General features: G+C 36.8%; 4 protein-coding genes across 5 annotated transcripts; 3 read left to right on the forward strand and 1 right to left on the reverse strand.

The window, feature by feature from the left end:
- Positions 1 to 406: 406 nt before the first annotated feature.
- Positions 407 to 26,505, reverse strand: LOC135696440 (DNA replication complex GINS protein SLD5). Its single transcript, XM_065215829.2, has 9 exons — positions 26,150 to 26,505; positions 18,866 to 19,020; positions 10,561 to 10,647; positions 10,309 to 10,368; positions 9,126 to 9,179; positions 8,423 to 8,520; positions 6,247 to 6,332; positions 2,807 to 2,882; positions 407 to 629 (listed from the first exon to the last, which is right to left on the reverse strand). The coding sequence occupies exons 2-9, from the start codon at positions 18,932 to 18,934 to the stop codon at positions 533 to 535; spliced, it is 627 nt and encodes a 208-aa protein (XP_065071901.1). The 5' UTR covers positions 18,935 to 19,020; positions 26,150 to 26,505; the 3' UTR covers positions 407 to 532.
- On the forward strand, positions 19,026 to 20,174 carry LOC135696439 (replication termination factor 2). The gene has a single exon (XM_065215828.2). The coding sequence runs from the start codon at positions 19,123 to 19,125 to the stop codon at positions 20,023 to 20,025; it is 903 nt and encodes a 300-aa protein (XP_065071900.2). The 5' UTR covers positions 19,026 to 19,122; the 3' UTR covers positions 20,026 to 20,174.
- On the forward strand, positions 25,541 to 33,041 carry LOC135696438 (zinc transporter ZIP13). The gene is made up of 11 exons (XM_065215827.2): positions 25,541 to 25,927; positions 27,200 to 27,304; positions 27,763 to 27,917; positions 28,205 to 28,343; positions 28,739 to 28,797; positions 29,734 to 29,823; positions 30,257 to 30,307; positions 31,006 to 31,068; positions 31,664 to 31,724; positions 32,369 to 32,468; positions 32,904 to 33,041. Exons 1-11 carry the CDS (start codon positions 25,678 to 25,680, stop codon positions 32,977 to 32,979), a joined length of 1,149 nt encoding a protein of 382 aa, XP_065071899.2. The 5' UTR covers positions 25,541 to 25,677; the 3' UTR covers positions 32,980 to 33,041.
- A 9,890-nt stretch (positions 33,042 to 42,931) lies between these two features.
- LOC135696435 (uncharacterized) lies at positions 42,932 to 54,763 on the forward strand. 2 transcript variants are annotated; one of them, XM_065215823.2, is made up of 12 exons: positions 42,932 to 43,091; positions 44,197 to 44,356; positions 45,432 to 45,643; positions 46,447 to 46,623; positions 47,552 to 47,722; positions 47,893 to 48,063; positions 48,271 to 48,360; positions 48,950 to 49,137; positions 49,854 to 50,115; positions 50,768 to 51,055; positions 53,052 to 53,549; positions 53,995 to 54,763. In XM_065215823.2, exons 1-12 carry the CDS (start codon positions 42,980 to 42,982, stop codon positions 54,573 to 54,575), a joined length of 2,910 nt encoding a protein of 969 aa, XP_065071895.2. In that variant the 5' UTR covers positions 42,932 to 42,979; the 3' UTR covers positions 54,576 to 54,763. The 2 variants fall into 2 exon arrangements, with proteins under 2 accessions (XP_065071895.2, XP_088968519.1); XM_089112393.1 differs by lacking the exon at positions 47,552 to 47,722.
- Positions 54,764 to 58,631: the final 3,868 nt, after the last annotated feature.

A 58,631-nucleotide genomic window follows, 5' to 3' on the forward strand; every position in this document is an offset into this window, starting at 1 on the left:
TAAATTGCAACAAATTTCTGTCGCCTTCGTAACAAAATTAACACTGCTTTTTTTTACTACAAAACCCGTCAACCACTCTATTTGCTATTGAAGGAATCGAGTCAGTTGTCGTTCTAAATTCACTGGTTTCAAAATCCTGATCAATTACTTTAATTGTTTAATGCTTTGTTAGTTTTGTTTATATTTGTTCATAAAAATAGGCAGCGCCTCGCCTGGCCAAAATCTATCTACAAATCGCCGAGCTTGGTCTTTCGATCAATTCAAGTTATTGGCTCCAATCTGCTATGATGCAACTGGTCACGTGAAGCGTATATTTGTTTTGGAAACAAACGCAAGCAAGTGATCACATGAAAAGCACATGCAAATTCGGTAGTCCAAGCGATGTTGCTCCTCTTATATTAACCAATTGCCTTCAAAGATATCGTCATTCGCTCTACGAATAAATACAGTTCTTCTTTTGATTATCAAGCTGTTATTTACAAACAGGTTCAATAAATGTATGCTAGTCAGGTGTTGATGCAGTCCCTCTACATCAAATGAGTTTTACAGCACTTGAGTTGACTAGCGGTGCCACTGGGCCATATCGCATTATATGCTGGGTTCCCTCTTCAAGATCAAATGGCTCCTCCCTGAAAGATTAACGAATACCTTTAAAATAATGTCAATAAGACTACTTGCTGCCATTTGATACACTGATTGAGTACACGCCTATATCTCCGAGTCAGTACTGAGTAGGATAAAGAGAAACGTTCATAAATCTTTAAACACAGGGAGATAGAAATGGAAAATGATCAAACAAGCGTTCAATTGGACACAAAGTAGCTAAAAATTATATTTGAAGCTTGACAGAAATAAGATACCCTAATGACAATGGTATTTAATTCCAGAAAATGATGTACGATTAAATGATGTAGGAGGTGACCGCCGCCTCCCAGATCGTACCTCTGTATTTTTGCAAAACGCGACTCATTAACGCCAGGCAATGTCAGCAATCATCAAGAGTATTCCCCCCTATTCCCAGTATTCCCCCCTAAAACAACAAAAAAATGAGAGCTTCCCATATGACTCTATTAAGCACAACATTCAGGATACTAAAAACGCAAATAGTGTCAGTTTTTGTATGGAAAATGAATACAGTTTCAGTATTCTGGCTTCAACCTTGCTGGGAAACTATGTGAACAATCAAAATTTATCAACGCAGCTCAAATATAGAGGTCAATTAAAGTCACGTTTTCATAGATCATTAGCATAGCTGTATTGCTTCTGTTTTATTTAACTACACCAAAAGCAGCATTGATCAGGATGATGCCTCTCATTATTACATGTGCGAGCAATTAAATATCCTGTGCGGCATGACATGAATATTACTAACGAGGCCTTAATATATCCAGATAGCATTTTGAATTTCAGGAAAGGTAAAAATCTAAACAATAATGTGGAAAATTAAAGGAAATGGCACATAAATTTTTGTTCTTTATATGTTATGTAAAGAGAAAGGTTTGCCTATTAATATATCAGAAGAGAGCCCTGCACAACTTCTAGCAGAATAATGATGCAGAATATAGTTACGACACTGATAACAAACAGATTCAAATGGAAAAGAAGGGCACCGTACCCCCTCTTCTCCAAATCAGTGTTGACTGTAAAATCAACTACCAGAACAATATGACCGCAATGAATTAGAAAATACCAAAGCCCTTGATGTACTACAAAACAATTTGAGACAAATTTTGTGTCGACTACCAAGACAGTTTGCAGGGATTATAGCTAAAGATAAAACCTGCAAAATACTAGAGAAGAGAAATCTTTCAAAGGTTTACATTTCTCTCTTAATATGTCCTTTATGAATAAAAGTATCACAGCATCAACTAGCTCCAAAACGACCACTACGCGGGCACCCCGCCCCCTCTGTAAATAACATGATTAGCTTCGGAAAAGCATGTTTTATCAGTCTCGATCTCAAAAAAATGCGCGGATGCACCCCCACTGAAGCTATGTAATTGCATAGAGATATGTTATTGACAACACAACCCCAACTCCAAAATCGCGGTATCCTAGCCTCGCATTTGATTTTGGTATTTCTATATTGCCTCGCCTCTGTACTGAGGCTATACCAATGGGCTATACTCCCTGTTCTAGAAGTTCCTAATCTTATTCCTTTATAACTTGTTCGAACAATTTTTCGAATAATTAAAGACCTTCTCAAGAGAAACAATGAGCGGTGAAATACACAGAATATATTTGTATGAGGGTTATTTAAGAAGGATTCCAATCCAAAGTGGTGTTATATCTAAATTTTATATTTTAAGGGCTACATTGAATTAGTTGCGTTTTCAATTCCATATCAAAATAGAGTCATGAAAATTCTTGGATAAGATCTACAACAGTAAGACTGTTCATTAACATTTGAACTGTGCAAAAACAACTGAATAATTTAGTGTTTTTGGTTTCTGAAGCTGATATGAGCTTTAAAACAAGATTAAGTCTTTAAAAATATGAGATTAACTTCCTAATGTCAAGTCCAGACTGAATGCCCAGTGACGGAGATGTGAAGCGATTCTGATAAGACTGGTCAGAACGAATCTAAGCCAAACATTACTTCTTGTAGCACAGCAAAACATTATAAGGTCACTTTACTTTGTTGTAAAGTTCTCGAAGTCGACATCCCCTGGTATACACTCGAAGCATGTCACGGCAAAACCAGCAAAGGTTGCTTTAACAGTTGTCAATTTACGCAGATGAAGAAACATAACACTTTTGAAAACAAAAGGTTTTTATTAGTAGTAAATCTAGAAGTTTTACGTACTCTGGATCGACGAGCACTTGATCTTGGTTTTCCGTTACTGTCAGGAAAACATGGCTGTTGAGGTTCGGCCGTGCAACTGAAACAAAATATGACATTGCAAGCATACAAAATTTCAAAGTTTTAATCAATATAATAATTTAATAATATGAACAATTTTTTGCGGTACAGAATTTGAAAATGGCTTTGAAAAAAGCAAACATTTTACGACATACTAAAAGCGTTTTCGCCTGACACTCCTCAGAGCATAAAACGTCAGAATAAGGTTCCGAAAGAACACGATGGAAAATATATACCCAGTTGTGGATCGAAATAGGCCAATCAGAAAAACGCAAACACAAGACCGGTTTGATGGTCGCGTTAGGCCTGAAATTCGGGGTTGCGACTTAGAAAATTCCTGTTCTATACACAAAAGTGTGATACCTTGAATAAAAAATCTTAGCTTTCTATAGAAATTCATCACGAAAAAGCATTTCCATTCTTTATTATCGGTGCAAAGGTTATCAATATTATTTGCAGAAAAAAGTTGAAGATAAAAAGGAGCAAAATAAGTCAAAAAATCTAACAAAACACATTAGAATGTGCTTGCCTGTCTCTGTTCACTTACAGAAGAAATTTCTAATTTTGGACTTACGACAGACAACTGAAAGGATTTTTGAAGATTTTAGGGTATCAGCTTGTGATTGCTTGAAACAAGTTTAACAGATCGCTGTAAGAACATCCAAGCCTGGATAAGAGATGTCAAAGCCGAAATCACTGTCTGCGCAAATTAGAAAGACTTCTTGTTCTGATTAGTTCTTTTCAACAGCAGATATGATTGGTTCAAATCATAGACTGATTTGATTGGCTGGTAGTTACTGAGATGATCATATCGATCTGTCCGATATGATGCTATATTCAAAGTGAAGACTTGGTGGTATACAAAGTCATACAAGTGCCTCAGACATTTGTTTTCTACTCTCGTTGAATGCAACACCTAAGTACCAAGTACAATTGGCTAAGGCAGACATAAATGTCATTTGACATTAAAATGGACGTTGATACTTCTACCTTTGAAGAGAATTAACAGAGGAACAATAATTCCTTTTGCTAAAATACTGAAACCAAAGCCGCTGCATGGAGGCTCAACTAGAGCAATATCGGACAAACTTTGAACCTCTTAGTAGAGATAACACTAAAGAAAAATCCCTTTTACATCTGGTAAGCAGGACAAAGAAACACAGGATTTTAGTCTTAAAAAAGGAATGTTTGATCCTTTCATCTCTATATCTCAGTTATTATGATAACAGTTTCCAGGTAAAAGAAAATTTTTGCTTCAGCCTGAGGATTTAAAAGCTAGCAGTCTTCTTAAACTACACTGCAAAACGAAGATATTATAATACTCTAATGGAACAGTTTTCAGCGTTGTTGAGAGAACCTATATCTTGTTATACTCATTCAAAAACTTTTTCATACAGCAACAAATTTTTACATACTGGTCAGATCTATTGAATAGCTTATAAGTTATTAATGCTTTCGTAAGATTGTTATGACAGAATTTATTGATTATTCATGATCGTATTACTATTTATGACGTCTGGTTTAAAAGGCCATGAATATGGAAATGGATTTAGGCCAGTTTCGAACATTCTTAAAAGATATTTCGAATAGTAAGCTCATAGGGTTTACATTTAGCTGAGAAAAAGCTTCACCGTAATTGATCGAAATAGGGCTGAAAATGACAGGCTTTTAAGCTTATATAAGACTTTCGGCGTCTAGGGATATACTTGACAAACACAAAGTACAGAATGGAATGACGCGTTAACGTAAAGGCGGTTCAGGCCATATTAACAACAGCTTCAACTTGAGCGCTGCAATTGTTGGAGAGACGAGCGAGCGAAAATCTGCAAATGAGTGAAGCAACCCTCTGTCCTGGAGTCAGAGAGAGCATGCGTAATAATGACGTCATTCCATGCGCATGCTCTTTGCCTACAGGGCGGGGGTTATCCCACTCATCAACATACTTCCTCTTGTTCCCCACCCCAACTAGCAACCAGTAGAACAAATGCAGTCTCCCCCTGGTGAGTCAAGGGGAAAATTGCTAGAATGCAGGGGCGTAGCGTGCGGGGGGGGGGGGGGGTGGGATGTACACCTCCCAACTTTCAGAGAACTCGCCGGCAGAATTAAATTTATAACAAAATATTAATGAGCATAGAATTTCTGTCGGTAAAATATGGTTTTGCATCTCTTACAGCCCTGTGTGTGTAATTATTCTATCAAAGTCTTCAATGGAAATGTATTGAATGGAAAAAAAAGTTTGGAAGTAGAATTATCCTGGAAGTGCTGTCAAAATCTTTTGTAGACTTCGATCGGATCATATCAACAACTGTACACAAAACCAAAAACATACATCAGCTGTTATCAAAGAGAAAAACAAAAAGTTTTTGCCAAATAAAAACGAACAAATGGTACAAGGTACAAGGGACCGAGGAAGACTGAAACGTTGCCGGATAGATGACGTCAAGAATTGGGTTCTGTTACCCTTAGGACTCAATGAATAATGGACAGGGAACGATGATAAAAATTGTGTTATAATGGATTGTATTCTTATCAAAATAAGAATTAAAGAAGTAGAAGAAATAGAAAAATACAACATTTTGGATGCTTAGCAAAATCTCATAGTAAAAGAAGCCAGTTTTAGCAAACAAACCAAGAAAACCAGACATAGTTCTCTTTCAGAAAAACCTTATTGCAAAAACAAATCTTTGGAGTAGAGGGTGATAACAAGAAAATGGAAACATGATACATAACACTAAGACATTTTCCCCTGCAACGACTCAGACTATGGAACGTTCATGACCAACACGAGAACCAAAATCTACAATATCTGCTTTGTACAAATCGCAAGTTTTCTATGTTGAGTTCCCATGATTGGTTCCTTTTTGACAGATTGAAAATCAAGATTATAAAAAACTTCGCATTAAGACGTATCATAAATTGTTAGGAAAAACTTATATGAAGAAGACCATATCAGTGGCGTAGTTAAAGGGCGGTCAGAGAGGGGGTCAGAGAGAGGGGTCAGAGAGGGGGTGAAAGAGGGGCGAAAGACCCACCTGTAAAGCTAAATTGATATTTTGTCGTAAAACGTCTGATCTTATCGGAAATATGACTATCTTCTATCTAAGTGAGTGTTACATTTTGAGAGTAGAGACTTTAAATCTGAATATAGCGATTTCTTCAGTTGTTCTGAATCAGGTTGGCTATCCCTTACAATAAGGAATGGTACTTAAAATGCCTTTTTTAGTAGTAAGACTTCTGACACTTGATTTTGAATAAATGATAAAATATTATCTTTTGTTGGGCTCTGTTCTAATGTAGTTATGTTTTGTCCAAATTTGTGTAAAAAAATCTACGTTTCTCGCCCCTCCTATGAATTTTTCTATCTACGCCACTGCTATTGCTACCTTTTTTGCGGTCAATGCTTTGCATGTTGGCAGGCATATGTCGCAAGGCCAGTGAACTGAACAACGATTCCATATTGTCTGCAAATCTATGATAAAGGTTAATGAAAAAGTTAATGTTCGTATATCATTGACACAAAGAGAAAAAAAATAATCCAAAAGATCAATTTAAAACGTAGTAAGTAGAATAAGATCTGCATTAACAAGGAACAGATAGCTAAAAGGATAAAAAAGTTAGTCGGATTTATTCACTACCAAGCAAATTATAGTTACCACTAATTCCAGCAGGACAAAAGAACACAAAATGTCACCGCCTTTGTTATATCTGTTGAGGTTCTTGCTTTTAAGGAATGCAAGCAAACGTCTTTATAAGCAAATCTTAACCACATGTCTAATCTGTTCGGTAGTGGTAAACTATGCCCAACTTTAACATAATCCAACTCTGCCCACTTTCGACATTGACCATAAAGTGTACCCAGTCTGGAAATTGACCGACCATTTTGATTTTTCTCATAGTTTTTACACAAAAGAGCACCTTTTAACCAAACTTCCAAGGATTTGGTAGTGGCTGAAGTATGGAACTTAAGAAAATCTATGATTTGTGTAAATTGACAATTTATGATCAATCTTTGTTTATCTGTAAGCTGTTCCAATCAACCCTTACTCCTGTGTATAGAACAAGTGAAATGAATAAAGGTATGTGTTGAAACTCGGCAATGGTGTTCGTACCATGGATGGCTGCAAGGAAGGTCACTCTGTTACCACATGCAGACCATACCCTGATGTCACTGTTTTTAACATGTTTTTCAAAGTATTGGCACAGTGGCCAGAGAATTAAAAAAAATTTGACTCTGAAATAGTCACTCTTCGGGGAACTTCCACATGGACTATTACAAAAATGGATGTGATTTACCTTAAACCATCTCGATTTAACATTGGTGATTTACGATATTAAAATGACATTGTCAAAAGGACTGCCAGCTAATGCTAAAAAGCTCTAGGTGTTGAAAAATCTCTGAAAAAAATGTCTTTGATGGACGGAAACAACCATGAAAACCTCCTGAGCAGGTAAATCCAACCCGCTTTGCCTTTGAATATTTTATCGAAATATTAGAAAAATAGGTACAGAAAATAGTTTTAATTTAGCTTCAAATTTGGATCTAACTGCAAGATAATTTTTTTTGTGACCATGAGCCTTCTATGTAAGACAGCTTTACATTTTCAATTATTGACTAGAGATATTGCATTGGATTATTAGAAAAGAATATTTATGGGTAGGCAAAATGAACAGGATTTTGGGCGACCATTAGGCAAAGCTTTGATTCATGATTGTTCTTAATTGCTAAAACTTCGTGTCATCCTAGGACAAGTAGATCTCTTTACGCACGGAAGGTTAATTTTCATAAGCATTTTGCAACCAAAAAAATCATATTCGTGAAACAAATGAACCAAAAACCATCACAGGTATGAGTTATGAAAAATTCTCTTAAATTGTAATATCAGAGAAAAGTCATAATGTTTCTGACTATGATTCAAATGAAAAAATGTATCATAGTTTTTTATGTTCAATAATATCAGGATTTTTCATGACCCAGTCCACAAAATTATCCAATGTACTTCTTCGAGTGAGAGGTCCCTGAGCATTCGCGATTGAGATCTTCCTATCTGATTACATTAAACGATTTGACGTTCCTGAAGTTATTTCTTACCATTTCTCATCTCAAGTTTTGAAGACACAAAGATTTTAATTTCGTCGTGAACCAGAAGAAAACTTTTCAATTTCTGTTTATTTAGACTAAAATTCTGGACAAAAGTGGGTGAGACTTTCAAGAAAAGCTTATGATAACTCTTTCCTTTGAAAAAAAAAATTTCCCCTTCCTTCAGTGCAATGTTGAATGTATGTTTTTAAAAATGATAGAACAACAAGTCCAAAATTGATTCCTGGGGAAGGTGGGATTCGCATTGACAGGGGCAACGTAGAAAATCGCAAGAATTGTATTTGTCTCAGCAATGTTATCCGAGATCATCTACAGTCGATCCTCCTCTCTCTTCGTACAGACATGCTGTATGACAAAGGGCTTTATATGGAATCACATATAACAACTGGACATGATACATTTCTGCGAAAGAAGATGTTAGGAATTTCATTATATTAGAAATATTTCATAAGAACACAAACTCTTTTGCATATCTGAGTTCTTCAGGTGACAGCTTGCTTGGCTGACCCTCGCTTCTTCCAGCTTCTTCTTCTAGGATATGTACAGTGAATTCTTCTATCTAAGAATAAAAGGACGATAATTACATTCCGGTTTAATATCAGTAGCGTACACAAATACTTGGGGGGAGCAAGCCTATTGTTTTAAAAAGAAGACGTCATATTACCCCCATTGCTTCAGAACAAAAGACCATTGTCTTCCAAAATTTTGGGGGGCGGCTATTCCATCCCCCTCTCTCGCCCCTTGCCACCCAGGTGTCCGCCACTGTTTAATATAAAAAAATATAAATCCTTGCTTTCTAAAAAAGGAATTTTCGTTCTATAATGAAATGTACAATAAATGTTCTAGAGATGTTTGACCTAAACGGATAAGGAGATGCAACTGCTAATTTGGATTATCATACTCCAGAGGTGCAGGGTACACTTACATGCACCTCTATTACCAAAGCACAGTAAAGAAATGCTGGAAAAATTTGCAAAATGTCTAATCGAAAACCTTGCAACTTTCTTGCGTTTGACCGATAAAACACACAAAAATTAGAAACAATAACGTTTCAACATGTTTTTTAAAATCACAATAAAAAGCTCTTGACATAAAAAACTTAAGAAAGCTGAGTAAAAGTATAAAATTTCAAAGATTCTGATACCATTGATAAAGAAAGCGAACCTTTTCGATCCTTCTCCTCATGTAACTACTCATAATAAATTTCACACGTTCAAGCTGCAAATGAATTATAAAAAATACATTAATACCTTGTATAATACGTGAAAAACGTTCTGAGCTGACTCAGTTCAGAAGAAAATACTGTGAACACTGGTAAGAAGGAGCCTGCCTTTCTTTCTCCTGCGTGCTCATTGAGCTTCTATGACGTCACTAACGAAGACACACGATAACACTTTTCATCTATTGATGTTTTAACGATGAATATGTGTATTGATGTTGAACAGCATGACGGGAGAGGAAAAATCAGCTAGGTATTTCTTGCTTTTTAATATTTCAAGTCTCAAAAAATTTAACAAAGACTGGGCCCATTCCACCTAAACTTCGTGGGATGACATCTGATGGCAGCCAACTATTGAAATACAATAAAGATTTTGATGTCAGGAAACGAAAAGAGTGGGTTTAACTTCTGTTTCATCTAAATGAAACAAAATAGCTCTTGGTAAGATAAATACATATTTCTTGCGAAGTAGAGTCGTAAATAAGCTGTAATGAGACTTTATAGAGTAGATAGTTACTTTGCTTAGATAGAGTTTATAGTTGTCTATGAGGCTAGGTGAAAGTGCTAAGTGATACAGAATTGAAAGAGCATGCGCTATGAGGAAAATGAGCGAGACAGAACAGTGTTCATCCTTCTTCAAACCAAACTTTAACGACCTTTCATAACAACAAAGAGACCAGAGCGTTGCCTGGGTGTTTCAACTGAAATTCTTTTATTTTCGAAGATTTTCCTCGGTGCTGTCCAGTGTGTCCACTAGTGTGGCCACCAGTTTGTGATTTGATGACGTAATATATATGTAATTGCTTAAGGAATCTAATGTAAGTGCACAGATGTGCCATTTCCAAAGACTCTTTAAAGCAAAGAGAGATAAAAATATGTTCATCTCCTCTGCATGAAGGCTCGTTACGTAGAGCACAGCTTAGTGTGTTCTGATTAGAGATGAACTCCTGTTGGTTTGCCTAGTCTCCGCAATTGGGATCGATATTCCTATTTTGTTTTCATATCCTTGAGATTCACTACCCTCAAACAACTTTCCTTGCTGATTTGCCATGTCCCATATGCACTAAGACACCAGTACATGTTAAGTTTAAAGGAACTCAAGGATACAATAAAAACTTAAATATTTACCTCCATGATTTGTAATGATGCTGCAATGTCACCTTTGGGTGCTGCTTTTAGTTTTTCATCCTTGTCAAAATAAAGAAATATAAAATTAACCGCAATTGTCTCAAATGCAGTGAGGTATTTCATGAGAAAAATTTCACAAATTCGAGTTGAATTCGAGTAAAAAACAAATCTAACAAGTAATTCCGCTACATGATAAATGTTTCAAAGAAGAAATAATAAAAATATTTTCAAAAATTCATATGGGCAAAATACCATCTCCTGGATCTGTTCCAAAAGACACTCCACTAGCTCCACTTTGGAATGAAGAAGTTCTGGTGCAAATTTTTCGTTCAACCATGCCTGCAAACGTAGAAACACAGCAATATAATTATTGACAACTTGACTTCAGTTTAGCAAAAAGAAATGCGCCAGAAACAAATGAAAGAAAGAAACCAACTTTACGGGCTGAATCTCATCAGGCTTAATGCTAATAATGGTAATGCCAAGAGGGGATATAAGGTGTCATTACCCTTGTTTTGCCGAATATATAATCGAGGTACGCTGCACAAAAAATAGGTGTGGAAATCTGTTTGGCTACCTGATGAAAGTTTTTAGAAGTTTATTATCTTTACTGCCAATGAGAAAGACACCAGAGATATTTAGGCTTGTATTGGGACTGACTTTTATCTCACAGCTGTTGCCGATCTAGAGTGCATTTCATGTCAACTGTACGCCGAAGGTCCACCGGAGTTTTTGTGTAGGTGCACCGAAGTTTTGAGAAGTTAGTAAAACTGTAAATATTGTACGCCAGATAAAGAAGATTGATAAATTGAGAAAACTGTGGTGTATGTGTGTCTTTATTTTATTCTTTTTCATGTCAACTGTGTACCACGACTTCTTGTTTTATATCAAGTTTTCTAATTCAAAATAGATAAAGATTTTACAGATTTTTGTTCAATAATGGAATGGAAATATTTCAATGCAGCAAAATATTTTGCTAAAAGTTTTTCCCTTGATTTATTTTTTTCCTAGTGCTTTTTCAGTTTAATTTGCAAATAATTTTCTAGCAAAGAGAAATGTTCAAAAAAGAAGTTTATCTTCATTTTTAGAAAAAAATTAGTCTTGTTTTAAAAAAAAATTAGCTAACCAATTCAATCATCGACTAGTCAACAGCAAATTTCAATTTCCGCAGATCCAAAACAGCTATTGTTTTGCTTTTTAAACTTAATTCATTTATTGGTATTAAATTTTACCGAACACAACAAATTATGAATAATCAAAATTTTAAAAAGTTTTTATAGCATTTCTCTGTCGCTTTGATGAAATAATATTTTATATAGGTAATATCAAATATAAGAAAACAAGATACATTTTTAACAAAACAAAACAGTCAAAGAAAAAAAATGCCCAAAATGGACAACATCCAAGCTCTGAAACAACTCTGTCGATAATTTTTGAAACATCACAATTTTCTGCTCGACTGGAGTAAATAGCACTCCTCTTGTGAAATGGCATGTTACTGTCGCCCGTCATATACAATTGAACACTTTCTTTTATAATGTTCTCACAGTTTTTCAGAGAAGGAAAGCACCAGTTTAATTCATTGCGTCTTGTCAGTGTTTCATTCTTTTGACCCCTAGATTGTTGCTGATTTCGCATAAAATTATAGAAACTCTCTGCAATGGCTTCTGGACTTCCTTCCGCTAGTGCAATATCAAGAAGTGACCATGCCAAACCAAGACGTGACCATACCAAGACGGAGGTTTGACCATGCCAAAATGCCAAAAATCCTTCTGCTATTAGAACGACTGGTAAATGCTTTGCTAATCTAATCACGCTTTCTTTCTTCTGCATTTAGCAAATACCATTTAGCATTCAACCATGTTAGCTTCCTGATCACATTTTTCTGACTTCTTTTTGCTATCTTCAACAAACCACTCTGGGCACACACCGCTCCATACAGCTTTCATTCTTGATTTCTTGATTCCTGACATGTTTTCATATGCCATTCGTGCATCAAAATTAATTCCCGATGATATGATATAGGGCATTTTTTAAACAACTTTCAACATTTTATTACATTTATTGATACCACATTCCTATATCTCCTCGTCATCCATAACAAAATCTAGCGTGCCATCATCATTCATTGTTCCACAACTCAACTTAACAAGATTGGCAGCATCGAAATTTTGAAGAACGGCAATAGCATTTTCATTTACAAAAGAGTCAATCCACTTTTGCAATGCTTCACAAAGTCTCTTTGCAAACTCTTCTCTATCCACTTTGATGTCAGAACTTTCCCGCATTTTCCAGGCATATCTATCTGCACTGGCATCCTTTCATCTTTCATCACCAGCCAACTCTGAAGTAATGTTACATGTTTGAATTTCCCTCCTTGCTTTAAATTATGTCTCACCTTCTCTAACTTTGGAAACGCTTCAGGATCATCTCTAGCAGCTTTCTCAAGCTTTCCTTAATTTTTTGGCCACCATAATTTTAATTTCCATATGGGAACATCAATTGATTCAGATCGTGCCATCAACTGAACAACAGGCTCCATTATGCCCAAGAAAATCTAGAACATAATCTGATCCTGTTATCATTTACTGCCATTCTTCCTCTTTGTCTCGCTTGGGATGCAACAGAGCAAATGCCTTTAGGTATGAGCTAAAGCTATCTTCTATTTTGACCCATTGCTCAAAAGAAGAACTAGCAAAACGTTGAGATGAGTACAACACTGGTCTTTTTGAACTTTTATCCACCATATTGAGAAACGCAAGTCCCTCACTTCAGTGATCGCTAAATTCAAGACATAGCACTGTCCCAAGTTATTGGTAAAGCTAATTCAGTATTAGCTTCAATACCCAGACTTTCTCGCAAGTATTGGAAAAACATGGTAAAGGCCATCTGCTGCCACATCACGCATTTGTGAAACAATGCCATCAAAACACTTTTAGCCAAGGCTTGAAACACTGGTTTGGCAAGTTTGTTGTATGATCCCACTCAAATTTCTCTATACATATTTGATGCATCAACTGGTACTGGACAAGGAATGCCATGGCAATCTCTAGCTACAATAAGTTGTTCCTGATTTGTTAGTTGTGATGGTGTGCCTGATGGTTTGACCCAAAAATGTGGTGGATATTTGGGGCGCCTTTAGCTGATTGGTAACTCATATATTGATAGCTGTTTCTAGGAAATTATTCCGACTGTGCCCAATCTCCCCCACATAAATATTGTTAGATACCAAAAACGAAAAAGTTCGAGAAATGTGCCTTACTGTTGTTGCCCTTTTTTCTTCAATCCTGAGGCACCCGTTGTACTTTTTATTGCTGTTTGATGATCCGATCATCATTATAAATATAATGTTTACGAGAACGAAATTATAAATAGTTATTTTTTCAACAAGGAAAAAGTTACAAATAACGTTTAATTCTGTACCTGTATCAGTACATTTGAAATAAGAAATTTGCTGTATATGTACCCATTGTTGTATTTAATTTTTCACAGAACAAATGAACAGATTGTTTGCATTGACTGCATTTCTGTGCGTCCACGACCAGGTTTTTTTGGGAAGAAATTTTCGGATCAGCTTACAATGGTGATCGCCCGTCCAACATTATTTATTAAATGAAGTCCTTCAGGACCTTAGGGAAAATTAGGGTATTGTCTATCCATGTCTGCCTAACTTTTGATTCGCAATCAGATTCCGATTCGGTTGAAAAACTTACGTTCAATATTAAAAATTGAAAAATGTAATTTACATTCTCTCCCTCTTCCTCTGTGACTGCATTATCTATATTTTCAGATTCTTTTAGAGCTTCAAGACAAAGTCTCTTACTCAGAGGTTATGCGGCGGGGGCAGGACTGGCAGAAAGGGCTCCTTGGAGTGTCAAAATTTGCTGGTGAAACAGGTCAGGAATCGTCGTTTAGCCAATGACGAACCCTGGTTGTAAGTGAAAGCGCTGTTAAGGGCGAGAGGGTTGGTGTTCTGGAGGCGTAGCCCCTAGGCAATGATTAAGTTGGGCTTACTAGTAGATAGATCATGATTAGGGTGAATGAGGATTCTACTGTCAGAGTGAAAAAGAGCTTTACGCTTAGAGTGTCGTGTGCAGTGACTCAGAAGACGATCTTGAGCAACTTTGGAACGATTAAACTACGTTTAGATGATCCGGTTGTTTTTTCCATAGTGTCATTTATCAGTTAGTAATTGATAGCGCTGCATAGTTCCTTCGGGACGACAATTCAAAAATTAATCTCAACAAAAGATGTATTAAGCTTTCTAGATGCCTTTTAAAGGATAAAAATTTTAAGATTACGCAATTTTCTCGTGAAAACGAGGCTTTTGGCCCCCTTAACAGACCATAATTCAATTTAAAGCATTTATGCGCAAGAAATATGCTTAATTAACTTTAAGACTTTAAATTATTCCATTTAAACTGTTTTTTTTGATTGATTTCTTTCATATACGCAAAAATTAGACTTCAAACACGAAAAAGAGGCTGATGGCCCCCCAACATCCCCGTATAATATCGATTTTCGAAATCAGCACCCTCGAATTGACTATAAGCACTTGGTCCCATAAATTTCTCTCTCGGGCGACCATTCCCCCATTCTCCGCCTGGTCTACCATGGCCAATTTTCAGTCGCCATCAAATTTCGGTAACCCTTGTTGTGAGCTTGTTTTTTGGTGTTTTTAAAAGCAAATCAAATAGAAAAATTTAGATCATTGGCCCAAAAGGTCACCCCTTTGCTCATTTCGTATAGCACCTAAGCAATTTAAGGGCACTTTTTGGTTATGCAGTTGGCAAAAACAGCAACTCGGTGGGCTGCAATGGGGCAGGTAAACTGAATTTTGGAAAAAGGGGGATATGTACCTACTGTGTTCCTACGCCTTTGCTTGAATAAAAGATATCATTGATGCCTTGACTGATATATCAAACATATGCGAGCCAAGGTTGGTAGCAATCTGAAATCTGTTCAGCATGATCATGAAAGTTTAAGAGGACTTATCAACGAAAATATTTTTGTTGGTCGAATTGCTTTGCAAATCGTTTTTCAGTTCTCATCAAATTGGAAAGTATTGACTTTCGTCTTGCATGTAGGTATCAAGAGATAGTTGAAACCATATTTCACTAGCATTCAAAATTTTTATATGAATTAATATTGTTCGGAAATCAATTTCTTTAAAGGGCACTTTGCTGCCTCCGTGCTGCCCCCATGCCCCCAGCGCCCTTGATGTTTTCTACAAATAAATATCAACAGCTTTTCTTATTATAGCATTTCTTTCCATTACTGTCCAGTTCTTATCACTGAGGCGAATATTTGTTGCTCCCGTTTAAAAGTAAACGACGTTCGATGTAGGGATCAGCAAGGTCTACGGAACAATGGGTTTTGAAGAAAATTTGTCATAGATAACGGAAATCTGGCAATTTCTGGATGGAACGATGGAATTCTAAACATTTGCCGGACGCGGATTTTCTCAAAAATGATGCATAGGATACGGGATTTTTCGAAAAGTTTTAAGGATCTGTTGAATTCTTCACCAGTTGTCTTGTAGAAACATCTTTGAATATAGGTCCTACCAATAGTTTTGAGGCACGGAATTTTGGCTAAAAATGACCGGAGCGACGGATTTCTACCCCTTTGATGGCCCGCGCTTTGAGGGCATTCGCATACTAAAGAACGTTCAGCTAAAAGGCCTCGAGGGAAATCCTTGATGACGCCGCGAGAATATGTGATAATAGCGACAATAACAATAATGACATTCGTTGCTAACTTCTCCCTAAGTGCTTTATCTTTCCCTTGCGGGCAATACATGTTTTTGCGAGGTCAGTTGATAGCCGACATCAATAATTTGGCGAGGGTGAGACTGAAGGCGATCGCCCGCATGAAACGAAAAGGCCTGCTCCTCAACCCTTTTAGCGTATATAGACAGGGAATTTCCCCCCACATTACAAATGATTGCAGCAAATTTACATACTCTTGAGCCATCCTCTAAAAATCAATTGAAGAGGATGGAACAGGGGGGTTGTGCTTCATGAATCACAAGAGCAGGATAGCAAACATCATGCTTCGCATAAAGCAGAATAGTAGTGACAAGCAGAGAAAAGAAAATATTTGCATAAGAAAAAATTAATCAAGGAAAATCCAAAAATAATGTTTTAGTAAAATAAAATAGGCCTACGCCATTGCTATGCCAAATTGATCAGTGGTAAGCAATAGTTACGCCCAATTGCTCTGTGCTAGGCCATCTCTATGCCAAATTTACACCACTGCTCACAGCTGTTAGGTTATGTTATTGTTTACATGGAAGTGGATTCTTCCAAATTTAAAACAGACTGAAAAAATCTGCATTTGAGAAAAATTAAAATTTTTGCAAAAAATTTCTAGGGACCAGCAACTTTGATAAAGTTACTAAAAATCACATTTTAAAACTTTGTCATGTAAGCACGTGAGAAAGATCCAAGACTCTTCTCTATGGCCACTGGTCTTGTAGCAGTGGCAGATCCAGGGGGTGCAAAGGGTGCTTGAGCACCGGTCAGATTTTCAAAGTACTGTTTCTTGTACCTGTTCCTGTGCGTGTTTCCAAAAGCTAAAGATTTCTACTGATTTCAGCTATTTTGCATGAAAAATATCCTTTTATCTAAAGAATTTTCTTTTGTTGCGTTAATGTTTACAATCATGGCATATTCACTGGAACGAGATTCTGGTAGAATGCAAGTGCTGACGAATTAGATTGCGGATGACAAAATCGTCCTCCAATGAAATCCTATTATTCCATGCTATTCCGAGCACCCATGGGTTCGTAAATTAGAATTGTCACGAATGGAGCTAGCCAATCAACTCTTTTCTCACCGGTGCTCAGATCCAGCATTATCCAATCATTTGCTTTTTCACCGGTGCTCAACATCATCTGAGCACCAGTCAAGACGAAATAGCCAATAAAAATTCAGGGAAATTGATGGATAGGGAACTGGCATAGGCTTTTGGGATTTGCAGCAACTCTCGTTGGTATTACGGGGTGCATGGACAGAAACATTGCTTTAATATTTATGGCCAAAGAAAAGCCTGGTCAAAGAAATGATAGAGAAGGGGCGTTGCAGATGTTTTCGAGTTTTATTGGGACGACAATAGCGCTGACTTGTTCACTGAATCACAGCTCTTTTCCGGAAGTGTAGCAAAGCTACGGCCTAAGATACCTATCTGTCAGGTCAGTGGTAACATACCATCTTTGTGAAAAATTACATCAGAAAATATTATATGCAACTGGTTGAGGAATAGGGTGACATGCCAGGTTGCATTTTATTAGCCATGTTATTAGTTGATTTGAGTTTCGCAAACGTGAATCAATGTTTTTTGCTTTGAGGTAATTGTGATACTACGGCAAAGCGTTAATTGAAGTGTTGAGATATTCGCGAGTAATGGCATCACAGCCCCCCTTTGTGATTTTTCTAAAGGAAGAATAGTTCAAAGAGGCGTGTAAATGCCTGTCAAAGTTCTTGGAACATCAACAAAAATTTTAACATCATATATAAAATGAAAGAGAAGTAAAATTCATTTTATAAGAACACAATTCCAAGCTGCAAAAGATAGCTTTCAACCAGTGTAATGAATTTCATAAAACATTTTCTAAATTTTCATGAAATACATTGCCTGATTTTGTACGATACTTTCTTTGCTTCCATAGCCACTCTCGTTTACCGTATTCTATCATATTTTTGGCCCCATTAGCGAGTGGGGCTTATTGAGAAAAAGATAAAAATCCACCAATAAAAATTGAGCTTTGGAATTTAAACAATGAAAATGATTGTTTTTAGAAAAATCAATTACACCTGTTATGGGCATAATAATCACAAGATTTCAATTTCATCCGAGTCGAACTCCTAGTAGATTTGCATAAAAAGTGGTGTGGCATCTTGAATATTTGAATTGTCAATACCTTCAACTGTATTTTTATGTAATTCTGTCAGTAGTTGCAGAAGATTTTCCACATTGAAACAGTATAGGCTTTGTTCAATATATTTAAACTGATTACTATTGTAAAGATTTGCTGGTCTCTATACGTTTTCATAATATTTGGGGGGGGCGCTCATTGGAGAGTGGGTGCTGATTAGAGAAAGGGGGCGTGCATTAGAGGGACGCTCATTGGAAAAAATATGTTACTTAACATCGCCACAGAAAATGGTTGTGGTCAATTTGTTGGGTGTGGTCACTTAAACTGAGCACCGGTCAAAAGATTTCTGAGCAGACAGGACTTCTGTCAGACAGGACTTATGAAAATAAAACTGCTAGAAATAAACTTTTTAATAGTGTCTATAGTGTACTCTGGTAGCTGTATAATTCCTTAAGTTAATATTGTAATTCTAAGTATTTCAAAATCCTCAATAAATTTCAAAGAATTCAATTCCTGGTTTAGCATGATTAAATTAATTTTTGAGGGGAATGTTTCAGCGAAAAGTTATATAAGTTTTTAAAACTTCCATTTTTTTGGATGCCATTTTGATATGGGTGTTGCAATACTTTTGTCATGGTAGAGTAACACTAGATAAAAACACCTTTTTACGAATGTTACCTCTTCAAGTTTCTCAATCACCTCGGCTGCAGTCACTTCAATTTCTTCACTATCACTGTCGTCCTCCATTTTGCAACAATTTTCCCGCTAAACTTTGATCCTTCATGTAAAATTTTTCCAGCATTCTGGAAGCGAGGCAATAACCCAGGGTGCATCTGTGCATGAATAGAAAAACAAAAACATAAATCGAAGAGCACCGTCACAAGCCAGCAACAAAGTGCTCAGTATTTTAACCAGTTTTTGTAACATAATCAAGAATGGGAGGAGATGGAGGATCAATCCCAAAGCGGGCAGAACTTGTTAAAACCAGCAAGAAAAAAGAGCAGGCAGATAAAGATATGGAAAGGGATGCAAAATGGTCACACTGTGCCATAACGCAACGAGAGCTAGTTAGGCCCATAGTTGCCTGTGAACTGGGGAAGCTGTACAATAAGGAGTCTGTACTGGAATTTCTACTCGACAAATCACTTTGTGATTCAATCACACATATCAGGAGCCTTAAGGATGTTAAAGAGCTCAATTTGACAGTTAATTCTGGTTACGATACGAAGTGCAGGGAAGTTGCTGGGCATTTTGATACAATGGCTGCCAAGTACATTTGCCCCGTTGCTGGTCTTGAAATGAATGGGAAGTATAGGTTCTGTTTCATGTGGAGTTGTGGTTGTGTTATTTCTGAAAGAGCTATGAAGGAGGTTCCAAGTGAGGTGTGTCATAAATGTGGAAAAGCTTTTGATCTAGAAAATGTAATCACTTTGAATGGAGATGAAAGTGATTTTGAACGTCAAAAGATTGCAATGGAAGCTAGGAGACTGAAGGCAAAGCTAGAGAAAAAATCTAAAAAGTCTGAAAAAATAGCTGGAGATTTAGAAAACAAAAAGAAAAATGGTGGAGATAAGGTAGATGGTGGGAAGAAAAGGGCAGGTGCAGATCTGCCAGGAGAGAAAACGACATCAAAGAAACTGAAAAGTGGGCAAGAATCATCAATGGCAAAAAATAATTCAAAAGTTCAACAACAGACTGATACTGTAAAAGACACATCTCACCTTGATCCTAAAGGAACAAAAGTCTACAAAAACCTCTTTACCTCAAGTGAATCACACAAAAACCGTTCAAAAGACAAAACTTCTAACTGGGTTACATACAACCCATATCATTTATAAACTTGTTATCTACACAGCTTGTTATGTTTTCTTCAACATTATTTTTGGTTTATAACAATATTATAGAATTGAATTAAAAGTAATATTTAATTGCTTTTATAACAAAGATAAGATGCATTTGCTAAAATGTGATCGTTTTCAAAATGCACCAGCTGTTTTCTTTCTTTCCTTTGCAACTTTTTTTGTCTTTTTTCTTTCCATAGCATATGGCTCTATACATTATTTAATTTAATTTCAACTTTGGAAAGAGCTTGGCACAGACTCATGATATATCAGGTGCCTCCAGAAGAGCTAGAAGGCCTCAGTTGTGGACATTTTGTGTCACATCAAAGGGAGGTGTTTTATTACATAAGATTGGTGGGTATCAAAAAGTGACAGTCCTTGTGTCACACAAAAGGAGACCAGCCCCTTGCATTTTTCATCCAGGCACGGATCTAGACCAGTTGCACAGGTTTCAAAAAGCGGTCAAATTCTAAGCTAAATTTCAATTGCAACAATGGCTGCATTTCTCTCTGACTGACTACCCAGCTGACTTTCAACAGAGTTCCCAGCTTCCTAATTCTAATTTTTCATCCCAGAGTATCAGAGGAATTCAAAATTGAGGAAATCTGTAGCCACTTGAAGTGACAGTTTAGAGTATGATATCTTTGTGCCAATATTGAAACCGGTGGCTATCATTTCTGAAAACCTATGAAAACCAGTGCCCATATTAGTGCGGTTGTTGAGGTGATGAACCAGGAAAAAATTTGTAGATACGCCAAACGCACATCATTTAACGTAGAATTTTCTTTCTTTTATAAGATATCCAAAATCGCCTAAAATCCTTTTTTGGGGGAAAAAGTTATGGAAATTTTAAAAACATGAGCATTTTGACCATGACCATATGCACAATATTGTGCGAGCAGATGGACATTACCAACTGCCGAGGGATTCTGCAAAATATGAATAGCTTGCAAGAATTCAAGGCGTGGATTCTGAATTTGGAAGCTAAACATGTATTTGAGTGGACAATTGAGAAATAAAATTTAGTATTGGTTGAACAGTAGCAAAGTAAGTCTCGTTGCTAACCCGCCAAAATTATTGAAATTTTTGATTATAAATGAAAGTAATCATTTTTGAACAGTTTCACAGATATATAAATTCTCTGGTATTTGCAATTATTTGCCTAGCACGACACGTGAAAAGCAGTTTTCATGATGTATGTTTTCTGCTGCTACAAGATCAATGCATCCTTGAAGGCAAGGTTATACATTTGCAGTCAACGAATCTGCTCTAATGGCGCATTCTTCCAAAGCTTATTTTTGTATTGGTATCGTTGTTTCTCTATCGCCGCTGCTAGGTGGGACGGGCCCCGGGGCAAAATGTATCAGGGGTCCCCAATAAGCAGCGAAGGCCAAAACTCTTTTTTGACCACGTGATGTTTTCGTTCCTGGAAATGCCCTTGCCCTAAAACTGAAGGCTAAAATGACCTGTATACAACGCGGCATTGTATCTTGGTTAAAATGTTCATCTTTTCCAAAACCTTCTCGAGAACCTCTGACCTGGGGTTCTTTCTGTATAAAATAGGTATGAATGCTGTGCTACAAACTCAGACAGAATATTAGCTACGTGGCAATAAAAAGTGAGTCTCTGCGACATATTTTATTCAAACGGTTGCCTATTAATTTTTCAAAGCCTTCAGAGTACCAGCTTTCTAAAGTTACTAAAATCATTATTTTTAGCTACATCATTTTCAATACCTCAACACAGCTAAGCCATTCAGTTAGCCATCATTCGTTGTCACTTTGCTAGCCTGAGTTCAAGACTATCGGAAAGACGCTTTCACAATAAACAAAACAGAATTAATTTCAAATACTTTAATGTTTAATTTCAGACATTTTGGGGCCCTTACGGGAGAAAGACTTGCCTGGAATGATGCATTATCGTTATATAGTCATTTGTAGCAGCATTACCACAAAGGAAACAATATTTTCTTCAACTGAACGCAGAAAAATTCCATAGCAGTCTTTTAAAACAAGGTGTTGCGCTAACATTTTAATTTTTTTTAGGTTCCTGTCTTGGGTTAATAAAGTTTTAACGACAGTTTTTATCAACTTGAGCGTTACCAATTGGAATTTTTAGCTCTCTCTGTTAAATAATTGCTTAAATCAAGTCTTCCGTGTCTGTCACGGTACTTTGTGAGGCTTGGGACACTTTTTTCATAACGTTTTCTGCCTTTTTATTTTTAAAATAAAGTTTGCATATCACACAGTTTTAATGCACAAAATTGCTAAGTGAATCTGCCATATTTCACCCAAAGAACTCCTTTTTATACCTTATTGCAACAACTTTTACAGGACCGGCGAAACCATGGCCCCCCTCCCACTTTTCTGCAGACCAAAGAAATTTCTAGGCAAAAGTAGAAAGAAATGTACTGTATCATTCTGTAAGTAACTGTGCCTAGTATTCCCTTAAATATGCCCTTTGCTCTAGCTTGGTTGTTATTTCTTAACCAAAGAAATCCCATATAAAATTGAATATTAGAATTAGATCGAAGAAATAGGACATTGTCCAAGTTATACAACGAGTAACAGCTTAGGAAATAGATCGCGAAACCTGACACAGAACAACAGTCAGCATGAATTGACGGAATTTCGTTTTTTCAAGACGAAAACGTGGCTCAAAGGGTTTATTTTTTTAACGAAGAATTTATCAGAAACATTACAAAAAACTGCTGGATAGAAAATGTTTTGAGGACGTGAGGAATAAAGATTTGCTCTTTAGAAGTATCATCAAAGTTTAATTCTATCGATAATCCATTTCGACAAAGAAAGAGGCAATTGTGAGTTCTATTAAAACTCGTTTTGTCCAGCGCAGTTTGAGAGTTTTTCAAACCCTGAGTTATTTTTATCAAAAGCACTTTTTTCCGAAAAATTTAATATCACATGTTACAAAATGATATCCCAACGGTACAAATTTGCTTAATCGTTTATTTTTAGTTGATAGTTCTTCTGTTGATATTTCAATGTTAATATTTTTTATCAAACCTAGTTTTATTTACTTTTCTCCTCCATCTTTTGGGAAATTTTAAAATCTAAAAGAGAATTTCTTAAAGAGCTATGTTATAAAGGCTATTTTGTAACTTTGCAAGACCTTTCCTATTTAACGACAACATTAAAAGACGAGACAAGACGAAACTTCATATGCAGACAATGTAAAAAACGATATTGTAAGTAAGAAGTAGGGTAAGGAGTATTGATTAAACAAAGCTTAAACATATTGCCTTGGAGTTTCCTTCAGTCAAGATCCATTTTAGATACATTCTCTGGCCATTCCTGAGATCAGGGCCTCCGACGAAGGGGGGGCCGGGGGGCCTTGGCCCCCCCCCCCACTTTTTTGCAAAACAATAGAGTTTTTTTCAAAATCTTTTGTTATGGGTGTTAAATTTTTTCTTGGCCCCCCCCCCCACTTTTCAACCTTTGTCGGAGCCCATGGAGATAACATAATTCTAAAATTTTTCTTCCCGCCAACCATGGTGGCGGCCTTTCCTGACCCCTTTCAAGACTTTGATAATTTGGGCTGAGCAGGGAATAAGTTCTTCACTTTCAAATACGTTTCGCCGGCCCTGTTTTACTGGGTGCTCTAGACAGAAATGACGAAAAATTTATCTTTCGAGCAACAATTATGATTATGCACTCATTAATTTGCATAGATATAAAGAAGGCCATAGCTGACTCCATTTTGTGACGTCACATCCTAAAAATTGATTCTATTATGGCTATGAAATTTCTCATGAACATCAACCATGGTTATGTTTAGCGCATACCATAGGTTTTTGTTGAATTGTTAATTCTTTTTATGTACCTTCAAGTATCGATAAATGTCCCTCGTTTGTGGTGGGACATCAAGTTTTTTTGGGAATTGAAAAACTGCCTGTCGGTTGTAGAGTTCCCGCCCATGTTCTTAGGAAAACCAGAAAGAATTTACTACTTTCCTTTATTAGTCCTCTGATCTATTTTTCCGATCTAGAGTAGGAGAGATTTTCCTTGCGTTAATCTACAATTTTGAAAGAGAAGCAGATTTCTTGCTACAAGTATTGAATTATCGAATGTGGCCTCGTATATCATATTGACCTCAATAAAAATTTTCCCCATGGTCGATTTTGGGCGATTTTGAGTATGTTATAGAGGAAAAAATTCTGCACCGAGTGGTGGAAAATTTGCTTCTCTACCATTTTTTTCTCGGTTGGCCTTGATTTTAACTCTCCACGACCTCACTATATGTTTCCCTTATGCGAGAAATACCGGTGACTAAAAAGCATATTCGATATTGATATCTTTAGCTTCAAAGTGTGGACGCTTTAAAACAAAATGATACAAAATGAAATACTATCTATTTGAATTCAACAGCCATACACTAATTGCTTTTTTCTGAACAATGGCAAGTATATATTATGGGACAGGTATAGCACTATGGTGTGTTATTGGGGGAGCTAGAAATCCCTTCATGAAATGTGCCTTTGTTTGAAATTTCAAACTGATAGCAACATGCATTTCTCAATATGAAAAACTTTAATTTTGAAAGGTCAGCTAGACAAAATTAAACATGTAATACGGAACGGCATACTGCAAGACTCCACAAATCACCATAAACTCTTTTAGAGAGGGTGACTTGACTTAATAAATGAAAGAAGTAATGTTTGTTCAAAACTGACATCAAATGTAAATTTACAACTCTTCATTTCAGGAATGCCAACATTGATGGTATCAGAAATTCTCAAATTAAAGTGCTTTCTAACTGGTGCTAAGATGATTTTGTATCATCCAGCATGCCCTCACGGAGGTGTATAGCCCCCTAGACATCCGTTAGTACAAGGGGTGGCACCAGCACCAATTTGCTCACAAAAGAGGAATATTTACCAAATTTCGGGCGTCGTCGTCGTGATACTTAACTTACAAGCAACACAGTAACATTCAGAATAGAAAATGTTATCAGTGGCGGATTTAAAGTGGGAAATATGGGCTAGTTGCCACCTCTCTCACCGAGTAGAAGCAGCTATTGGTCCAGGGCAATGGCAGACACCTGGGGCGAGGGTGCTATTGCTCCCACCAATACTTATAAAGCAATGGTCTTTTGTTCTTAAACAATAAGAAAATGTGACATCGTCTTAACAAAACGATTGGCTTGCCTCCCTCAAATTTTTGACCAAGTGTCAGCCACTATTTGGGTTTTTTTTTATATCAGGCGTCTTATTCTCTGCTCAGCCCAAATGCTTGCAATCGTTTCTCAGCTCTACTTTTTGAAAATTTCCCGACAAGAATTTTCTCGGGGAGGGGGGGGGGGGTGACGCATTATACAGTGTGCTATTATGCAAAAAACATTGCGAAGAAGTTAGCTGTATTTTTAAAAATCTATTAGATATAATTAGGGGCTATTTCGAGAAGGGGGCTTATTCTAATAATCACGGTAATTTATTTGTTTGAAGACTTAGAAGCATGTCATTCAAAATTGTCATGAGCAGGCACGCATGCGTATTAGACCTCTTAATAAAAACAACAGGAAGAGATTCGCACGGGCTGGAAAAGGCGATCTGGTTTAGCGAAAATGAAATCATAAAATTAGTCGTGTTTTACTTCATTAGGAAGAAAAAAAACTGCCAACACTAACAGCGAAATGAGAGCCGTACATTTTGCCATTTTTATCATTGTTTCGTTGTTTGTTCTTGAATATGCTGAAGGGAATATCCACAGAGCTGTTCATACCCGTAGGCGGCCTAAGCAGGAGAGTGGATTTCTCACAAGGTTTTACACAAAATTGCAGAAGTCCTGGCTCGCTATCCCTGCTTCATTCCTCGTTGGATGCACAGGGATTTTTCCACTTCTTGTGATTCCAGTACAATCGGGGAAATCATTAAAGGAAGGAGGTAAGTTAAGTAGAATTAGAATTCGATCGTTACCAGAAGTTTCCCGTAACTCAAAATGGCCCCGTTTCATAATTTTCCGCATTACAATGTCACCGTGTGTGCGGATTTTAAAATTTCTATGACGGGGAAATTAATTGCTCCTTCTTAAAGTTTTGTGGGTTTATCTTAAGAGCATGCCCAAGTTTTAATATTATTCGTGTAATTAAATCAAAGTCTACTTACAGAGGCAGCTGGCCAAATACCAGTTATGGTTATGGCCATAACCCGCTACTCGTATTGATAAACGTCAACCTGTTCAACTTGGTGACCTAAACTTAATTGGTATGCCAGCCAATTTAGGGTTTACATCTTCCCCAAGTATCCCCATCCCGTGAAGGCCCTCGTGATCAAGTCATGTGGTCAAAATGTTTGCTTTGCGTGCCAAAATTACATTTAAAACAACTGGTTTGAGACGAGCTTTTATATTTTTCGTTTCATATTCTGATTGCTACTACGTCTGTTCTCTCTTCCATGTAACAGTTTTGAAAGTTCAGGCAAAAGTCATATGTGTAAAAAAAACAAATATACCGGGAAAAGTTGCATCTGTCTTCAACAATATTTTAAAATAAACAAAAATTTCTTTAAGGTTGTGCCTCTACTTACAACTTTTGTTATTTCTTTCAAATATACCGTAAATTGTATCATTTTAAGGTACTTGATGCCAGTTCAACCGTGTTTTTGAATAATTTACTTATTTGGCTGGGTCTGACCTTGAAATTTGATGTTAATGTTCAAACAATTTTGGTAACAATTGTAGTAGAGTACAAAGTACTTCATTTTTAATTTGTGATTTAATTTCCTAAAGTTATTTGTAATCATAAATACCATATAAAAAGTTTTTAAAGAAGGAATTCTAATAGATGGGGCTCCCCCAGTTGGTGGCCAGATTTAGCCCCTCAGTAGACCAGTAACATTTTCAGTGAAAGGAGTTCAGAAGCAATAAATGTTTTAGACAATTTCTTAACATCCCTTTAAAGACAGCCAACCAATATTGGCCTTTGCAAACATGATTACCCTCATCACATAGGGCTGACAGCTAGAAACAAGAAACAAGTTGAAACCCAACAAAAGAATAATTTTGCCATTCTGTTACCTTTATGTTGCTTTTGCTTAACAAATTATTTCCTTATGCATTAAAAATTTTAAAATGTTTAGTAGCCAAAGCTTGCTGTAGGACCTAAGTCATTTAAATTCACATTAATTTAAATTCACTATCGGATCTTTTTTCCATAGTAACTTCTCAGAGGCTGCAGATTCTTCTAAGTTTTGCAGTTGGAGGTCTACTTGGGGATGTTTTTCTACACTTGCTACCGGAAGCTTGGATGTACCTTGGCAAAGGTTTGAATATTAGATTAAACACAACCCATTTCAAGTACAAGGACCACAATGAACCTTTGTAATGTAAGACAACCATAAATAGTTTCTGGCTAAAGGTCAACCTCTAGATATTATCTGTAATATAGGAAAATAAATTTTCAGAATTTAGCTGAACTCTGAGAGCAAGTCATCAGACAATAATGATTCTTTAGATTTTCATGTGTTTGTTTTCTTATCTACATATTCAATTGATGTTTTGTTAATCAAAAAATAAATTTGGTTGCAAGTTTTATTCCTAGCTAGCTATCTAACCAAAAGATATCGTACTCCAGCTGTAACCTGTCATTTATATATGATGCTATATTTGATGCACTTTACCATTTTCCTTCTGGTATATCAATTCATTAACAAGAATAGTATTTTGAGCCAAAAAATGTTTATGTATTATATATAGTTACTTGAAGGCTCTTTTTTTCTAGATGGACATAATCATTATGGCCACATGAAAGTGGGACTTTGGTGCCTGGCAGGTCTTCTAGGATTTCTTTTGTTAGAAAAAGGTTTTGCAGAAGAAAACAAAGAAGAAGAAGAAGAACAGCATGCCAAAGATGCAGTCCAAGAACAGACTCAAGAGGTTTCATTTAATTTTCGTAAAGTAAAGATTATATATATTTGAAAAAAAATTATAACTTGTTGGGAGTATCCAGTCTAATGAGCAAGGTTACCTCTTGATGTTGTTTTTGCCCCTCCAAATGTATACTGTAAGTATTTGATTATTTTTTAGAGTGCCATTATCCAAGTGCTCATTAGGATTGAAGATAAAATATATAAAGATCAAAGTTATTATAACTACCCAATGGAATTGATACATATACTGTAGTGACTTCAAGATTTGAGTCTGTGTGTTTTTCCTTTTTGCAGTCTTCTCTTAGCTCTGACTATGGCCTTGCAAAAGTCAGTGGACTCACACAACTTGTACATGAAAAGGGTATTTCAATGTGTCTTAGCACTGGTGGTGTTGAAAAAAGAAATATCAAGATCACAGAAGTTATTGACAATGGTAGGAGAAGTTTTAATACCCATATCATTGGATTACTCATCCTGAAATGGAAAACAATGTGTATTTCCACATCCTTCTTCCTTTATTGACAATTAAGCCATGCCACTTTTCCTACCTCAACCCAAATTTGCTATTGATACATGTACTCCTATTTGTTTTGCTTGACTGGATGACTTTGAATCTAAGCTCCTCAGGTAGCCATCCACCCTCAGAATACCAAAATCCTTCCTGTTGAAAAAATTCCCCAGTATGTGTTTTAAAACATCTAGGCTAAGAATTGAAATTTTGAGTAATGACTAGCTTTATTAAGGAACAATTTAGTGATTCAGCAGAAAAACATTTATTTTGCCAAGGAAATTGATAGTGATTGTAGAATGATTCTTGTGCTCTTTTAGATCCCAAGCCTGAACCAAAAAACGAAAATGATGGTGGTAAACCAAAAGAGAAAATTGCGGTATGTGCTGTAGTAATTCTAAAACAATTTTTGAAGGTCAAGCATGGAATTTGATATTTATCCTGGATTTTAATTGCAGTTTATGCTTTATTTTTGATGTCTTTGTTGTTGAAGGTTTCACTAATTCTGAGTTTACCTGTACAAGGTTTAACTGTGGGGAAGAATGTTGGCAAAACATTTGGTATATATTGTTTCTTTGCTGGGAGATTTCTTGGTAATTGAGGTTTCTCAAAAAGTGCTGTTTGCATTTTCTAATGGCCCATCTGAAATTGAAATACTGACAGAATGTTAAGCACAGATGTCATGGTAGAATGTGATAACACCATTCATTTTTCACCCAATCTTTAACTAAAAATTTAACACATGTGACAATGAAAGACTTGCCTTGACACAGAAAAGTACTTTTTTATCTAACACAGGTGTGACATTTATGCCTTGACACATTATAAATCTCTCTTTTGGATGTTAATGATTATATTGCTAAGATATTTGACCAACCAGTAAGCCAGTTGATTACATTAAAGGGCATGTGTTGTGAACATGATTGGTTAATGCGATACAATTATCTCTTTTGTTTAGTACAAAGCATGGAATCGAGGGTGAATTTTTACGGCAGTAAAAATTGATTTAAAAGAAATGAAAATCACAAAACAATGGAATTCCACTCGAAAGCTTTTGTTTTATTAGCCAATTGCTAATGCGACATATGCCCTCTAATCTTTGAGTAGGAACTTAGAACCATCTTGTTCTATACACAAAAACATTTTTATCTGTATGTGTATCAATATCTTCCATGGATATATTTTTACCAGACACAAATTGTTTTAAAGAATTCATTGCTATTGGTATTAGTAGAATCCGAATCCATTTGACCATGATCTCTTTTGATGCTGGCTTGATTGTTTAGGTTGTCATATTTTGCTGAAAATATTGTAGGTGTTTGGTTATTTGAATCTGTTGGCCAACTGCATTGATAATTTCACTCATGGACTTGCCGTTGCTGGTAGCTTTGTTGTCAGCAATCAGGTGTGTTGTCAGCAATTTCTTCCACTTTTTCCCCCCAATTTAATAATCAACAATGCTTTAGAGATCAATTGAATTTATAGTTCAGTATGACACCTATCGATAACTATCATGAATATGCCGGATATTTATTCAAAACAAATTTGGACTTACTATAAGTACATACATAGAATAATTAAACTCAATTCGCTTATTTTGCAAATAACTTTTCAAAGACAATTGTGTAAATTTTTGAATGGATTTTCAAGGCATTATGCCAGAGTGCAAGTGAAAGGAGCCATGCTCATAAAACTCTTATGAAGCAAGGGTATTTAATTCATTTTTGAAAGTTAAACATTGTAATAATGTCTTTAATATTTATATGTTTATATATATATCATTAATTTGAAGGGAATATTCTATGTATTACAAACTTATATATTTTTAAACATATTAGGTTGGCATGTGTACAACATTGGCCATTTTGCTTCATGAAATACCCCATGAGGTAAGGGAGTATTATTTTATCCTTTCAGCTATAGGCAATCATAGATGGAGAGCCTATTAGGTGAAAAACTTGTTTTAACAGCTGCATTTTCTGTTAAACTGAATGACAGGTTGCCAAGGATACAATTGCACTAATTCTATGAAAAGAAGAGCAGCTTTTTCTTTTTGTTTGTCTAGAAAACTTTTTCTCGTAACTTGTTTGCGCTGCTTTCAATTTATGCAATTAAACAGTTGTTATAGGTTCTTTTGCACAACGTATAAATATTTTATTAAGATCAAATTCGAATAATTTCACCATCATGTTAGTTTATTGGCAGAAATAGAGAAACGTGGGTTTATTCTAAGGACATTAACCAAACACTTTTGTTCCCAGATTCCTTGATCTCAAGCTCATCATCTTTACTAACACTAGAATGATAAGAAATCCATAAAATTAGCTAGCAGTTTTTGAATATTCTTTTCTATTCAGCGCGATAAAATTTTAGTGTGGTTAATAATCGAATCGCTACTAACTTTGGCAAATTTTCCGTTCTTTGTTTTTATCTTTGAGTGACACATATCTAGAATTCGATGAAAGAAATCTATTAACCCTTCGTTATATTGTAACCAAACAGCTTTGTTTTCTCCTTTTACTTTTCATCGTTCAGTTATTAGTAAGTTTGTGTATGTTTTTGTCAACATTGTTGTATTTATTTTTAGATTGGAGACTTTGCAATCCTCCTCAAGTCAGGCTTTAAACGATGGGATGCTGCTGTTGGCCAGGCTAGTCTTTTTTAAAACCTATGTTACAAAATATAAACATAAGTCAATCATACGGACACAGATTTGAATGGGATTTATATAGACTTAGATTTGAACCGGCTTTATATAGGCACCTCATAGAAACAGCTTTTCCTATGCTTTAGGTCTGGGTGGCTATGTGAGAGTGTTGCGGTTTTTTTGTGGAAATTGAAGAAGAAGGAGAAAAGAAATAGAAATTTGAGTTTTATTATTGTGTAAACCCTCACCGCGCCACAGCTATGAGAGTTCAAGAGCATTTTGCTGCCAACTCCTCCCCCGTTTATCGGCCCACTTTCATTCTCGTTTAGTTGTAAATATTTCCTAAGAAACTTTTCCTATACAGGTCTTGATCAACGGAACATTCTCGTAGGCTTACCTGGTATGATGTAGAAGAAAACGGGTCTCCGTTTCTGGATCATTGTAAGAAGGGCAACTTGAAAGGCACAACCAGCACTTATTATTGCAAACACGGGCTGTAGTTATGACCAGAACAACTGCAGTAGAATGCCCCTGGTTATAATTTATCGTTTTTTATTGCTCATAAAATTCTAAATTTACTCGAAAATTATTTTCGCAGATGATTACAGCTTCTGGAGGACTTTTGGGTGCTGTTTTTGGTATTTTAGCTGAAGGGGCGGGTGAGTTAATTTATGATATAAATTTGAGCCTAATCTAATTGTTCATTAATAAATGCAAATTATCCAATGCATATAAATTATCCAATGAATGTAGCCTATCACCATGAAGGTACTACGAAAGATTTTTTGTTTTGACCTGGCTGAATCAACGAGACCCCCCTTTCCTCGCACTGTAAATATTTCTATGTTAAATCTTTGTTGCTTTTTCCATTGGGAGGGTTATTGTGCTCTCAAATATATAAATGCTTATTTTTTGTATTGATATAATGTTCTGCATAAAAAGGCAGTAGATTGCTGTTGTGGTCTCAAGCTCTTTCCATGTGCGCATGGTCACGGGTTGAGCCTTCCTCTAACCTATCGACGATTTCATTTGAAATTGCACTTTTTATTGAATTCGGATAGTGTTTCTTTCAGAGAGATTATTTTGAATAAAACTACATTTTTTTAACTTGGGGGAAAAGTTTCACATGTATTTAGATACTCCTTTTTCGACCCTTTGAATCTGAATTATACTAACCTCATCAAATGTTCGATGGTTTTAAGAAGTCTTCATAGTTAAGAGTTCTTTGAGAAGAAGGCAGAATATTTTGCAATTTTGCCGTGTAACATTGCTAAATTTACCGTGTAACATTGTTTTGTTTCAGGGGATACCACTGCTTGGGTGTTACCTTTTACGTCTGGGGGATTCATTTATATTGCTATGGGAACAATTGTGCCGGATCTTCTTAAGGAAGAAAACCCAAGGTTAGGACCGTTTTGTTTTGCAGAAAGCATAAGGAAACATTGCCGTAAATTTTCTTTCAACAGGCAGCTGGAAATAATGCAATTCAAAATCAAAGAGCATTTTGATTTTGGCGTGTTGATCTTACTTTGCCACTGTGTAATGCTTTCCAGCATTGTGTAATGATGAGTTGAAGAGCACCAAATTCTTACAGCAATGACTGTTTTGTTTCATGTTATCTTCAACAAGTCTATACCAATCAGTGTATTTTACTTTTCCTCTTTGACATTTTACGGTAAAGCCAAACAAGTGTACTTTAAACTAGTATAACTGCACATACCTACACAATCTGTTAAATTGTCTGTATGAATCAAACTTAAACGTCATTTCTATGTTTCTATATGATTCCTGTTGAATTGATTTTGCATTTTATACAAATAAACATTTTGATTTTCCAGAGAATCGGTCAAGCAAGTGCTGGCACTCATTGCAGGCATCGGTACAATGTGGATGGTGTCCGCTCTGCATCATTGAACCAACGCTTTTTGTACAAATCAATCCATTCATTTCTATGATATATAATCTATCTGGGTTTCCATCGTGTGTTTCTTTGTGTTGCACTTTCTATTATTAAGTAGCCTGGTGTTATTCAGTAAATAATGACAGAAAAAGAAATCTTGTGAAACAGTGAAAAATTTGGCGGAATGAGACTTGAGCAGCCCTAGCATTTGCTCCAGTTTGAATATCATAGTTACTTATTTATTAATTCAGTTTAAAAATTTAATACTAGGTGCATTTTTGTTTACATTTGATCGTCTGATTTGTGTGCAGTCATTCATAGCTTTTCTCCAGTAGCCATACTTCATGGTCTCATAAACCCATGGCATAACTGGATTTTGCCCCTGTTAATATTTGTTCCAGGTTACTAAACAAAAACCATTAGCAAATAAGGGTAGGATGGTCCTCAGAATGTTTTACCATTGTCAATCATCAAGACTGAAGGTGGTGTTCTCTCATCATTGGAACCATTTAGTTTTGGGCTGTCGGTGCGCCAATCGCAAAGACGGCCATAAATAAAACCCCAACCGTTTTTGAGGGGGTTGAGAAGAAGAACAATGGCCTTCTTTCGCCACGAGCGAAGCTCCCCCAACCCCCCCCCAAAAAACGCAAACGGAACATAAGAACAGAGAAAAGGCCCGGGAGAGAACACCACCTTACAGCAACACCTTAGTATTGTTACAGCTCTCAATTCCTCATAGTCTTCCTAAACATAACTTGATGCGGAACAATCATTTAACTAGAAAAGAATGAAAGGTTTTAAAAAAAAACCCACCAGTGAAGCCAGCATAAAAGAGAAGAATAACGGTAACACAATCGGTATCTTCGAACTTTGATTCTGATGAAGATGCATCTGCTTGGAGACTTGTCAGTAACACCAAGGTTCTCGTCGCTCAAACTTGAGTGCCTCGACACACAAAGGACACTTGCCAATAGCACCAAGGGTCTTGTGTTCCATAACCAAGTGCCTCACACAAAGAGGACACTGCCAGTAACACCGAGGGTACGTTTCCCCTCATAACCAAGTGCCTCCACAAACAGAGGACACTGGAAAAACAACACCGAGGGTACGTTTCCCCTCATAACCAAGTGCCTCCACACACAGAGGACACTTGGGAAGAACACCAAGCTTCCATGAGAACAATGTCTCATTTTTTTTAAGTAGTTCATGCCCCAGATCGACTATAGCGCAGCCGAGCAAGTGCACGAAGGGCCAACTGAAAAAAGATATAATCACGTAACGATAAAAATGGGGAGACGTTTGTCAAAAGTCAAATTATACAAAGAAAATAAAAGTCAAAAATGGTTATCAAAAAGTAAACAAGAATAAATCCAAAAACCCATAGACATAAACGATTGGGCTTCAACTACACTGTAGTCGAGATACATTATAAAGTAAAAAGATATGTATAAAATTAATAAATCATCGCGCATGCAGTCATCTATATCTTCTTTACAATAATAATGAATGGGTTCTAAAATGAAAAGAAAAATATGGTCAAATTTGATATAGAAAGATAATTACAATATAGAAATATTTAGAAGAACCAATATATTTAGAAGCTAACACTAGTCTTTGATGAGAAATTCCAATATAAACTTGAACGCTTCACTAGACCAACGCCCCAAAGCTTTTATTTAACGTTCCGTTAAAACCAAGGGTTGCAGCAATTATCGCCACTCTCTACTCTAAAGCTGCGAAGGGTTAAAAAGTCCAGGTACCCCAGGGGGCCAATAAGGTTGATTATAAAATATCGTTCAATCTAGCCTTTGTTAATGGTTTTGTATCTTTACAAATAAACAATGGACCTGATGAAGAACCCCTTAGACATAAATATTTAATCAATGCCGAAACTGGACAGATTAACGAATCTTGTCTGGCTAATACCACACACAAGTGCCTCCACACACAGAGGACACTTGACCAAAACACCGAGGGTAGTATCCCCTCATAACCAAATGCCTCCACACACAGAGGAAAAACTTGAATACTGAAGTGTTTTGAATTAAAAACATCAAGCTTTCATGACAACAATGTTTCAGTTTTGTGCAGTAGTTCATTCACCAGATCAGCTATTGCGCATCCGCACAAGTGCCCGAAGGGCCCAACTGAAAAACAGCTAAGATCACATAACAATAAACTTCGAAAGCATTATATCAAATCCAAACAATACAATGAAATAAAATGTCAAAAAAGATTATCAAAAAGGCAAACAAATGATAAAACCGATAAATCATAGTTATAAAAACGATTGGGTTTCAATTACAGACTACACTGTAGTCGAGATGTATTATCATAAAGTAATGAATAAAGAATTAAGAATTCATCGCGCATGCGTTCATTTGAACGTTGTCATAAAAAAACTAATGAATATTCTCTAAATAAAAAAGGATATATTTAATACAGTTGTTAAAAAAACACAATTTAGAAATATCCAGCAAAACAAAGACACTTGGAAGCTAAATAAATCTCTGATGACAATTTGAATTTAAATGCTTCAAATGACCAAAACTTCCCATAGCTTTAATCAAATGTTCCAGGAAGCTAGAGGTAATAGCTATGTTGGCTACCCAAACTCACAAGGTATTGCGGGTACACAAAATTAGAAAAAGGCTCGAATTAGGCACTGTTCCTGACAAATCAATATTCCACCTAAATTTACTTTCTGTTAGTAAAGTGATATTTCTCGCTTGATATTTAAACAATGATTAATTATGTAGTATGACCACACCAATTTTAAGCATTTGGCATGATTTAAAATAAATGGTTCTAAATATCATGGGTCATTTTTTTAACAATCGAAAGAAAAACAAGAGTCGTTACATAAAATTTTGTCTTGAAATCGAAGACTCACTTATTTGACCAACACCTTCTCTTAGGCAGGTTCATAAGTTCTTACGGGTTTTCATCATTCCTGGAGAGTAGCTTACTATATAAACTCGAGCAGACATGCTATAAAAACCTACTTGCTTGAATTGAGCACCAAATTCATTCCACGTGCCAACGTAAGCAAAATTCTCTCGAATTTTAACATGAACAGCACGCTCAATAAGAGCGAACACAATTTTCCTTTCATGCTCAACATAACAAGCTCACTCATTCGTAGATTCAATAATCAAAGATCAATAGCAAATAGATTGAAATTGTGAAAAGAAATAAATCTCATATCTAAAAAACAGCAGCATTGAATAAAGGAAACAATCAGCCTTTTCAAATATAAATAATGACAAATTTTATCAATGCAAAAGAAATCTTGATGGATAAAGCTTGGGGTTGGCAATAAACTAAAAACTACATGCAAACCTCATGATCAAAAGCAGCATCTTGCACATATTAAATTTGGGGATTATCTTTCAATTTGTTTTATCACCACGCTCCTTTATTGATAGAAAAAATACTTTGAACAAAATATTGCCTTCCCTGAAGCGATACAATCTTAAGTGAAAATTTCGAAATCGTCTCTCAGCTAAGCTTTGAAAGCTGATACTCTTCCGCTAACGAATAGATTTGATTTTCCAAGAGACAAAGAAAACACCAAAAAGGTAAAATTTTCTTATGAAAATTACACAACAAAATTTAACAGACTGTTAGAAATCAATTCTCATATCATAAAGTACTTCAGAATATTCTTCTTCTTTGCTTTATCGTTACAGAAGATTCAAGTATATGCTCCATTGCGATTTATCACTATGAAATTTTATTATCACTGCGTGGTAAAATAAAAACTTTTAAGATATTCAGGTACCAGGAGCGGTGGCAAATGAAGCGGCATCAACAAAAAGTGTGTGCAAATTGTAATTCCTTTCAGTTCGCATTCTTAGCCAAGGAGCATAACACGAAGAAAGAAGTTAAAAGCACAATTATAGTGTTAAGGCTTGAGCACCCAATTGTCTTTTCAAGGGCGCTTACGAAATAACTTTGCTCATAAAATTGAACTAAAAACAAATCTCCATGCTAATGTACCCCACTAAAGGCTAGAAACCCTATATCGTTCCAGTAAACGAGAGGCAAACATATAGAAACCTTAGAAACAACTAAGTTAAAATGGTCTTGCATCTTGGCCTAATTCAGAAACCCTTTACGCATCTAAAACGCATCTAAACTTTGGAATACTTTGGAATTTCTAAGCATCAACACCACCAATAAACAAACTTCAAATGCTGTTGGCTTTGAAGCGAGCAACAGTTGAAAGAAATATAACGGCTACTAAAGGGCAAAAGACACGACCGGAGTCACGCAAATTACAAAAAATTAAACCTTATTGTCTTATTCATCCATGTTGGCAATATATAAATATATATAAATATATATATAGGTATATGTATGCGTTCCCCGCGACCCACTACATAGTGTACTCAATTCTTCGTACACAAAAAGGTGTTGCTAAAGAGCCGTTAATAATCGCTACCCAACAAATTTGGTGGCGAAGTGATTATGGAACTAGAACGCTCCAACTCGAACTTATACCAGGAGAAATTGCCAAAACACCAAAGCATTACATGAAATAGCTCAAAAACATACCTGATTAATCTGTAGAGAAGCGCATACCTGGCGAGTCACCGTTTGACTCAGCTCATAGCTAGCTCTCATCGAGACGTCAAGTAAAAAATAAAATAGCCTACTTGCATCGAGGTTTCGCAAAGGAAAAACCTTTCCTCTCCAAAGTCCAACTTCAAGTTGTCGTGCAACGTGTGAGAATGAAACTGTGCTAAGACAAAGTTTATATACCCAAAGCCAATGCACACTTGCACGCTGGTTGCTTTAGCCGTATAAAAACACAATGTAAAGCTTACTCGAGCACTGCTACAATAAACACAAACTCCACAATTGTGCAATCTGTGCCCAAAAACAAAAGCCCAAGGGGCACCTAAAAGGCGTACCCTGTCACATATTAAACGTGATTAAATTTCATTTAATCAAGCTTTAATTTTCTTTAGGAAGCGCTGGTTAGCCAATCTGATTGCATAAAAACTAGATCAAAACAGTGGCGTAACGGACTAAAGTTCCCTTTACTTCAAAAACTAAGGACCCCTGGCCTCTGCACCCTAGCAAAATTAACTTTTTTGTTACTTTGCTTGGAAGGGGTTTTTCGAAAAGCTCAAGCCTACATGATATGTCAGTCTGAATGAAAGGAGAGTTGATTAAAGCTTAGTCTTTATTGCTACACTAAAATGTCAGCTCCTTTACAACTGGCTGCAAGTATGTGTTAAAAAGAACCAATTCTACCAAAAGAACCATTTTTTGTGAGTTTAGAGGCTGCTGTTTTTATATATGTTGCTATATATGATAGAGATGAATAATAGAATAGAATAATAGATAGAATCAGATCGTTTTTGGTTTATCAGATCACTGTTAGACCTTTAATCCAATTGAGGAAAACCGAGTTACTGACTCAGAGATATCTAAGCTTAAATCAGGTAGGGTCTGGGGGGGGGAGGGGAGGGGGAAAATGGCCTGGTACATGAAATGGCCTAAATGTAAATATGTCTTTCTTGTTAGCTACCCAAGCAACGTATGAAAATCTTTGCCTGCTCGATTCCTTCGCCAGGCCCATGGATGATTGTCATGCTCACAGTGATGCATCAATTTCCAACTCGTTCCCAAACCTCGGTAAATTATCAAGTGGTTAGAGATGGTTTGGACCAAATGGCAACATGAGCTTCAAATTCGAATAAACTTTGCTGATTGTGAATTGCAAAATTTGCTTAGTAAAGTGCATACAGCTTGATTAACTGAAATTTAATCACGTTTAATATGTGACAGGGTACGCCGTTTAGGTGCCCCTTGGGCTTTTGTTTCGGACACAGATTGCACAATTGTGGAGTTTGTGTTTATTGTAGCGGTGCTCAAGTATGCATTACATTGTGTTTTTTATACGGCTAAAGCAACAAGCGTGCAAGTGTGCATTGGCCCTTGGGTAGATAAACTTTTTCTTGGTATAGTTTTACTGATAACTTGAAGTTAGACGTAGAGAGGAAAGGTTTTTCCTTTGCGACCCTGCCCACCCTACCCATATCTAGGTATTTTTAGGTGTTTATAATAATAATTGAAGCTAAGTCTCCATTTCGGAGCAGTTTCCCAACAACTGGGTATCGCAAGCTGGTGCTATAATTTTAGCCAGTCTTTTTATTTCTATTTCATCCTTTGGTAATAAATTTTTGAAGGGTGTTATTGATACTTTTAAGAATTTTTGAACTATTTGTAACTAAACAAGTCTTTTCCATCTTGGGTTTTTGATAAAAACTTGGGCAATCCTATAAGTGTTCAATATATTCCTCATGGGCCCCACATCTTCTGCAAAGAGAATCAGAGTACTTTCCTTTGTAGTTCGCTCTTAAGTCAACCATGTTTAGTTTTAATTTCAGCAGGGATGACGCGTCTTCACACCCCAGATACTCTTTCATTTCAAATTTACTACCCTTGATAAATCTAAGTTTAGTCTTACTATTATTTCTAATGTTATTCTCTATGATTATGATCATTTTTTCTCTAACAACTTTTTTCCACTGTTCTTTGGTTAAATTTTTGATCTGATTTTCTTTGAGGTTAATATCAATCAGTTTTATGTCACTAATCACTTCTTTATACCAACAACACTTTACACCCAAAGGTCACGAACATTTCATAACATCATTCATGACATCATAATTAAGAAACTCTTAAGAAACAACGAGTATTGAAATTTCCAGAACATTAAGAAACTGGAGTACTCAACATCGACCCTTGTTTCTTATAAAAAAATTAGTGTATCCGAACTTGCAGCTACTTGGATCAGTAAAAAGCCTAAAGCCAAAAGCCAAAAGCCTCTGGGGACTGGGGGCAAAGCCCGTAGGAATTTTTAGGCCCTGTATAATCTGCAGGAGACTCATCTTTGCTAATAGGAAACAACCGCTTTCTCCAAAGAAATGTTCGCATTTAATGTTATTGTTTATAACTTAACATCAGAGTTTTAAAGTTAGAAAATACCAGAAACAGGGTAGCTCTAGCCCCCCCTTTTGGTAATGCCAAAAAAAGTAGCCAATTTGTACTTTTGCTATTGTTTTTTCGCAACATTTTCAGCAAAGGGCCCCCTTGAAGGCACCAAGGAGGCATGTACAATCAAACCTCAGAAAGTTATCCGATTGACAAAGGAAATTGCAGTTGTAATTCTCAGCCAGTGTAGGAGCAAGCAATCGGGAGCGTGTGCGAGTTTTTGCTGGCAAATTATGAAGTAGCTTCTCGAATTATAGTGTACAGAATCCACAGAATCGTACTGGTGTGCATTTATGTTCCTAACTCCTGAGATATCTTTCGAGGAATTTTCAGAGTTTGAAACCTCAACATTTGTTTTAAATTTTTGTATTGATGTATTCTGTTCTTAACTCATAGCTCTGTGTAAGCTTGATATTTTCCAAACAAGCGCGTCACTCGCTGTTATGAATTTCTTTCTTGTTTCGAAGCCTGCCCATCGACGTACGACTCTATTCTTGCTCAAGTTTGCCCACACCAAGTTTTTCCGACAAGATAACATCACGGACCATGTATAATTTCAAAGAAACTGCACATTTGATAAAAATAGTTGTTTTTTTTGACGGGACTCTTTAGAAATCTTTGCTGACCACGCCATAATTAAGTAGCAAGAAGAACAATCAATTTATGATTTTTGATATCAAGATTGATATCTCTTTTAAGACAATTGATGATACAAGAGGTAGACCGATAACACGTTTGACAAGTCGTACGTTCATTTTATGCATTTTATCTTGTTTTCGTCAGTGAGAAATACGTTTGAAAATAACTTTTGCTCAGATCAATCCGACAGAAATTTTGGCTGATCTTTACGGAATTGAAATCAAATACACAATTCACAAGCAGTTTTGATTTTGGTCATATATTGTTTGATTAATTATTTGGTAATGGCTAATATTTTATCAGCAATGTTATGTTCAAATTTTGCAAAAAGGGCACAGAGGGGTTTTAAATGCCCCTGGGGTAAAAAAGGAAACGTGGATCACCTGCGAGCGAAGCGATCAGAAAATTTGGCAATTACGCCCCTTAGATTAGCTTAAAATTCCTTTTCAGAACGATTTCTTGGAGTAATTTCGACACGTTAAACGGTTGTCAATTATCCGAGGAAAGCCCGAATTTTCCGACGACGTCGCTGATTGCGGGGGGGGGGGGGGGGGGGAGGGCCGAGCCAAACCCCCATAATTTCCGCCACTGCACCAGCCGATATCCACAGTTACGTGGCTGAATAGTCCTCACTGCTAAGCTCTCCACTTTCCTCTTTTGTTAGCTCAAAAACAATATTCCTGCATTAAAATTCGTTTGATTTCCACACGTTTGTTTGCGATTCTGATCAGCTCGTAATACGTAAATATTATATCTTACATCACACCTGATTTTAACTGTATTAAGTTGTTTAGATATTTCTTGAGAATTATAACTCACCATGGCATTCGAAAGTAATCAAATGGAAAGAAATAAACACCAAAAACGAGTAGACTGTTCGCTTACTTTTATTGCACTTCATTTTCCTAAATTCTAGTTCCTCGTGAAAGTTCTCCACTTGTCTAATTTGTTTGCTTATAGTAATCATCTACCACACGCAGGGGCGTACCTACCAAGGGGGGTGTTGGTGCACCCACCTCCCCATTTTTCGGAAAGTTGGTCGGTAAATTTTAAGGATAGTCGGTAAATGTTATGGATTGTCAGTAGATGCGTATCTTGACTTTTTAAAGCATATTGTCGTGTATCGAAAACTGTCCAACCTAAATCAAAGAAATAAAGAGCAATAAGAAGGACGACTCTACGCCCAAGGAACCGATATTTTCACTGATGTGATATGTTTGGTGGCCTTAACTGCCACGCACTAAAATAAAACTAATTCGCATACAAATGAAACTGATTCACATTTAAACAAAGCGGTTCATGGATTATTGGATCTTGAATTTTGGTCGGTAGATTCACCCATTTCATTTACACCCCCCCCCCCCCCTCCCGTACTCGAAATCGTCAAGGTATGTCCCTGAGCACAGGTACACTGTGGCTCCTAGAAAAGGGCCGGGAGAAAGTGATTATAAGGGGGATTGTTCTTTTGTCTGACATCTTCAATCGCAAACCAAAGGTCTCCAATAATAATGGCACGTAGTTACTTCAGGAAACAATGCACCTAAAATGTTTACAAATCTTGCAATTTTTATCGCTTTTAAAAGGGTATATAGTATTTTTGATTAGGATGTATCCCTTCCCTCTAACCAAATTCTTTTTAAGGTTGCACAAAATGTGGAGCGAATCAATCGCTGTAGTGCACATTGAATACAAACACAAGCGTCACATAAAGATTAAGTGCACTTGGAGATGCCTCCCCAGATCTCATGGTGTTCTGCAGCACACACTACATGCTTTATTTTGATTAAATCCACTGAAAATTTTGCTTTAGGTCTCTAAATTCGATGAGGAAAAGTTGGGGGAGAGGTAATATTTTGGCAAAGTACCTTTTGTGATGTAATCCTAAGTACTGCCTATAACGTAACCAAAAGTTAGTCATGGGCGTTCCCTTCAGGTAAATTGGCGTTCCTTGTTGGTAAAAGGGCTTCTTCAGATGACTTTTTCAAGTGCGAAAAAGAGAAATTTTTGTTTTGCCACACACTTCTTTCACGGGGCCCTATTTGTATGTGTTGACCTGCAAGTCTCTAATTCTAAACTACGAATTTAAGTCTACATGATGTAAGTGAGTGAGTTTTTCACCAAGGGTTGAATTCACATGAAATATTTTCATAGGTTTCACAAGTCACTTGAGCCATCCCGAAACTCGCCTAGGCACAACGCCCTGTGACCTTGCATTAACGTTCGTTTGATTTGAACAGGTTTGTTTGCTGATCAGCTCATTGTCAGTAAATATTACATTTCATTTTACATCAGAGTTTAACTGTGTCAAGTTGATTAGATATTTCTAGAGAAGCATGACTCACCATGACATTCGAAAGTAATTAAATGGACTGCTGGCTCATTTTATTTTCATTAGAAAGCTGCGAAGAAAGAAGAACGAGATACTTTAAGATGCATGTGCTATTTCTTCTAGCCATCGCCATTGGTATTGCATCAGGTAAGCTTTTTGCATCAACTCGAACGTCTTGCTTTACCAGGGAACGTATCCAACAATTGGCTTTTGGAAAGAAATTGTATGAAAGAGATTTTGGGGGCATTTAGGACGACTTCCTTTGGAAAGTCATTGTTGCCACTCCCTAAGTTCTTAATTGTCATACTTTTTAAATTCTTGAGGGATGTGGGAATTCTCTTTTTGTAAGCTGTAAAAATCACCAAACTGCATCAATTTGCATATCTCTTACTCTCTGCACAGACATTTTAACACAGCTGGCATACCTTGGAAGTAAAAACTTGATGCAGACTTTCGTCGAAAAGCCCAATGACATTGAACAAACGCCCCAAGGCCCATGCCCCCTTGGACCCGTTACTATGCCTCCCTCTCCTTGATGTGTTCATGTATATGGACGTAACGCTTTGTAGTGAGATTTTGCTCCTCTTCTACTCTTAGCATGATATATCAGAAAGTTCAATACACAACTGCTTGTTTTCTTCCAGTGATGGGAAATTAGGCTCGAAGTTTATTAACGTTTTGTTGATTTGTGCCTCAGCTGTTTTTTAAATGTTTCTTAAGAAGGAACATTTAGAGAAAGTCTGTAACCGCAGCTCGCGGATTAAATTTCTGTGCCTGTTTACGCTCTTAGCATACAATAAAGAAGCTACAATGCATGTCATACTGCAACAGATTCTATTTGCTCTACTTGAGATTTATTCTGTTCTTCTATAGATTTTATTCGATGACATTGGACCTATTTTTTCTTCCCTATCCTTCTATCTGAGCCTTGGAGTTTTTCTTATATGTTTCTTTTCCATTTATTCATTGCTTTTTCCTTCCCCTATGCTGTCCTTAGGAAGAGAACTTCAGATCGAGGGCTTAGCTCGTGGCAAAATACGTTCTTGTAGTTTTTGCAGATATTGTTTTTATTGTTTTTGCAGAAGTCCGGACATTAGAGGCTAAAGCAAAAGGTCCCAAATTGGCCTTTTGCAATTATTTTTGCCATATTTCTAGGTAACCCCTTAGTTTTTTCCATCCCACTTCACCCCTTGCGATACCCCTTTTGATGTTTACATAAAAGTGTGTAATCTTCCGCGCACTGCATTTGTAGCTCAGAAGGCTCATAACACTTGCCAAAGAAAATACAAGAAAGTCAATTGTTACAATGAGAATTTTTCTTTCGTGCATCTCTTTTCCGACCGCTCACTGTCGGCTCATGGCAACAAAGGTCATCTCATTGATTGGGATCACTGGGAAACGTACATTCACAGGTAAGAGTGAGATACTTCTTCTGTTTCCATGGCGGCGCCAGCCACTAGGCTTTGTGAAAGACAATGAAAATTTCTAGGCCACGCCCTTTTTAGCATCAGAAGACGCTCTTTTACCAATAAGGAACGCCAGTTTTACCTGAAGGGAACGCCCATGACTAACTTTTGGTTACGTAAAGGCCGTTTGAGAATCATAGGTGCTTGAGTCAAAGGACCTCTTAAATAAATTTTATATACTAAACCTTTTGCCCAGGTGTGTTTAAATATTTGTGGAAAAATGAATTGGGAAAAATCTCAATTCATTTTTCCCTGGAACTGCTGCTTCTATATTTGATTCCTTTTCTAATTCACAAAGTCTATTTTTGAAAGCCTGTTTATCTGTAAATTGTTAAACGTGTCATTTGTCAGTGGAAAATTCTTAAAAAATGCCCTGCTGTGTGAGAAGAAGTGAGACAGGAGAAGGCAGGAGGAAGTATGTTACGGGATATAGGCAGGAGGAGAAGCGAGTACAAGGGGACAGGGATGGGAGGGGAAAACGCATAGAATATGGCGTGACTCGTGCTGCAAAATATGACGTGACTCGAGCTGCATCACTGTGCTTAAACAAATATGCTAGGGCAAGGCCTCGTAGAAAATACCACAAGGCAATTTGCAAGTAGCTAAGGTAACTTGATATTCAACAGCCTACTGAGGATATACGTATGGGACCACCCGATTCTAGAAAAGGGGGATCTGCGCACTTTCCCCGCGGGTATTAACTCGAATTAAGCGATTTATTCCCATTTAAATCCTTAAGATCGATTCAGGTTTCAGCAGTCAAGACTTTTGTGATTATATTTCAAAAACCGGCTTAATATCGTACTGCATGGAATAAAAAAACACAGTCAATTTCTCACGACAGCTACCGCTAAGCATGCTGGTTGCGCAAGAACCTTTAACTACTTCCATAGATTAGCAGAAAATATTCAGTCAAAATTGAATTTTAGGTTAATCGAGAATTCTTAGGTACGGCAAACTGAGAGAATATTCAACTTCAATGTTTAGAAATCTTTAGTTATTTTCTTACATTCCCTCATAGCCTGGCATGCAGATGCAATGATGAAGCTTTGAAAAATGGTTACGAATATTTTACATTGCGATTCTATGGTCTCTGTCTTGGTGCAACGAGGAGCGCATCTTCCGCATCTTCAATACAGACAGATTGTCTTGGTCCTGGGTACCAACCATGCGTCAATGAAGCGAGCACGGAGTGTGTCGGGGTTTCTGGATCAGATTACCTTTATGAAACTGGTATGTGATGCTATTATGTATTATTATAGGCCCATTTCTGAACTGAAATAATTTGAATAAAAGTGAAAGGGTTTAAGCTTCCAAAACTTTAAAAACTCCAGGTAAAACCTGACGTGTTTTTCTTGCGTTAGAATGAAGAAGTTCTTATCAAGTCATTCTTATGAATGCATTGCAAATGAAATCCATCCTAAAAGCCAAAGAGTCCCAGATGTAATTTTTACTCGATATTTCTTAGATTAACTGCCTTTTTACCATCTTAGACGCAGTCATCTTGAAATGCGTTTATCCTTGAACATCAACCGTTAATATCTCCTTTTATATCCTTGCTCATAATAACGTGCAAAAAACATAGTATACCAAGCCATACCACAGGGAGCATGGAAGTTCATAATAATTCTGTGGCCAATAACAATAAACTCAAATTTACTCGAATTCTTAAGGAAGTCTGGGGTTTGAAGAATGCTTAACACTGTATGCTGACATGTCAGTTATGTTATGCATTACTTAATCACAATTTTGGTACAAAACATCAATTAGAAATATATCATAAAGCTATCAAAATTACAAAACAACAGAATAATTCAAGAAGGGTAAGAAGGTTATCAAAAATGGTGCGATGCATGGCTATTTTTAAACGTAGCCTTCAAAGATTCAGTATTCATGTCACTTTTTAGAAGTTTAACACAATACAAAATAACTTTAAGAGAGCTATACCTTAGCTGTACCTGAAGCAAATCTTGCGCAGCGTGATGAAACGAGAGCCATAATTTCCAACCCTCAAGTTCCTGGTTTTCGTTTTCTAGGAAGGGATGGCAACTACACTAGCTGGAAAGAATCATCTTGCTCTAAGACGTGTGGTGTAGGGGTGATAACAAAAGAAAGAACATGCACTAACCCGAGCCCCTCTGGATACGGCAACGATTGCTCAACACTTGGACCAAATAAAGAAACAGTCTCTTGCAATATAAAGCCCTGCTCAGGTAGACTTTTGGAGGTTATACGAATTTTAAGCCTCTCTGCGAGGTAAACTTTTAAGCAGGGGCGTAGCGTGCGGGGCGTTACGGGAGGGTGTCACACCCCCCAACTTTCAGAGAAATTGTCGGTAGATTTGCATTCTTAACAAAAGAATCTTATGCAAAATGTAACAAAAAAATTTCTGTCGGTAAAATATGGTTTTGAATCTCTCACAACCCTCCCCCTTCCCCCAGGGAGAAAGGTCACGCTAAGCCAATGCTTTAAAAAATGGAATCCCTGTTGTGTTTTGCCGAAGTCAAAGATGAAGAGAAGAGGTAGTTCTTAGGTCGCTGAGAGGGTATCAAATTCTGGCATCTAAAATCAAACTTTGTGAGTGAGAGCTTTGAAAATAATATTGAGTTTCCAAGAGCTTACTATTTTCACGCAAAAACTGGATTCGTGGTAGTCAGAACTGAACTTAAGCTCTATCAAAATAACGATAATAACATGATAAAGTTGTGTTCACCCTTACAAAGCAATTTTCTAATTTCGCATTTCTTTGTTTTACTTGCTTCGAATATTTTGCGCAATACATTATTTTACAGCAACAAAGACAAAGATGTTCGTGTAATTAAACGGCTTGAAAGGCCACAATCTCAAACATAATCTGGATGTTCTGCCTATGTTGCAGAACCCGTTTTCAACTATATCGATTTAAAAACGAAGGCCGAAGCTTAACTCGAATCCTTTTTCTCGAAACGCGTGCGACTCTCAAAACTCTTACTCCCTACCTCCCCTTGACCACGTGATCTTACCTCATCAGTAACAAAACGCTATTTTCTACAGATGTCTTGTTTACTGCGTCTGTTCGCACCGTGCCAGTAAATAGTTTTTACAGAATAACAACTTTCACGATTCAACGTAAATGATGACAAAGTTTTGAAATTTTTTTAGTTGATGGTGGTTGGTCCGCCTGGTCAGATTTTACTTCATGCAGCCACTCTTGTGGAGGAGGGAACAAAACAAGAACAAGAAGTTGCGATAATCCAGCACCGGTTGGCGGAGGCAAGGAATGCGAAGGAGCGCCAGTTGATACAAGATCGTGCAACCCTGAGCTTTGCCCTGGTGAGTGTTGTCCAGATAGAAAAGTGCTTACGAATTAAGATTTTATTTTCAAAGATGGCTTGAATACCATGAAATTTTAATGTGTATGAAATCATGCCTTTCTAGAAAAGTGACGATTAATTTTGACGATTCAACGGAAATGATGTGACAAAGTTTTGAAATTGTTTCAGTTGATGGTGGTTGGTCCGCCTGGTCAGACTTTACTTCATGCAGCCACTCTTGTGGAGGAGGAAACAAAACAAGGACAAGAAGTTGCGATAATCCAGCACCGGTTGGCGGAGGCAAGGAATGCGAAGGAGCGCCAGTTGATACAAGATCGTGCAACTCTGAGCTTTGCCCTGGTGAGTGTTGTCCAGATAGAAAAGTGCTTACGAATTAAGATTTTATTTTCAAAGATGGCTTGAATATCATGAAATCTTAATATGTATATCATCATGCTTTTCTAGAAAAGTGATTCTTCCACTAAAGCTTTACAAAAGTACATGTTGCTACTCTATTTCAAAATTTGGATAAATTAAAGTTACTGAGATGAATTTCTTTATCTGCAGGTCCAGCTGGTGTTGCAAAGGCACAAGAAATGGTTAAAAATTTTCTAACGAATTTTTTCAACACGACTTTCCCCACAAAAACTCCATCAGGTGAGCTTAATCGAAATATCACGAAACCAGAGAAAATGCGCAACCAACTATGTTTTGTTTATTTATTTGAAGTTCATTCAATTGTGTGAGCAAAAACACCTGCACCACACTGCTCTTCTCTCCTCTTGATACCCAGTAATTTTTTTCAATTTGCGATCGCTCTAAGTTCAACCTTCTTCTTGGTACTTCAGCTCTTTCCTATCTTGACAAAAGGTGTCATGGGACATACCTGGTCTGACATAGAAATATGTGAATTCATTTCTGGCGAGTAATTTTCTCTGGTGAAAATCTGTTGCTGATGCCTCAGAACTGTATGCTTTGTTGATCCTAACCAGCATTAATTGATTATCAGGAAAATCAGCTGCTACTAACTTGAACTGCAATTCAAATTTACATAATTGTTGCTCATACATTCTGGATGTCGCTTTAACCTTTTTTCAAGAAAAGATGGATGCTTCTTGAATGGGAAAGTCCGTTCTCTAAGTGATGGAAGTATGTCGGGTCAATTAAGGCTAAGTTCGCAAGAAAACAGCCTTTCTAGTACAATTAAAATTGGCTGTTAAAAATTCCTACAAAATTATTTTCCCAGGAAAGTTTCACAAAGCTGTTTTTGAGATTCAAAAAGTTGTAGCCAATGAATTTGCAACTGGAACTACGAATGAAAACTTGGAGCAAAGGCTGAAGGATTTGGAAGCGTTTCTGAAGGTGGCAACAAGAGGAGGCAGCATCGATTTTGCTAGAGCCACTTTGGCAAAGGGTCTGTTTGTTGTCATGCAGGTATGTGGTAAGGAGTTTCACCCTGAAGCAATATACATATGACCTTCAGTAGATATTTCACATGACTAAGAGTTTTATTGCACATGAAACTGTTACTGATAAGATCATGATTCATTCGGGGATGTGGTCTTAGGAAAGGCCAGCTCTTGACACAAAATTTACTGATTTTAGCAAAGAATGGAATGGTAGCAACAAGAGAAATTAGACCATTAGTCGTTATTAATAAAGGTCCTGTTTAAATTAAAACTTTGAAAAAAATTCGAGATAAGTAAAATTATACAGGGTGAAAAGCCTAAAATGTCCTGACGATGGCAACAAAGGAGAATAAATTAATGAAAATTAGTGATATAAAGGCGGTAGTAGAAAGTGACTGTAACAAGCGATACTTTTTGAGACCATAACTTCATAGCCAAATGGTTGAAATGTTTTTTTAAAGCTGGTTTTAAGCCCATATCTTGTCGTCTGCAATTTTGAAAAACCAGCTTAGTTCTCTGTAAAAAGAAGAAACACTAAACTTCTCTTTACAGTGGTGTGCAAGGAATTACCGAGATTTAAAGACCTTTTACTTACCTTTAATAATACTAATTAAATAATTCTGATGGCAAATCCTTCTCTACAAAAGCTGTAAAACCTGGCCTAACAGCCAAACAAATGTCCGTTATACCCCCCTCTTCCAGTCTCTGCTTGTACAATGTTGGAATTTCTTGTCTTTACAGAAAAAGATTGAAGAAGGCTTACCGTATGACCAGATCACAATAGCAACCAGCGACTTCTTGAACTCAGTTAAAAAAGAGATTGGTGACACGAAATTCGCAGAGCTGATGTTGCTAAATGATGACGCATCCCTTATCTTCGCCTTTGACACAACGGGCAGCATGAAGGATGAGATTCAGGCTGCCAAAGGGATTGCAAATGCAGTCATACAAATGGTCAGAAAATTCCCTGTAGACTATATTCTGTCACCTTTTAACGACCCAGGTGAGGCAAAATAGTTCGTTAATTCCAGTGAGACGATGTCTCTCTTTTAAAAATGAAGTAAAACTAATAAGAAATCAGCTGACAATGATTTCTGTTTGTTTTTGTTAGACCCTGGTGGATTTCTACTATCCCTAAAGATTTAACAGCCCTTTTGTCTAAAGGAGAGGGCAGCAGCAGACGGACAGTTGCCCCTTGCACTAATTTCTAAAATATGCTTATGAATTAGCATTTGAATTAACTTTTCTCCCAGCTCCAGGAGATTTGAAATTTACATTTATTGGAAAAATTACTCTATATCTCGCTATGATATAAGATTGAAAATCTTCGATTCAATTATCCTTTCCTTCAATGTTTCAATCTCCTCTATCTTTGTTTTAATCATCCGATATCTGACGATATTTACGAACGTGAAGTAATGGCTCGAGACTCAGCTTTATCATAAATATCCATTCTTATTTCAAATTTATATGCTAATGCCAAAATATATCTTGCTGGATTGTAGGTATTTGGATAAAAAGCATCTGATTCCGGGATCATTAGAGTTTAGACCAAACATAAGAGTTTAGACAACAAACAAGACCTAATTCTCTCCTAGTGGGGTTTTGACTTGCAGCCATAGAATGTTGTGTAGACATTCATTTCTTCATTGCAGAGTTTGGTCCAGTCACGTACAAGAATGACTCAAACAAAGCAGAGTTTTTAACAGCAATATCCTCACTGGTGGTTAGAGGTGGCAGAGACTGCCCAGAGATGGCCTTTTCCGGAATGCTGTCGGCCTTCGATAAAGATCCGAAGCTAGGCTCGCCCATGTTCGTCTTCACCGATGCAAGTGCTAAAGATGATACACCCGAGAATATGAATAAGCTTAAAACATTTGTTGATCAATATGCAACTCCAATCAGCTTTTTCACCAATCAACTTGGCTGCGCAGACGCTAAAGGTACGTTGGCACAAAATATATTTTGAACCAACGGGTCTAGTACTTGGCCATAGGTGAGAGGGTCATCTGTCACGGGCTATAAGTCGTGGGTCATAAGTACCCGGTCATATGTACATCCGGTGAAGCAAAGCATTGTTTGCCGATTCTTCCATTAGATTCGACTTTTCTAGACTTTTCAGTTTGTTTGTTTGTGATCTTATTTAAAATTGAATATAATTTTAAGCTACAACACAGTAACTTGTCTAATTCGATTATTTACAAAAATAAAAATTAACAATGTTTTTAATTACTTTTTTGATTACAAATTTACAATAAAATAATTCAATTTTGCATAAGTTGCATGTACAGGTCAGTTTATGAATTAATCTTTTGATTTGGATCAGGTTTTGTTCAGATTTTTATTCCTGTGGTAAGCTATTCCAAATTTGTTGTTCGAAGGACCTAAAACCGTTTGAGCCGTTGTTTGATTGGGCCTGTAGTGCTACAGGTCTTGTGGACGACGCGAAGGTCGATCAGAGGTTCTTAGTTCTTAATTTCTTAGTTAGATCAGAAGTTCGAAAATATGTTTGCATGAATTCAGGATTCAACCTTTTTACAGTCTTGAAATTTTTTATACAGAGACACCTTAGCCGACTTACATACATTGTGCATTCTTGTGATTTGCAAAGCAAAGCTCCATCAGATGAATTATGGTCATTGTAAAGAAAACATGGGGCTCTTTCCTTTATTTTTACGATCTTTTCCATCCAAAGAGAAAAACTATACCAAAGGGTAATAGTTAAAGTAAAAAAAAAACAAAGCTTTGGACCAGTAACTTTTTCTCCTCCAAACCAATGAAAGATTTGTGAATGTCAAAATTCAATTTGTGATCTATAGTTACACCAAGTAACTTCACTGAAGCTTCAGAATATAGAGTTTTCCCTTTTTTGTGGTTCAACAAAATCACGCGGCACATGTGACAAAGAATACCTTAGTCTCTATTATTTAGTCTCAGGAATATAGTTTGAAACTAGTCACAGATAAATTCCTTCCCTTCATCTGCATCCACTTATTCTTTGCCATCGCAGCTGCCTACAATACTTTACTCTTGAATTCATAAGGCTCTGGTTATCAAGGGTAAGAATTCCACGGAATTATGTCATTAGGGCCATTGCTAACTTTTATCTTCAACAGGATTTTCCGGTTCTCAATTGACGATATAGTGGGTATAACAATTTAATCCCGCTTTGCTTCTTATTAATCTCTAAGAAGTACGCAATGAGGACAACCGAACTCAATTCATAAAACACAAAAACATAACATAAAATGTGGTTATAAGTCATACATTAAAAGTATATGGGGGCGTGGTAAGCAGTCTTGAATATAACAGTGGGTGAGCCATCAAAAATTTGCAGAAAAGATAGAGTAATTGCCAATGAAACAACCCTGAATGGCAAGATATTTATTTTTTATGAAGAATTATTGTTTCTCAATATAGTAACGAAGTATAACGTCATCAAATTGCAGTTAAAAATTTCATGATTTGACCTCATGGTCAGAAAAAAAGGCATAAATATCTCTCTGATAATAAAATGAAATCAAAATCAGTAAGATATACTCAAAATTTTGAGAGATATAGGCAATGAAAGATAACAAATTTGCTAACGGATAACTGTTAATCTGGCCTGGTTCTTATAATTATGAACCAAGACCAAATTACAGAGATTTGATAGGGAAAAAGCCTGTGCTTATGTGGCCATATCTTAACCAATATGTAACACGGTTTAGCCGATTTTAAACATTTAGTGCCATTTCATAATGCTTGCTCGAGCTATATAGTCAAACACGAATAATTCTAAAAATAGATTTTTGTGACGCTATTACTTCGGTACTCTATTTGGGTGCATAACGACGGCTTTGTTGCCAGCCAATCCTATGCTGATGTCTTTTTCCCCAGCAGATAATTTTCCTTAAAAACTTAAAGCTGTCTGCTGATGTAATGTGGTTGTTGTTTCAGGTATCAACAGCTACAAAGAGATTGCGTCATATTCATCAGGCCAAATTTTCCCGCTTAACAGCCACTCAGAGATCTCAAGTTTGACAAACTACGTGAAAACAAGTTTGCGATCCGGCGTGATCATTGCCAAAGGAGCATTTACACCTACGTATGGTCGCAAAAGGCGTTCCACCAATGAGCATGTCTTCCATGTTGAGTCCCATATCGATACTCTTCTGGTTTCCTTAGATGTTTTGGTACCGAACTCAGCACGGCATGCCAAGTTGAGAGATCCACGTGGGGTACTGCACAGTGCTGAATCTACAACCCTATACACACGTGTTTTCAACATCGATAAGCCGGTCCCTGGACCATGGTCGTTATCAATTCCATTGCACGCTGGCTCACATGAGTTTACTGCAAAGCTTTTCTCTGACAAAGCTATCGATTTTGACGTATACTTTCTGCACCAAGAGAAAGATACCTGGCCTGTTGTAGCTGTCTCAAATCCACTTGCAGGTAGCGCTAAATATTGATGTAGTATTTGAAATTAAAAACAATTATTGTTATTGTTATCCTAGCACTACAGAAGCAAGGTGACCTCCACTGCATTAATTAGCGTTGAGATGTACCTAGCAAAACAAACCAAAGTTCAAACCGGAACTTTTGAAATCTTTCCGTTGCATAATTCTGATATTCTAGAATCATATTAAGGATTCTCTTTAATTTTCAAATCACAGTAAACAAGTTTAACAATTTTCAAATCACAGTAAACAAGATTCAAATGCATGTTACATTATCTCACATTTTCGATTTGACTGATATAGGAAAATGCAAGCAAAATGTTTGTGGATTTTCCAATGAAACATCTTTGAAAATATTTTAACAATGAAGAGCAGCCTATATTTGTACCTGTTTTTTAAGCAAAAACTTATTCATTCCCTTTATTTTTCGGAAAATTCAGCTCCAAAGTCATCTATGGTGCTACAGGTATCTGGTCTGGATCAGGTAAATCGTGACTCACTGCGTGTTTCCATCGTTAACGAAGAGGGGAAGACAATCAAAGGGAACATCGGGTTATCCTCGATTGTTGGGACAATGTCTGGGTTACTGGCAAAGTTCGACACACCAGAAGGGAAGTTCAAAGTTCTGTTTTCAGGCATAACAAATGATGGAGAGAACTTCCAAAGACTGTCGCGTGTTTCCTATGAAAAAACAGTCGCTGCTCTCTTGTTGCTTAAAGCTGGAAAAGACGGTACGACATCAGCAAGCCATAGATCCTCCTCTATCGATGTCTACGTGTACAACCAAGGAAGTTCCCAACAGTACAGCTTTTCAGCAAAAGCTAATAAGGGAAGTGTTACCCCGAATACTGGCAATCACTTTTTGCAGCAAGGCAAAAACAGTACAGTGAGCTTCACCTACCTCCCTCCTGCGCAGGCAGCATCAATGATCGGCAAACTGGTAACAGTCACCGTCATAGCAACGGGATCTGTCAACAAGAAGCAGGTCCAGCTTGAAGTTCCAATGCTAGTTGTACCTTAGATAAATTAGCGGACACTTCTTGTGTGATTGATAAAGTCAAACGACTGTATTAATGACGAAATTTAGTGCTCTTGTCACTCATAATTACGCATCGTCGTAAAAACAAGTTGTATTGAGTACTAAGAGAAATATCTTTTAAAGTAGCATCTTAAATATATTGCTTCTAGGATTCTCGTTATGGACTTTCATCATGAGTTTCGTCTTCTGTACGGGATATTTCCACTTAAATCGTCACTAGACTGTCATAAGGAGAAAGAAAATTCAAAAGAGAGAAATGAAGGATGCAAATGTTGTTTGTGTTATCTACGGACATCAGTAACGGCTTCCGGGGATGTTCGGACCCCAAGTTTTTATGTTACTGACGGTTTGAAAGTGCACGGGTTTAACTTTCACAGGCAGACCCGGATCCAGACTACGGCAACCTATGCAGAAGCATAAACGTCAGTCTTTCAGAGCGGCAAAACAAAAATGTTGGCAACAATAAAAATCTGTAACCAAAAATTGTTGCACAAATTCTTTGGCATTTCCCGTCCTAGATCTGCTCTTAACGATACCAACAGAATGTGTAAGATGATAAAGCATGTATTTTGCTGACTATCTTTTGGCTTCTGCACAGCCTTGTACGATGACGATTCTAGCTGAAACCAATCGCTTGTTTGTCACCCGGCAGCAAATCACTGATTGCTCGACCCGATAAAGAAGTGCAACAATAGCCATCTTAATAGCATAAAAGTAATATATTCACGCTACTTCAATTTGGGGGGGGGGCAAAGGCCCCCGGCTTTCCTGTATTTCGTTCCTTGGTACAGACAACCAATAGGAAACACAGCTGACCAAAGACATTGTTTGCAGTGGACGTATGCAATTGTTTGTTTCAACCAATGAAATGAAATTTCCCGATTGCTCCCGGAAAAACTCTGATTGGCCTATTTCGATCCACAACTGGGTGTATATATTTTTCATCGTGTTCTTTCGGACCCTTATTCTGACGTTTTATGCTCTGAGGAATGTCAGACGAAAAAGCTTTTAGCCAATATCTTATAAATGTTTGATTTTGTCTTAGTTTAACCCACAAGTATCAAAAAGTTATATTATTATCCCTTGTATTAGTATGAATGCCTTACAGATATAACAAAAAATAGACTCTAGGAAAGTCTAGTGTATCATTAAATCAAGTGCTCAAAAGTATTGAATCACAAGAAAAATTCTCACCCATAATTATCGGATGGACCCCTTTGTGTAGAATATTCATAAAGTGGCCTCCCTGCAGTGGCGTACCCAAGGGGGGGGGAATGGGGGGAGGGGGGGTCCGGACCCCCCCCCATTTTTCTAAAATATGGTCCTCGAGATTTTTCCAAAAACGATGTAAAACTCATTGGGGGGAGGGGGTGTAGTATACTGTTTGCTTGTGTCAATATTAATTGTAAAATGCTTTGCTATTTACCGTAGCTAACATGAATCAAATAATGGGAGAAAATTTTGCAAAAAGGGCGTTTCCCCGCATTTGCAGCTGCTTGAAGGGCGTGGTCCCAAAAAAATGTCTGGGGGTTGGACCCCAGACCCCCCCCTCCCACTACTGCAGCTCTGGGTACGCCACTGCCTCCCTGGGAAATATAGCGCCATACCATGTGATTGTAAAAGGGATAGGATCCAAACTAAAAGAAGTACTTGACTTGTGTAGGTTAAGGAGGCTTTTTTGAGAAAATCGCAGTACGAAATTGAAATAATGCAGCAAGCTCACTCTAATACAGTTTTACTGTAATGTTGTCGTTGACACCGACAATTCCATACAACCTTCCAGCTTCATCCCACCTTCCAGCGTTTATTTGGAAAAAAATTCATCCCAACCCGGTGAGATCCCATCTCTCAAGCAGTGGAATCTCACTTTACCAGGCTGGCACGTTTGCCATATAAACGCAAGAAGAAAAATTCAAAGGATTCTAAAGGAGGGTGGGTCTATCAATTCACAGGCTGGAAGAAGGGATGATTTTCTCAATATAAACAGGCCCTATGTGCCATAAGTTTGAGCATCAACTGTTTGGCATTACCAGTGTTGTGTTTCTTTTACGTAGGCCAAGCAGAAGAGCAAAATAAAACAGTGATGGATGTATTGTCACAGTCATTGTCTCACTGACGCGTTTTTATCATGGCGGTAAGATGGCCAAAGAAATAGCCTAGGGTTTCATGCCGGTGTCAAATCATTCTGACATGGTACCTAAGGTCCGCGTGTAATAATGTTCTCTTCTAGTTGCTATGCACTGAAAAATTCATTATAGCAAAAAATACCCTAAGAAATTATTGAGTCAACAAAACACTTTGTTGAAGTCTCTTTCTTCTTTTTGGAAGCTGCTGCGAATTATTTTGATGGCAACAGCAGATTGCTTTGGTAATTTCCCGCTCATTATTAGAATGGGAAACGAGGCTGAAATTCCTCTCAATCTTTTCACCAATGATCAAGAAAATTCTTTTTATTGAGTTTCGAGTTCTTTAGCAACAAAAATGTTTTCTCATTTTGCAAACATTACTGGCTTTGTTAGCACCGCTCACTTGGATAAATTGATTATAGCATGATTGGATAACCACACATGGCTGGTAATCCAGCTTTTAATACCTGCAAGCATTAATTATCTTGCAAGATAAATACTTGCACTAAGATTTAGTCACATTCAAGAGACGATTAGGTTCTGAACGTGTTTCTTGAATTGTAATTTAAACGAGAATTTGTTTATTTCTCTTAGATCTGCACTTGGAATCGAGGGGCAAATCACTCCAGGAAAATCTCGTACACTTTTTGTGGAAATCCTATTGTTTTTAATGAAAATCCCCATAAATCCTTTTGTTTCAGGGGAAATCCCGTATGCTATTTGCAAGAGTGAAGTGCCCCTCGCTTTGAATCATCCCTTTTTGGGTGCACCTGTTTGGTTAAAGTACTTCTCCATTTCTGGCTAAAGCTTTTCTTAATTTCCTTCAACACATTTTACATCATCGTTCAGTCAACAGTTTTTTAAAAGCCAAATTAAACAAGTAGTTACTTGCTAGGCGTTCACCAAGAGTCCGTCTTAGGCTTTTTGAAAATCACTATTCATTTTTATGGATGGAATCTTCTATGCAGGGGAGGTTCGCAATTCTTTGCTTCGAATATTATGATATCAAATTAGCGTTGGCGAAAATAAAGGAAGGGCAGTACAATAATTCAAATCCAAAAAAGATTTAGGCGATGTTGCCTGGTCTTAAAAACCACCAAACTTCTTTGAAAATTAAAAGGACCAATAACAAGCTGCAAAGATATCGTGCCACCTGGTGACACGAAACAAGTTACAGCTTAATGTTCAGAATCCAGTCTAAAATTGAGCCCATTTGCTAGAGTTGTTAACTATATAGATCTTCAAAAGCGAAGCTATTGCACCAAAGCGGAGATTTAACAATTGGAGTAGAGGCAAGTCCAACTGCAAGAGTGCTTGAATCTATTTACAATTCACATTATATTCTTTTTTTTGCTGCAAATAGTTGGTTTAGATTAGTTCGCAACATTGCTCTGCTAAGCTAGAAACTTAACCAACTTAGAATGAATCAAATTTTATTGTTAAAATAACATTAAACTTGTTGAAACAACTTGCTTTCAATTTCCTAGCACTAGAAAGACTTGGTCAAGCAAAATTAAAAGAAGATTTGAATTTAGGAGCAAATAACTTGGGGTGGGGGTCTTAACTACGCCAAGTTTCAGTGAAAATCTGGCTGGCCATACCCATTATAAGGCCCTCTATTTTTCAAATTTGATAGCTGATCAGAGATTGCAATAATGAGGGCCAAAGATGTGCTCAAAAGTATCAGCAACTCTCTCTAAAACGGGTCTTTTGATAACTCAACATAATTATTTTTTTGTTGCTCAGAAGCTGCTTTATTATTTTTAAAAAATGAATATCTAAACTGGATTAAAAATATTTCAATAAAGTGTGTACCACCAGGTAAATAATTTTTGTTAGCACATTCAATCTCAATCTCAGGCAATCAAATCATCTCATTGTTTTGCGTGCCTGTTCGATGTGAGGACAAAGT

The sequence above is a fragment of the Rhopilema esculentum genome, chromosome 14 (assembly GCF_057945365.1).
Source record: "Rhopilema esculentum isolate cy_ngs chromosome 14, ASM5794536v1, whole genome shotgun sequence".
Taxonomy (NCBI): domain Eukaryota; kingdom Metazoa; phylum Cnidaria; class Scyphozoa; order Rhizostomeae; family Rhizostomatidae; genus Rhopilema; species Rhopilema esculentum.

Coding starts and splice junctions, on each gene's coding strand:
- LOC135696438 (XM_065215827.2), top strand. CDS start 25,678: ATGAGAGCCGTACATTTTGCCATTTTTATCATTGTTTCGTTGTTTGTT. Junction 27,918..28,204: donor TCCAAGAACAGACTCAAGAG/GTTTCATTTAAT, acceptor TCCTTTTTGCAG/TCTTCTCTTAGCTCTGACTA. Junction 31,725..32,368: donor TATTTTAGCTGAAGGGGCGG/GTGAGTTAATTT, acceptor GTTTTGTTTCAG/GGGATACCACTGCTTGGGTG.
- LOC135696440 (XM_065215829.2), bottom strand. CDS start 18,934: ATGGAGGACGACAGTGATAGTGAAGAAATTGAAGTGACTGCAGCCGAG. Junction 9,180..10,308: donor CATCATTACAAATCATGGAG/GTAAATATTTAA, acceptor ATTCATTTGCAG/CTTGAACGTGTGAAATTTAT. Junction 6,333..8,422: donor GAACTCAGATATGCAAAAGA/GTTTGTGTTCTT, acceptor CCTTTATCATAG/ATTTGCAGACAATATGGAAT.
- LOC135696439 (XM_065215828.2), top strand. CDS start 19,123: ATGGGAGGAGATGGAGGATCAATCCCAAAGCGGGCAGAACTTGTTAAA.
- LOC135696435 (XM_065215823.2), top strand. CDS start 42,980: ATGGACTGCTGGCTCATTTTATTTTCATTAGAAAGCTGCGAAGAAAGA. Junction 43,092..44,196: donor CGCCATTGGTATTGCATCAG/GTAAGCTTTTTG, acceptor CTGCATTTGTAG/CTCAGAAGGCTCATAACACT. Junction 48,064..48,270: donor CAACTCTGAGCTTTGCCCTG/GTGAGTGTTGTC, acceptor CTTTATCTGCAG/GTCCAGCTGGTGTTGCAAAG.